Source organism: Nelumbo nucifera, chromosome 3, assembly GCF_055504915.1.
Source record: "Nelumbo nucifera cultivar China Antique chromosome 3, China Antique-T2T, whole genome shotgun sequence".
In the NCBI taxonomy this organism is placed as follows: Eukaryota; Viridiplantae; Streptophyta; class Magnoliopsida; order Proteales; family Nelumbonaceae; genus Nelumbo; species Nelumbo nucifera.
The window spans coordinates 75,965,186-76,037,274 of record NC_142651.1 but is presented as its reverse complement, the minus strand read 5'-3'; the positions used below and the strand labels follow the sequence as shown (position 1 = coordinate 76,037,274).

The window sequence follows — 72,089 nt, the reverse complement described above, 5'->3', positions numbered from 1 at the left end:
GTGACGAACCCGCAAATGATAGCAGCCCACGACTCCACCACTAAGTAGCCGGCGGTGATGGCCGTGAACCCCTCAAGCAACCCGTTGTAGATGTCGGTAATGTTCCAATTTCCGAGCTAGTCTGTCACTACAAAGCGAGGTCGCAAGAGTCTCACTTCTGTTGTTGTTGCTGCTCCAGTTCCCGAGGCCGTCTATGATTTGATGTTGTTGCGAAGCTGGTCCATCTGTGTTTTTACCCCTTAAACTGGACACTTATGAGACTCGTGTTAGTTTAGAATGTTCTCAGCCATTGGATAGACTTGGGGAGTTTGTCCTACCAAGGCTAACACTAATACGTTGTCAAAGAAGTTGAGACAGCTTGCCTCAGTTGCTAGGGTTAGACCCGAAGCATATGTAGTATGTGTTTGTTTGAAGCATTGAATCCAGACCATTTTCTAGTTATGCCCTGAACCTTGGAGACTGATGGGCAAAACTGAAAATTTACACATAACCCCTAGACTTGATTATGGTACTACAGTGAGTATAGGATCATGCTATCTTTGATATACCAATCAGTAGATCCTTTGGGGATCAAAACCTAGGTATATTGGGGCAGTCTAAGAATTCACTTTAGTGGGTGACCATAGTGATAAGATCAGCCCCTTTGTCGGACAAAGAGAATGATTAGGGAGTGCACTCTCTTTGATGGAAACCAAAACTACTTGTAGTCGATTTCAACCGTGTTTGAGATTTGTTTTGCAATATATATATATATATACATTGACACGATAGTCAATAGATGCAACATAGAGAATTCCAAGAAGGGATTTGTTGTTTTCAGATACGGAGTCACTCTCTCCAAGGGTATGTCTCTTAAGACCCCTGAGGAGATTGAGGGCATGAGAGGGGTTTCCTATGCCTCAGCCGTATGGAGCATCATGTATGTCATGTTGTGCACTCGGTCAGACATTGCTCAGGCCGTGAGTGTGGTAAGTAGATATCAGTCAAACCCAGGATAGGAGCACTAGAGTGCTATGAAAAACATATTTAAATACCTTCGGAAGACTAAAGAATTTTGTCTTGTCTTCGATGGTAGTTTACTACAGATGGTCGGGTATATTGATGCCGACTTCCAATCAGACCCAGATGATAGAAACTCTACATCTGGTTACATCTTCACGATGGTCCACAACAGATTCCATGACCGAGGCCGAGTATATTGCCGCAAGTGAAGCTGCCAATGAAGCAGTTTGGAAGAAGAAGCTCATCTAGCAATTAAGAGTTGTTCCATCCAGCACATCACCCATTCCACTGTTGTGCGACAACACTAGAGCCATTGCTTAGGGTAAAGAGCCAAGAGCCCACTCGATGTCAAAGCACATTGAGAGGAAGTATCATGTACTCCGGGAGATTGTTGGTAGAGGGGACATCTAGATTAAGAATGTAGCATCAACTGAGAATGTGGCAGACCCATTAACCAATCCATTGACACAGAAAGTTCGAGAAACACGTGGATAGTATGGGACTGAGGCTTGTACCAGATTGGACCTAAGTGCAAGTAAGAGCTATTAGATAGTGTATGCCCTTAGCTCCAATCAGATTGATGTACAGATACATTTATTATAAATGAATCAAAGTACATAATTGTTTCATGTTATCATTGGTGTGTTTCTGTGTTTTTACCCCTTAAACTGGACACTTATGAGACTCGTGTTAATTTAAAATGTTCTCACCCATTGGATAAATTTGGGGAGTTTATTCTACCAAGGCTGACACTAATGTGCTGCTAAAGAAATTGGGGCAGCCTATCTCGGCTGCTAGGGTTAGACTCGAAGCATATGTAGTGTGTGTTTGTTTGAAGCATTGTACCATGACCATTTTCCAAATATGCCCTGGACTTTGGAGACTAATGGGCAAAATTGGAAAGTTACACATAACCCCTATACTTGATTATGGTACTACACTGAGTGTTGGATCGAGCTTTCTTTGATATGCCAATCAATGAGATCCTTCGGGGATCAAAACCTGGGTATGTTGGGGCAGTTTGAGAATTCACTTTAGTGGGTGATCATAGTGATAGGCTCAACCCCTTTGCTAGACAAAGTGAATGATCAGGGAATACACTGTCTCTTATGGAAACCAAAACTGTTGGCAGTTGATTTCAATCGTGCTTGAGATTTGTTTTACAAAATATATATAGCATGTTTCAGAAAATTGTTTGCAAAAGGTTTTTAATTCTCGGGACCATTCAATCATTGTGGACTGAGAGGTTGAGTAAAAGAGACCATTAAGGGTTGTTTACCTGATGGGCTATATCTTGCTTAAGTTCATTATCCTTGGGCGTTCAGAGGATAGTTGGACTCAGGGATCCTTTAACTGTAAATGTTGGGCCCATTTTGAGCCCATAGTGATGGACTCAGGGGTTTATTGCATTTACTAGTGAACTTGGCCAGGCCTTTTCACAGAGGTTGGGCCGAACCCATGTGGGCTTATGTAAGGTCATTGTTGGGGTCCCACACCATACAAATTGAACCTAAATGGGCCAGCAACTACCTTGGGACGTGAGCCGCATGCTAAATTGGCCTAAAGCCCATTATTAATAAGATTAATGAATATGTCACATGACAACTTAAGTGGTCATGTGACATGGGCGAATATGGGTTTGGATATGGATTTGGAGCACTCATTCTCATATGTTGATAAGGCCTATCCAACGATAGAGTTTAGATCCAAATAAAGATTTGGATTGCAGACCTCCTAATTCAATTATGAGAGGTGATTCTTAAGGTTCTGTAAAAGGAGAGATCAAACTGCTCCAAAGAACACTCTACTTTCAGTTCTCTCTCTCTGCTCTTGTCGCCTAGAAACCCTAGTTCGATCTCCAATTCTTGGAATTGATCTTGATCAGTTCTATCGCTGAATTTTGCAAGAAAATTGCAGAGAAAAATTGTGCTCACTTACCTTGTTCGATCCATACAGTTGGATTGCAGTTTTGCTGAAAAACTACGTTGCTGAACTAGGTTCATTCCAATCTGCACCATCTTCAGTGGAGGTTGGTTTTGGGATTCAACTTGGGTGTGAACTATCACTTGGGAGCTACATCCGTAGAATCTGTATCAGGTATGCTTCTCCGTCATTTTGGTTTCAAATCTGATCCAGTTTCGATGCAAGAATAATCTTTGAAAAATACAACTTTTTTAAAACTGGGAATACAATTCGTAGAAGGTTGAAAGAAATTTTTTGAAATTTCGCCCAACCATCCAGCATGGTTTGGCCATCCATGTGATAGATTACACCTTCCTTCAGTGGTATGGGATTCAATTGGTTTCAAATCTTGAACCGAAAAGATCAGATCTGAACTAAGATTCAAATCGGTAGAACTAGCTTGGCTGATTTGAGCAGTTTGCAGATTTCTAAGAAATTGGTTCTCAGTTTTTGGGCAAATTGATATGAAACTTTTATGATTACATTCTGATATAATTTAAAATTGTTTTACTGTGATTTCTATGGTTTTTGGGTTGATTACATGATGGAGATCGAATTCTTTAATGACACCAAGATCTATGCACCCGGGAAAATTATTATTTGATTATTGGTCTATACTAATTTTTTTTCTTTTTAGAAAAATTGTATTAGGTTTTTCCTGATGTAAGTAATAGAAAATTAAGGTTTTTTTTCTATTTTTTACATCTGAAGACTTGCTAGAGCATGCGAAGGAGAAGAAAGTTTTTGCAAAAAAATTGCAATCTGCGATTAACAATTTTTTGCAGGTTTGCAGTTCATCCGGATCAGATTTGGACTATCACTCTTTCAGCCTCAGTTTATTATTTGTTTTATCTATAGTTGATTGTGAATCTTGGTTGTTAATTTTCATATCATATTCTTGTGAATTGTTGAATGTTTTAGATACCATACCCTAGGCCGATTTGACCTAGTTTGATCCAAACTAGCTGGACCAAATCAATGGTTCGATGGGGTCTGATTACAGCCCCATGGGTCACGTTTGATGGCTTAGAATTGGATATGGGCCAAGGGTTTGATGGCCCATTACATGGACCAATTTGGACCTCCTTTGAAAACCCTACTTAAGTTAAAGCAAAATCAGTCCATTGCTGCTTGGATTGCTATATGGGTCAACCTGCTTTCTGAAGTTTAGCCCATATACCAAGATGAAATTATTGGATAATTTTGGGCCTTTAATGGACTGATTGTGTGTTAACCTAATTTGACATGGCTTTTACAAGCTTTGTTTGATTTGGATCAATTTACGTGTTTGTGCTTGTGATGTGTTGAATGAATGTAATTCGTTCATGGGCCATAAGTGCTTGGCCCATGTTTAGACTTATGTGTCTCTCTATAAACATTATGGCTGAATGCACATCATTGCCATGATGCCCACAAATCATTGCATGATCTCCCTCTTCGATGGGCCCCTTGATCAGCTTCCTCCCTAAGAGGAACCTCGCAAAACCCTAGCCCATTATGGGCCCATTCGAATATAACTTTATGAAAGTCAGTGGGAGCCACTATTGTATGACCTAAATCAAACCTATGGACTGTTTTTTTCGTTCCCTCTGGTTTAACATAAGTGCTAAGAGATAGGGAATATCATATGATGAAATCTCTAAAGGCCTTCTATCATTAGCATGAAAATGGGTTGAATCGGTGGGTGGTGATGCACCATAAAATTGGACTATCCATTTTGCTTATGCAATTAGTGGGATTGTTTTATGAGATGATAGGGGCATCATAGACCAATGTGGGAGAGGCCTATCATAAAATGGAAGACTCTTCCATGGTACCTTAGGGCCCACGATATGATGGTCAGTACTTACCAGACAGAAAGGTTTAACCTAAAATGGCAATGAACCTTGCATGATGGAGGCCAAAAGGAAAGCTCATTGGATGGGTGGATACTTGATCATTTACAAAAAGTGGTGGGGTTATGCAACTAAAACAGTTGACTCCATGCACCTATGTAATTTCCCACATTTTTAGGGACATGCACTGTGTGCTCATCACTGAGATAGAAGGGAAATATCAGAGATGAACAAATGAAGATGAAACATAGATAAAAAACCGTTCTATGTCAAATAACATGAAACAATTTTAGGTCGTTGACTAATAATTGTTGCCTTTTATAAAAAATGGCACACAGACAATTTGCCAAATTGTTGGACGACAACAAACTAAAATGACCCAATTATGCTGACTGATATTGTAACCTTAATCTGATCCTCACGTCCAAGAAATTAGACATGCTTGCCAAGAACCCAACACCAGAATGTCCCGATGATAGGGCTTCTGAAGCACATAGGAAGCAGTATTAGGAATGGGAGAAGAACTCTCTTGCCTGATATTATGTCATAGCATCTTTAGACAACAACATTCAGAGACAATTCGATAATATCAAAATCTGCAAAGAAATTCTAGACAATCTAAAGACAATGTACGAAGAGCAGAATCGTTCTGTCAGACAGAAGGTCCTCAAGTTGTTGATGATCATGAGGATGACCGAAAGCTAGATGGTTCATGGCCATGTCATGAAGATGATGGGGTATATAAATGAACTAGAGGCTCTTGGATCCCAGCTTGACGATGACACAAAAATTGATGACATCCTAAGCTCTCTTACCCCGTCTTTCAATCAGTTTGTCATGAACTATAGCATGAACAAGCTAAAGATTAGCCTTCAAGAATTCAACAATATATTGCAGAGGGCTGAAGAACTGATAAAGAAGGACAAGCCAGTAGCCATTCTTGTTGAAGGTGGCAAATTTGGCAAGAGAAAGAGCAAAGGTAAGAAGAGGCCTCAGAAGAAAGCAGACAAATCAAAAAACAGAAGAAAGACAAGTTATTGGATGAATGTCACTCCTGCAAACAGACTGGACACTGGAAGAGGAATTGTCCTTAGTATCTGGAATTCTGCAATAACAAAGAAGGTAATTTCAAATCTCTTGTTATAGAAACCAATATGTTGGTCACTTCTGCATCCTGGTGTATTGACTCTAGGGCTTCCACTCATGCATGTAACACATTATAGGGGTTCAAGCAAAGCAGAAGGCTAAATGATGACGAGGTAGTGATCTACTTAGGAACTTCTGCAACTATTGCAATTATTGCTATAGGAAGAGTAGACTTATTTTTCAGAGAAGGAATTGTAACGTTAAAAGACTATCTTTATGTACCGTTACTTAAAAGAAATTTGATTTTAGCTTCTAAGTTGTGTAAGGATGGATATTCTGTTTTATTTAGTGATTACTATTAAAATGAATAACAAGTTCCTTACCTATGGAGAACTTCAGAATGGTCTCTATTTCTTCGTCCTTCTTTGGAAACGGACATAACCAAAACTACGTCAGTACACATCCCCAAGAAAAGATTATGAGATATGGTTAATCTCACATGCCCGTAGCATTACTGACTTGGCCATATTAACATAGAACATATCACAAGATTGGTGAAGGATGGTCTTTTGGATTTTCTAACTGTAGAAGATCTACCAACTTGTGAGCCTTGCCTTTAGGGTAAGATGACAAAATGGCCATTTACAGGTAAGCCTGAAACATTTAGAAGCACACTTGACCTGATACATACTGATGTATGTGGTCCCATGAATGTTAGGACACAAAACCAGCATTGTTATTTCATAACTTTCACTGATTCTTATTCTCGGTATGGTTGTTTACCTAATGAGATATAAGTCTGAATCCTTCAAAAAATTCAAAGAGTTTAGACAAAAATTCGAGAAACAGTTGGGGAGATACGTCAAAGCCCTTCGATCAGAACGATGAGGTGAATATCTATCCGACGAATTTAGGGATTACTTAAAGGACAATGGGATTATATCACAATTGTCTCATCTAGCGACACCACATTTAAACAGTGTATCAGAAAGATGAAACATACTCTATTGGATATGGTCCGATCACTCCTCGTCTATTCAGAACTACTTATATCCTTTTGGGGACACGCATTGGAGACTACAATATATGTGTTGAACCGGGTTCCAACCAAATTAGTTCTTAAGACTCCTTATGAGCTTTGGACTGGCAAGAAACCAAGTGTAAGACACTTGAAGATTTGGGGTTGTCTAACACATGTTAAAAGAATGAGTGTGGACAAATTGGAATCCAAGACCAATCGTTACCTATTCATAGGCTACTCCAAAGGATTGGTATGGTATCTTTTCTACGACCCAAGAAAATGAAAGGTGTTTGTTAGTCGAAATGCCTATTTCTTAGAAGAAGAATACATCTTGAATGATCATCATCAGGAAATTGTTCTTGATGAAGAGAACTCAGGAGTAGTGGGAGATGTCCTATAGATTCTAGATAACACCCAACTTAGAAGATTTATCCGGGTATCTAGGCCTCCAGTTTGTTATGGCTATAATCAAGAAAGTTAGTTAATGAAAGCTACGAAAAGTAAGGAAGAGCCTGTGACTTATACGGAAATTATGTTGGACATAGATTCCTTGAAGTGGGTAGATGCCATGAAAGTCTAGATGGACTTAATGAAGACTAACGAAGTCTAGACTCTCGTAGATCCATCCATCCATTGAGTGAAAGCAATCGGTTGCAAATGGATCTACAAGAGAAAGAAGGGCCCTGATGGAAAAGTTGAAACCTATAAAGCTCGTCTAGTAGCGAAATGGTACACTCAGAAAGGAGTCGATTATGAGGAAACTTTTTCGTCTGTGACCATGCTTAAATCCATTCGGATTCTATTAGCTATAGCACCACACTATGACTATGAGATTTGGCAAATGGATGTCAAAACCACATTCTTGAATGGAGATCTTACTGAAAATATTTATATGCAGCAACCGTAAGGTTTCATTGCATCTGGTCAGGAACATATGGTGTGCAAGTTGAATAGATCCATTTATGGATTGAAGCAAGCTTCTAGAAGTTGGAACATCTGATGTAACTCTATGGTCAAACAATTTGACTTTGAGCACAATCCAGATGAACCATGAGTTTATAAAAAAATAGTGGAAAATAAGGCTACGTTCTTAATTCTGTATGTAGACAACATTCTATTCATTGGAAATGATGTAGGAAAGTTAACTATGGTGAAGGTATGGCTTTCGCAGCAATTCTCCATGAAAGATCTTGGAGAAGCATTCTATATCTTGGGACTTCGACTCTATAGAGATAGATCGAAAAGGATAATAGGATTATCCCAATCTACTTACATTGAAAAGATAGTCAATAGGTACAACATGGAGAACTCCAAGAAGGGATTTATTCCTCTCAGACATGAAGTCACTCTCTCTAAGGGTATGTCTCCCAAGACCCTTGAGCATGAGAGGGGTTCCTTATGCTTCAAGCATTGGGAGCATCATATATGCCATATTGTGCAAGTGGTAGCTATTAGACAGTGTATGCCCATAGCTCCAATCAGATTGATGTACAGATACATTTAATATAAATGAATAAAAGTACATAATTGTTTTATGTTATCATTGGTGTGTTTCTATGTTTTTACCTCTTAAACTGGACACTTATGAGACTCGTGTTAGTTTAAAAAATTCTCAGCTGTTGGATAGACTTGAGGAGTTTATCCTACCAAGGCTGACACTAATGTGCTGCCAAAGAAGTTGGGGTAGCCTATCTCGGCTACTAGGGTTAGACCTGAAGCATATGTAGTGTGTGTTTGTTTAAAGCACTAAACTATGACCATTTTCCGGTTATGCCCTGGACCTTGGAGACTGATGGGCAAAACTGAAAATTTACACATAACCCCTAGACTTGATTACGGTACTACATTGAATGTCGGATTATGCTGTATTTCATATGCCAATCAGTGAGATCCTTTGGGGATCAAAACCTGGGTATGTTGGGGCAGTCTGAGAATTCACATTAGTGGGTGATCATAGTGATAGGATCAGCCATTTTGTTAGACAAAGTGAATGATCAGGGACTGCACTTTCTCTGATGGAAACCAAAATTGTCGATAGTTGATTTCAACCGTGTTTAAGATTTGTTTTGCAAAACATATTTATATGATATATATATATATATATATATATTATATTATGTTTCAAGAAAAATGTTTGCAAAAGGTTTTTAATTCTCGGGACCATCCAAGTAGAGAGTGCAACATTGCACCTTGTAGTTAGGGGAGAGGTCCTTCCCTGTCGGACAGTGTTTGATCATTGTGGGCTAAGAGGTTGAGTGTAAGAAACCATTAAGGGTTGTTTACCTGATGGGTTATATCTTGTTTAAGTCTATTATCCTTGGACCTTCATAGGATGGCTGGACTTAGGGATCATTTAACTGTAAATGTTGGGCCCATTTTGAGCCCATAGTGATGGACTCGGGGGTTCACTGCATTTAGTAGTGAACTTGGGCAGGCCTTTTCACAAATGTTGGGCTGAACCCATGTGGGCTTATGTAAGGTCATTGTTGGGGTCCCACACCATACAAATTGAACCTAAATGGGCCAACGACTACCTTGGGACATGAGTATATATATATGTTTCAAGAAAAATGTTTGCAAAAGGTTTTTAATTCTCTGGACCATCCAAGTAGAGAGTGCAACATTGCACCTTGTAGTTAGGGGAGAGGTCATTCCCTATCAGATAGTGTTTGATCATTGTGGGCTAAGAGGTTGAGTGTAAGAGACCGTTAAGGGTTGTTTACCTGATGGGCTATATCTTGTTTAAGTCTATTATCCTTGGGCCTTCATAGGATGGCTGGACTTAGGGATCATTTAATTGTAAATGTTGGGCCAATTTTGAGCCCATAGTGATGGACTCAGGGGTTCACTGCATTTAGTAGTGAACTTGGCCAGGCCTTTTCACAGAGGCTGGGCTGAACCCATGTGGGCTTATGTAAGGTCATTGTTGGGGTCCCACACCATACAAATTGAACCTAAATGGGCCAGCAACTACCTTGGGACATGAGCCATATGCTTAATTGGCCTAAAGCCCATGATTAATAAGATTAATCAAGATATCACATGACAACTTAAGCAGTCATGTGAAATGGGCGAATATGGGTTTGGAGCACCCATTCTCATAAGAGGATAAGACCTATCCACTAATAGAGTCTAGATACAAATAAAGATTTGGATTATAAACCTCCTAATTCGATTAGGAGTGGTGCTCCTTAAGGTTCTATAAAAAGAGAGATCAAACTGTTTTAGAGAACACTTTGCTTTCAATTCTCTCTCTTTGCTCTTGCCGCCCAGAAACTCTAGTTTGATCTCCAATTCTTGAGACTGATCTCAATCAGTTCTATCTCTGAATTTTGCAAGAAAATTTCAGAGAAAAATTGTGCTCATCTCCCTTGTTTAATCCATACAGTTGGATTGCAGTTTTGCTAAAAAACTATGTTGTTGAACCGACTTCATTCCAAACTGTGTCATCTTCAGTGGAGGTTGGTTTTGGGATTCAATTTGGGCATGAACTACCACTTTTGGAGCTTCATTTGTAGAATCCGTATCAGGTATACTCCCTCTTGGTTTCAAATCTAATTCGGTCTCGATGCAAGAACGATCCTTCAAAAATGTTGTTTTTCTAAAACTGAGAATATGATTCCCAAAAGGTTGAAAGAAATTTTTTGAAAATTCGCCCAACCATCCAGCATGGTTCGACCATCCATGTGATGGATTACACCTTCTTTCACCTATTGCATCCAATCAAGACCCAAGTTGAAACGAACCGCAAATGATAGCATCCCACGACTCCACCACTGAGCAGCTGGCAGTGATGGCCGCGAACCCACCAAGCAACCCGTTGCAAACGTCGGTAGCGTTCTAGTGTTCGAGATGGTCTGTCACTGCAAAGCGAGGTCGCAAGAGTCTCGCTTTTGTTGTTGTTGCTACTCCAGTTCTCGAGGTCGTCTATGATCTACGGTCTCTTTCGAACAAGCAAAACCACAACGAACAAGCTGAGGATGAGGCTACGGGCGCAATAAATTTACCTCCGTTGAAGAAGGGAAAAGCCCAACGCTTTAATGGCAAAGCAGTTGAAGAAGATGAATAGTGTTGATGAACAGTGTTCGAGGATCAGATACACATTAATTCGTAAAAGGGTAAAATAGGTATTTTGAAAAAAAAATCATCTCTTTAACGTTTTTCGTCTTGGTCATTGACAGAAGGGAGGTATTTGTTGAGTTTTTCAAAAATAAAAGGCAAGCTTTTGTTGAAGTGAAACTATAGGAGAGGCTTTTATGATTGTTAGAAACTTCAAGGGAGGTTTTTTGTCTTTTACCCTAATTCAAGGGCCTCATATGCAATAATAATAATTATTAATTATTAATTATAATAATAATAATAATAATAAGAATAAGAATAATAGTAATTCAAAGTTAATTAATAGTTAGTAATTAATTAATACTTTTTGTTATAATAATTAATCATTACTCATTTATTACTACTTTTATTATTACTTATTAAATAATATTAATAATTACTATCTATTATTAATTAATTAATATTAATTATTAATTATTCATTTTTAACTAGTTATTAAAATAATTAGTATTAACAGTAAATTAATTATTAATTAAATATTAAGTATTATTGTTATAATAATAATTATTAGTTATAAATTATATTAAATATTAGTTAATTATTAGTTGAATAATAATTATAATTATTATTATTATTATCATAATTTTAATTAATTTTTAATTAACACAAATTATTTATTAATAACTATTACTTTTTATTAATTAATTATTAATCACTAAAATAATTTTTAATATTATTTTTATTGAATTACATAGGCAAACAAAAAATCTCATATATGGAGTTAAAATGGACATTTGACAATTTTCAGAATTTAGAATTCAGAACAACATTCTTTGTTAGGGGTGTTCACGGGTCAGGTTGGGTCGGTTTGAGTCATTTTTTTCAATCGACCCGACCTATTCGGTTTACTTATTGACTAAATTGAAACCGACCGACCTTGAAGCAAAACCGACCCAAACATGAAGGGTCAGTTTATTCATTTTTATATATATTTTAAATTAAAATATCTATTTCTAGATATCTATTTATATTTAAGTTTATTTCTTTTTATTTTTATGCAAAATCAAAATATATATTTAAATCAATTAGTTTTTATGCAAAACTAATTTTTTTGTCAATATATATTTAAATTTATGCAAAACTGAATTAAATATTGTACCATTGTATTATATTTTTATTGGTTTTACTTTTTAGTTTTTATCATAAATAACCATTTTTTTCAAAGTTCAAACAAAACAAAAATAAAATATATCAAAATTAACATATAGGGTAGAGACTAATTAATAATTACTTAAACATATAGGATCGGTTCGGTTTGGAAGGAGTACAAATACAAATATGTAGAATACAAATAACCAATTCTATCAGCTCAGTGTCGATACTTTGAACATTGGTTTCAGCCCTGATTCTGGTGAACTTCACCGTACACAAACGGCAGCCAGAAAATTTGAGTTCTCTTTCCATTGAAACATTGAAATTTAATAAGGATTCCCGGTTAGAGGTTCCAGATCACACTAAAATAGCCTAGCCCCACAATTTCTCCGTTGCTATGTTAACAATTAAGGCCATTTTAAGCGTACCACAGGATAGTTGAATGGGGTTATTACACAGTCCCTGGTTCTCTCTATAAACTTTTACCATTTCTACTGGCCGACGCTTGGGATTTCATACATTTACAAGCTGAAACTATCATCTCATCCATTGGTTTGGACTTTGGAATCATTTGCCTCCTTTTTGGTGAAAAATATCATCTCATCCATGGGGTTTCAGCTCTTTTTCTCTGCTATTAAGCTATTTCAACAACATGCCCATTTAGGAAGGTTGAAGCGTAGTGGCTTCTGGCTTTCTGAGGTGGGAGCCACACAGACAGACTATAGACCATACTTGGTGAAAATTTTGGAGAACCTAAATCCGTTGTCAATTAGTTATTTGAAGGGTTGTCTACTTCAGCCTCTTTGAATATTTGGAGCACTTTAAAGCAGTTGAACTGGTTTAGCTGAATCTTCATCTCATCTCTCCCAAATGGGCCCAGAAGTAGGGGCACAACTTGGATGGGCTTAGGTTGGGTTTTGTGACTTTTGTCAAAATTCAAATGTGCCCAGCCCAAAAGCCCAAGCCTGATTAGTGTAAAATGATAATTTGGGCCAACCCGAGTTCCACACCTCTACTGAAATTTTAGGGAAAAACAAATTAAGCACGACTTCGTCAGTCATCTGTCATCTCCCTCTCCTTTCCCTACTCATGATTCTGTTGGTTTCATAGTTTCTCTTAGGGTTTTAGAAGAGTTAAATGCAACAAGGGCCAAAAAGAATTTCGATGATTCTCTCTTCATTATCAAATCAAATGGGATTTTTTTCTTGTTATTTTAGGTTTCTAGAAATCTGGCATCTTAGGTTTGTCATTTTTTTCTATTTATTTTCACAAGAAAATGCTATTTACTCAAATTTTGCCTCGCAACTCTTCTTCCCAATGGATTTCTTTGTTTATATATTTTTTTTCTTTTTCCATAAATCAAACCAACTAAATAGTTTACTTTCTTCTAATTTTTTTTTTTGGTGTTCGGTGTTAATAACTTTCCCCTCGACCCTTTTTCTCTAAAGTACTGATTGCGGGATTTGATTCCGCATCAACGCTGGAACAAACCAACTAACACACCAACGAGCTAGGTTGGTCTTTCTTCTAAAATGTTGGGTAACCAGAAATCTAGTATCAATTATATGGATGATCCATTAAACTCATTAGTGATAGAAAACTTTGATAATGGGAATTTTTGATAATCTAAAACATTTGATTGGGCATTTGAACAATTTGAAAATCTTGAATTTTGAAACTTGAAATATAAAATGTTTATGATTGTTAGTTGGTTGGTTATTATTTTGTTGAGTGCTAGAAGCTTAAAAGCTGTAGTTTTCTTTTATGAATACTTGATACAATCAACATGGGTGGAATAAAATAGTATACCTGCCATTCCACCGGTGACACATGCGAACAAGTTCCAAAACCAGTAGATATTTTAAAGCATGGCTATTAAAATGTGTTTTTTATGTTTATATTCCTTATTTACAGTCATTTAAAAACGCAAGATAGATAATTTTTTGTCAAGTTTTCCTAACATATCTATGGATATACCAATTTTTCTACCATATTGACACATCTCTTAATAGGATTCAACTACGGGAAAGGCATGATACTAGGTAAACTTACGGCCAATCAACCAGTATCATAAAAGAGATGACCAATCTGGTGCTATTCGATATGGTGCTTTGCTTGGTCAAAGTTCTTCCAGTGCCATGTTTTTCTGGTATCATGGATTTTCCCCTCTTAAAATTCCCTTTCTAATACTCTATATGTCCGATACTTTGAAGAAAATAAATTTAAATTAATGGCTTAAATGCAAAAGCTAATGAAAGAGAATTGAAGTTAATGAAGGAGAATTGGAGTTAATAAAAAAAAAAAGACAACTTCGAATTCAAATTCATGATAAAAAAAAAAATGTATTACTTCATTACATAGTCATGGCATTAGAAGTTAAGTAGCGGTGACCCGTGCGATGCACGGGATGTTGTTGTAGACATTAAAATTTTTATGGGCTCTACCCCCATAAACTCAAATTTTCTCACGGGCCTTAGTATGGGTCATTCAATTTGGACCATACCCCATGCTCTCAAATACCTATTACAAATCCATTAGCATGGTGGAAGGGTCCATGTGGAACCCACTTTGAAGTCAAACTAAAATTCAAATTCAAATTTAAATTATAAATCTTATTGATTTTTGGAAATAATCCAACTAGAACCCATCTCAAGTCCCAAAGATGGAAATCTAGTCAATAATTAAAGAGAATAATTGATTAAAAATCATCCTCTCCACAAATGGTAAATTGCCCATAGATGGAATTTATCCAATGATTGAAGAGAGAATAATAGATGATAAATTATTCTCTCTAAGAATTGTAGTAATTACAACCTTTCACTTTCTAAAAAGAGTAAGGAGAGCTAATCAAATTTTTAATTAAGGGGATTAAGAGATTAGACTAGGAGATCTATAAATAGGGATTCTCATCAAGAGGGAGGGAACTTTTAGAGAGTCAAGGATAAACTAAGTGAAGTTAGAAATCTCTTGGAGAAGGAGGAAACACATCCACAACTTTTTGAAAAGCATAGATACAACACACTCAGAGTACTTGCAAAATCCTTCTTTTGATCAAACTTTCAAAGCCCAATTGAAGGAAGCAATCTCCATCACTGTCTTAAGTATGGGAGCACATCATCTGATCCTCGGCTTCAACTCAAATCTAAATCTTCAAGTTGCAAGAAGTACATCATCAAGAGAGAATTAGAGGTTCTATCTCTTTTGTAAGAGAATTCAAATCCAAAGAGTTTGTATCCCATTTATTTCAAATATATATAAAAAATGAATTTATTTGAATTTGTCTTCATTTTCTTGTATTTGGATTTATACACAATTTGTGTCAATAATTGTATTTCTACTTTTTTACATGTAGAATAATAGAAAAAAAAATTCTTTTCTTTTTTAGCTATTGAGCTTCAAGCATTAAGCTCTTTCTTATTACATTTTATTATTGAACAAGGACAATTCATTAAACAAATCTACATAAATTAAATTAATATAAACAAAGGGAAAACATAAAGCCATGGAGCAAAAATAAAGGGAAAAACCTAATAACCCGAGGAAAGGAGCAATGATTTGTTTAGATTGATTCACCTAATGTAGTGGTGGGCAAATTTGGGTTTTTAAACATTAATTTGGGTCCAAGATAAGGTTCATATTTAGGTTGACCCTTAACCCAACCCATCTAATTTACACCCTACTTTATTAGAGAGAGCCAAAGGGATTAAGAGATATTTAAGAGGAAAGTAAGGATTTAATGGGGAGAGGAGATATTACAAAAATTGACTATTAAGGTGTGTGTGAGAGAGAGAGAGAGGGGGAGAGAGAGATTTACTAGAGAGTAAAGATGGATTTTATGAGAGACAATAAGGACTTGTGAGGTTTTCAATAATTTAATATAAAAATAAATAAGCACATGTGTGAGAAAAGAGAAGAGGTGCATGTGAGCTTTGTGGTGAGAGGACCCTTACCTCCCTTATTTCCTCTTTCTATTATATACCAAGGATTAAAATATCAACATGATACGCCCGACGATATAAGGCATATCGTATCGGTATCGGCCCTACTTGGCACACGACACACTATGATTGGAGGTGTATCCTGCCAGTCGTGTGTATCGGAGCGTATCGGGTCGATACGGGCATGTATCGCCTTGCATTAGTATGTATTAGTCCGATACCGTGCGATACAAACCGATACACGTGAGCTTGTTTATTAAATATTAAAGACAATCGCATGACTCGAACATGAGTCCCCCTAGATGGTAGGCGTATTGAAGGCAACTCGTAAACCATTTAGGTTTACATATAGCATCTAAATAGTACATGTAGTTCAAATAGATAATATATTTGTGTTCAACAAATTTAACTAAAAATTTTAAAGAAAAATATTCAAATTTGATATTTTATAAACCTATGGAATAAATAATCTATCAAATCTACATTAAAACGAAAAGATGATTTTAATCTCTAGAAATTTATGAAAATAAAATATTAATAATAAAATAATTATTTTAATATATAAAATTAAAATATATATATATATATTAAATTATTAATTAATTAATATTTTAATTTACATTACATTAAATAACAATATATTAAATATTTACAAAAATAAAAAATGTTTAAAAAATATTTGAGAGTATAATATTAAATAGAATCTATCAACATTTATACCAAAAAATGATTTTTAATTTTAGAAAAAACTATAGAAACAAAACTATCAATAATGTAATAATTATATTAGTAATTAAAAATTTGCATGTTATATCTTAGAAATTTGATCAGATTTGATATATTTTAAATTGAAATTATATTTTTTATGAATTATTAATTGACTTTTTGTTGACTTTAGTTGACTTTTTGTTAATTTAAAAAATTAAAAATAGTAAAATAGAAAATAATTTATATAATAATTAAAATATAATATGTGCCTATGTTATGTGTCTTAGACTCTTGATTGATGCATTATCAATAAAATTGTGTATGCATCCTAATATATTAATTGTAATATATTTTATCATATATACCATTAAAATGTACATTTCCTTTGTATTTATACATTATTTGTGACTATTTGATTTTAAATTTAGTGTTATTAATATATTTATGAAATTTATATGTGTTTCTCCAACATATCTAAGTGTTTCCATTTTTTTTTCATCTGTATCCATGCGTTTCCATAACGTATCTGTATCCGTATTCGTATCTAAGTTATCTGATACGATACTCGATACCGATACTTTGATCCTTGTTATATACTAGCAGTAAACCCATGCGATGCATAGGAAATGACATAAAAAAGGCTTTGAGGTAAAAATTTGAGACTTCACTTACATTAATTATATAATGCAATCCTAGAAATGAAATTCTTGCATCCCTCATTGCTTTAAGCAATTGACTTTTATCCTAGCAATTACACCTTGTGATACACAATGCAAGCAAACTATCAATCTCTTTCATGAAGAACTAATACATACAAAATGCAGGTTATACTTGGAAAAAGAATTAGGGATCCCATTTACTTATAGACATAAATATAAGGTGTTTTGTTGATGAAATTTTCTTCCTTGCCATTACTGTCATATGATTCAATTGCTTGCATTTCAGTGTATCATTGAAGTAATAAAGACCCAACAAAAAGCAAGAATAGATAAATAGAAGTGTTCAATGAAACTATGATCGACTTATCTCTATCCTTCAAATTGTTATATTTAGGTCTCTCATACTCAACATGAACTGCATATAGATTTCCAATTAATATGCAAATCGTTTTTGCTATTTGGGTTTGGGATGTCAAACAAATGGAGAACCCACTTTGATTGCGAAAGAATGAAATTACAAGAAAGTGAATCAAAAGCTTTCCTTTTATTTGAACAAAGTTGTCCTAGCAATGCTAAAAAATCCATAGTGAAGTACCTCCCATATCATGTTGCTTCCTCCACATGTGTCCCATGGCTCTTTGTTGCCGCTCTTTCCATGTGTGTACTCATTGGAGGCACTGTGTTGCTCTTTCCAATACACATGCCAAATCAGAGATTGTGAAAGTTATCCCTCTCCAACACCCTACATGTCTTTTTTTCATGACAAATCTTGGATGAATGACCTACTCTTTCAAACATTCTAGAATGACAAACATTTTGGAAGAATACCTCTGCTGAAAGTGGTGAATGCCTTCTCCATATAATGTAACCATAAAAGAAGCATTGAGCATTTTGGTTTTGCAAAGGAGAGAGATGAATACAAGACCAAAGGTGTCGCTTCTAAGGAGAGAATTTTGTGCATAAACGTTAGAAAGAGAGGAGCAAGGAAATTAAAGAATTTGTTAATAAGGTTAACTCTAATTTATAATTGAGAAAACGTTAGAAAGAAGGGATCAAGAAAATAAAGGAATATGCTAATAAGGGTAACTCTATACCAAAAACAAATAGAAAGTAACATATATAAAGGGACAGTTTCGATGATTAATAAGGTGGAATTAGTTTATCAAAAGAAGAAAAAAAGAATGGAATTAAAGTAAATGTAATGGATAAGGTGTAAAGGTGGTGGAATTGGGTGCAAGTTGTAATAGAAACACATGGGAAATTATTGTTTTTAATATTTTTAAGCCCTGTGGTGAGAGGACCCTTGGCCTCCACACATTCATCTTTATATTATAATTATATAGATATAGATATACGGTCAACAATGGGTGAAATAAAAAATAAAGTATCGGTCTCCTTCCATCCTTGCCGTGTGCGGTGTGCCAGTAAATTTCAAAACCAACAACCATCACCATGCTTGTACATGGCCATGGCCTGTTCTGATCACACAGAAGACCACCACCCATTTAAGGAACAGGTGGTGTATCCATGTGAAAGTTGAAACCAAATGCCAACCCTCAAGACAAGACCCAAGGTTGCTAGCGCCCAACCAGAAAACGACTTTAGCTGGGTGTCAAGACAAGGACGAATCGCCTTATCCTCTTTGAAGTTGAAGCGTGTTTTGACTAGAAATATACAACAGAGGATGTACAAAGTATGAGACAGATGGAATTTTTACTATGTAATACCGATCCCTGTGCCTTGGCTTCACGTCTAGACGTTCATGCAAAAAATTTAGTACATTCATTTTCCTTTCTCATCGCTCTCTCCTGTTCCAACTCTACTCATCTCTCTCTAACAGGCCTTGTTACATTAATTCAAATTCAACTGGACTGTATTCTGTAGTTCAGTATACCTCAGCTACAACTATGTTAGTGGACGTTAGACCTAGAGAATTTTCATTTGAAAATGTTGGTTGTTAATCCATCTAATAACCCCACTCTTCCTACAATTGAAAGCTGCAAAACCAGAAATCAGATGAAAGTTGTCCATAAATGGGAAAAGAAAAGACAACAACGATAATGTACAAAAATGTTGAGAAAATTGAAGAAAGAAGAAAAAAGCTTGAACAGTACTGACAGTTAAATTAAGCTCCAGTTATGATACAGACATACTTTCATCGATTGTTAGCTTCAGTGGTTATATGCTTCAACCGGTGATTGCAAACCTCTTTTATAGTTCCTCAGTCTGTTAAAGAATTGTATCTGCAGGGGTGAAAAAAAATATATACGTCTTTATGAAATACATGCAGGGAAGCAACAATAAGAAATAGAATGAAGATTAGCGAAGATAGCCATCCAAGTTACATACCTCACAAGATTTGGAAGCATAATGATGAAAAAAATATCCTCCTTGGCACCAAATATGAAGATAAAAATAGACAAGACCAATTGCCAACTAATCAGCTCGCTACCTTTATTGCACTTATCTCATCGATCTTCGAGCTCTTATGCTGAAACAATTCCAGGCAGAGATCAGGATTTTTATTCAAGCAAAGAAGCTACAGAGAAGGAATAGCCTCCTTAAGGAAAATAAAGACCATTGAGTAACAGTAACTGAGAATACCCCACAAGAATCCTGTCTCAATTACCTTACTTTTCTTATGCTTGTGAACATCACTGATATCCTCACTCCCATCATGCTTCCTCTTCTGAAATGGAAAAAAGGCAATAAAATGAATTCATACAAGACTCCTTGGAGACGCTTTAAGTAATTTAAGAGAAACCAAGAATTAAACAATATCCTATTATTCCTATTCTATGAATTTCTGACAATAAATAGAGTGGCAATGGCATATGCTAATATGAGCTTGCAGTTGGAGTGGATGTAATATGAGAGAGAGAGAGAGAGAGAGAGAGAGAGAGAGAGAGAGCCTTCACAAGTGATCACCCATACTTGAAGAGACCAAACTGACATGAGTTCAAGGTCATTTCTTTAGGGCAAAAATTAGCACAAAATTTAATTTGATTTCCCTTCTAGATAAAGCTAACATAACTAATGATTTTCTATATAAACTGAGGATCATTAGAAGTTTAGAATCATGTTTAAAAAGTAGGGGAAGTTTGTCTTAAACAATAATATTTTTAGTTATGTCTTTTTGACAGATAATAATATTTTTAGTTATGTTCTAGTAAACCTGTGATTACCAAAAGGCAAAAAGAAGTCAATAGGAAAGCACACAAGGATTGCACAAATTGAGCATTGTCCTAACCTTTTCATGGTGTTTCTTTGAGTGTTCAGCACCAGAATCATGATGTCCACTTTTATCTTTCTTTTTCTCCTTCTCTTTGTCTTTACTTTTGTCCTTGTGGCGGTGTTTGTGCTTCTTGTGTTCCTTGTCTTTCTCTTTATCCTTGTCCTTGTGTTTTTTATGCTTCTTCTCCTTGTCCTTCGATTCACTTTTTGATTTTCCAGCAATGGTGGGGATCCCCTTTTCAGACTAGCAACCAACAAAACAAACAAATCAGAATATATGAACACACTTATGGAACCATCAACATAAAGTTGAACCATTTCAACTCTGAAGCATCTGCAGATCACAAACTGACAAAGTGAAGCTGGTATTCCAACTAAGAGACTTATCCAATTACACCAAAAACAACAGATCTAAAGTAGCATATTGCAAGGTAATAGATTAGGATTTAGTAAAGTTCTTACAGAAGGAAGATCGATTGGGGCTGTTTCTCTCAGCAGGAATGCTTCTCTCAGGGTATCCAAGTCAAAAGGCTGAATTTGTGCATTTGTATCTCTTACGTATGGGGTGTTCTGGAGAAGCTGCCCCAATTCCATCCCTTCTCCTTTTCTAATCTCTGTGTCTCCTACAACATTGTGGAGATAGTGTGTATCCGAGATTGACAAAGGAAGCGATCTCTTGCAAAAAAACTCATGGTGTACCCCCAATTTATAGTGATATATAAGATCCACAGCACCGGTGAGTTCCCTGGGCCCTGAAGATTAAGAAAAGGGCTTAAATTAAAACTTACAAAACTGAAGGGAAATGGAATACCAAAAAAAGCAGCTGGACCAAAACTCCACTTACAGCCAAAAATTACCTCTTCCGAACTTCTTGCCTTCAGGATCCATCAAAGACACAGAAAAGGCAATCCCATTCCTTAACTGAAATATATAAAAAAAGAACAATTTAATACCTGTTGTCAAGATTTAAATATGCTAATGAAAACTACCAAGATCATGCAGTTGTGGATCATCTACCAAAGTTCATAAGAAAATGAGCTGACAAACAGATGCAAAAGGTTATGAAGCATCAAGAGAGGAATTTATATAATCTAATCTGATTTCTGAAGTTCAGACATAATCCTACTCTTTTTTCTTCACATTGAAAATGGAAACAGTCACTTCTATAGAGCTTTGGTATAGAAGCAGAAGAGATACAATTAAGTGACAAAATGAGAGAAAGTAAAGATGGTTTTGTCATGTGCATAGGAACCAACAGCCCCAGTTAGAAGAAGTGATTTGTTACAAATGTAAGGGGCTAGAAGAGCTAGGGGTAGACCAAAACGGACATGGTAGAAGTAGAAAGAAATGATTTAAACACTAATAATTTTACAGTGGATATGGCTTTAAATAGAACAGATTGGAGAAATAGGATTCATGTAGCCGAAGACAGATCTAATCCAAGTACCCAATCCTCCACCTAATAAAGTTGTCTAAAAGGACTATTCTATCCTTAGAACAAAAAATACATAAAAAAATAAATGGCATTCAACCAAAAAAGACTGCCATACTCCTGCTAATCTTTTAAACATGCAGCCACTAAAAAAGGTCATTTACCTTGTGATTTTCACTTCTCAGGCCTCAACTTTTGGACACATTCCTTTCCACAGGTAATTATGGGATGTTCATTTACCAACTGTTGCAACTCACTATACTACCTAAGCACTCAAAAGACCAGTAAATAATATTTTGTACCCCAATTCTTTATTTATCCATTGGCTCAGTTTGGGAAGAGTACAAATACAAGGTTTTGCACTGTACATAATTGTTTTTGCACCCTTCCCAAATTGAGCCTTTCTAACAACAAATGGATCAAATAATTAATATGAATAAGCATTCCTCATTATAAAATTGGTAGATACATGAGACAAGATACATAAAAAACCTCGGCCTTTATGCTCCTTTGGGACTAAATAATCTCCATACATAAAAAAGAAGGCCAAGGTCTGATCACCTTAGCCTTCTTTTTTGGATAAAAGTTTGATCACCTTAGTTTGGTGTTCCTTTTTTTGATAAATGGAAGTTACATGAGGCAAGATATATATAACACCTTGACCTTGGCCTTAATTCTCCTATGGGACTAAATAATCTCCATACCACTAGTCTGATCACCTTATCTTTTTATTTAGTTTGTTTATTTATTTATTTATTCATTTATTCATTTATTTATCTATCTATTTATTTATTGGTAAATGGTAATGAAAAACGTTATTAAAACGGAGGAAAAACTTCCCTCAAAAGGTAGCAAAAACAAAGATAATTACAGTATGGAGATGATCCCTCAACTCATCAGCTTTTAGTCCTCCTCTTGCACAACAAAAGATGAATAAAAAATGATGCTATTCAATATGCTTTCAAAGAGCTCCTATCTGGATGTTGAAAATTGCTTAAGAATCAAGGTCAATGAACCAAAGATCTCATCTCTCTAATTCCCAATGACAGTTCCCATGGTAAGATGCTTAGATTTGAAAATCCTACTATTCCTTTTTTTACCATATAGACCAGTAAAGTGCAAGAGAAAGAAGGTTCCATAGAATTGCCCCTCTTACACTTAAACTATTCACCTTATATTGATGCCCCATCATCAATATCAGCCAATATTTCAAGGACCAAACCTTCACCCAAGAATTAATCCTCTACAAATGACTAGTCCCAGCCCTACTTCCATAGGGATTGGCCCTAGGTGGAAGAAAGAGTCCTATCTCTCTACCCCGTTTCATTTTAAGGGCTTGTTCATGGCCACATATCACATGGAAATAGTCCACCTACACAGTATCATACATGAGATGCTTAAACAGAGGCCAAGGGGGCTAAAGGGGACCATGATTGGTCCACCGTCCAATGTTTATGTACACTCCCCTCCCCCAACTCATGGGGAATTCCCCGGGCCCACCTTTGTACATCAGTCCATCACAAATATGAAGTGATTATGGATGGAACCTTGTTGTATATTCAGAAATGTAAATGATTGGGAAAATAGTACCTCCACCCATCCACCCATTATTTTGTGGAATATTCAGATAAGGCACAAAGAAATGGATATCCAACAGTCTTGTATATCCATTTCAGTTTCAAGATACAGAGAAAGCTGGAGATATTAAAATTTCCCAACACTTGATAATTAATATTATCTTTGCAACATCTCAATCCCTATTCAATCCTTCTTTTAAGGTTAGAGCACAATTATTTCCTAGTCCTATAAACCTTTCAATAAAACCACATTTGGACCAAATATCAATCAAGTGTACAAGGTTTGTGGGAACAACTTAACTTACCCCAGAGCTCTTTGTTAAAGTCTTTTTATTAAGTCAAACAGAAAGACAAACTCAATATGAAAAACTTGAATATTTATTTAGGATTCTATTTTTGTTTAAATGCTTATTTCCATGTGCTCTGACTTGTAAGTAATATTTTGAAAAAGGAAACCAGTCACTGTAATAAAGAAAAGTTTCTTCCCAGCTTTGTGCACTACTACTCACATGCCTAAGATTTGCATGTCTCCCTTCTTTTGTACACTTTGGACAATAGAACTTAGATGCCTTGTTATCATGGTATGAGTCAAACAATGACTATGAACCATAGTTGTCAAGGCAACGCCTAGGCTACAAGGCGCCCTTGGAGGCTCGCCTTGCCTAATCGCCAAGTAGTTTTCTATAGCGTGTTATAAAAAAAAAACTTTTATATTCGTAATTTTTTTTGAGGTTATAATTATAAAATAGACATTTTTAAACTAAAATATTCATTTTGTGTGGCTTATATACTAATTTCTTTTTATTATTTTCTTATTTGTTAGGGTTTAATCAACACAAACATTGCTAAATGCTGTATTGAACCCTCAAAGACTTCAAAACCTGAACCAATAAGTAAGGAAGACCATAAAATGTTGTCCAATCAACACATTTTCTTCTTTTTCTTCTTCTTTTTCTTTACTAATTTTGTGTGTTCATATACTAATTTCTTTTCCTATAACAGAAATAGGGGTTCAGCCCCTATATTTTTTGAATTTTCTTTTCTTTCTTCTTTTTCTTCTCATGAATATGTTGGAATATGTTGATTTTCTACACTTTAACATGAAGTTTATACTTTTCTTATGAAAATTATGGATATTTATTAAGGAAATGAGTATGGATCCTAGGGAACTACCCTAGGATACATATTTTTTACTTGAAAAAATCCATCGCCTAGGCGACAATGCGCCCCCCTGTCACCTAGCCTCGCCTTGGCACCTTGAAAACTATGTTATGAACATAGGAGAGAAGGGTCCAGCAGAAGGAATGACATGTCATTCAACTCTGTGATTATCTATTACAATTTAATATTAATTGGCCACTCAAAACCTGTTGCTTTTCTTTTGTTTCTAATCTTCTTTTTGAAGGTGAATAGTTTATCTGTTGTATATAAAAATATAATTCATTTTATTTTTTTCCAACTTTTCTGTACCTTTTCTCACTTTAATTCACTGCTGTTTATTTATCAGAATCTGTCTTTGTGTATAAGAAAGTTCATGAGGCTTAAGAATGAACCCTTTAGGCTCAGCACTCAGACATCACAATTCACACATCAGGAAGCCTTGGAACATTACCTCCACTTCCACCTTTAAAACACTAACTGGATCTCTAAAAGTCAGGGTCCAAAAGTTATATTAATTGAATCTGTATTTTCTTCATAGGGATTGTAGATGGATTAAGGAAAGATCAAGGCTATTCATGGCTTGTTTACAATAGAGATTATACAACAAAGGTCTAAACCTATTCATCAAAAAAAAAAAAAAAACAAAGGTCTAAACCTACCATAAACTTATGCTTGCCACTTGGCATTTAATATAACAATTGAACACCATAATTGCACCATTACTACATAGCCTAAATAGAAAAGTTCAAATGAACTAAGATTGCTGGCACGTGCACAAAGTAAAATGGCATACAGAATAGCCTTTGAAGAGAAATAGAAGCTAGCCCTTTGAGGTAATGATGAAAAAGTTTTTTTTTCTTTTTTGGAAAAGGAAAGGTAATTTTATTCAAAAAAAAAGAGAACATACAAACAGAGTTCAGGCCAAGGAAAGCAGCCTGAGAACAACACAAGTTACAAGCTCCAACAGGACTGAGACCAAAATAAAAGAGGCAAATTCAGGTGTCTGAACTCCTCAGTAGCAGACACCCAAGAGATCAGCTTGCCCACTGCTCTCTGCACTAGATCTTCAGGACTTTTAACTCTATTACAGAAAATTCTGTTGTTCCTTTCAGTCCAAATGGACCATGAGATATTCTAAAGTTCATATTACAAGACTCCGAGATATTCAATGTGAAAGATCAAAATGCTTTTGAGAAGAGGTTCTCCAATTTACTTCAGCAAGAAACCAAATAGCACAATACTCTACATACAACTTATGATGTCTATACTGTCATAATATCAGTTAAGTCATTAGAGATATTGCAAAAGTTTATTGATATATTAATTATCAAAAAAAGCTTATTGATGTATTGGAGCATAAGCCATAAAGCAAGTGAAGAATACTTGATGGATGATGTAACAAGCAAAACTCAGTTTACACCACAGTGAGCACCACATAAGCATTAGATTTGGTGACCATTAAAGATAAGTTAATGCTTTCTGAATTCTCTTTTTTGAAAAGAAATGCTTTCTGAATTCTAACTATGACAAGGATGTTTCTATTAGTATAGTGGTCCATCCATCTACTACTAGATGCAAATACAAAATGCTATGATTATCAAACTAAGACAGATATACAGGGAATGAGGTAACATATCATTTATTGGAGGTTCAACATGGATATTTAGCATAGTTGATGGCAGCAAGGCAAGGCAAGGCAAAGCATCAGCATAGCACTTTATCAGTAGGCACCTGGCCCAGTGTTTATCCATTGTTTAGGCAATAAACCTAAAGAAAATATGAGTTGTACACTGAAACAAGTTGTCAAGGTGATGCCAAAGTGACAAGGCATTTTGGGGATCACCTTGTGCTTCACTTGGTTTTTCCAAACATAAGGTCTATAGATTTAGACATTTAGTGCTGCTAAACAAACATTATCGTATAAATAAGGTAAAAGGGTGTAAGAGGGCATCATAAAAGACTAAACCTCTACTTATCAAAAAAAAAAAAAAAAGACTAAACCTCCCTTTCCCAGGAAAAAAAAACAAAACAAAGCAAAAAGAACCAAACTTCAATGAACAATTTAGTCTAATAATACCTATTGTACTACCTTTTTTATATCAGTAACTCAGAAGGAAATTCATTAAAATTATGAGAAACAGAACAACAAGAAGTTGTGGAAAAAACAAATAGACTCGACAAAGCCTAAACCCCACAGAATTACAAATGAGCCCAAAACATAGATTGTCTCTGAACCCCTTGCTCAGCTAGACCATCCGCCAAGCTGTTTCCAAACCTTCTAACCCAATATCTATTTTACTACTATTAATAACATAAAATAAAAATATAAGAGCATTATGTGGTGACATTCATATAAATATTTAGGGATTTGTGAGAGGCAACCCTCCAAGAGCACCTTGTTGCCTAGGCATTGCCCAGGTGCCCACCTAGGCATCCACTTGACAACTATGCCCACTGCTTTCTTTTACACAAACCAAACAAATTCCCACTATATATCCAACCTGCATTAATATAATTGATATTCATTCCATGGTTTTCATAAGCTATATAGGGTTGCCTTGATTCTACTTTTAATATTTTGATTCTTTTATGGTAGATTACTTTTAATGTTTTCTATTTACTACACCAACCAAGGAAAAAACTAAAGTCACCTAAATTTTTTTATGTGAGAATCATTAACTAGGTGACAAGGTACAGCAACAACTGTTGCACAACCTCAGCTTGGCACCTTGACAACTATGAGCTGAAATTAAATACCTTTTTAAGTTTCCTAATATGAATTGAAAAATGAATTTTAGCAAGGGAACCAGCGAGAAAGAAAATGAAATAGCAACTTAGGAATGTTAGCAAATCACAGTTATAATAGCCTTTGGTAGCTTAAGTTATTAGACATACACAAGAATTAAAAAAAAAAAAAAAAAACATATTTAGCAATGCCAAGTCATCAATGTACAAACTTATGATCAAAAACCAAATACACTGTTAAACTTACATGCTAAAAGAACAACCAACAACTGGAAGGGGAAAAACATATATATTCAGTTTTCTTTTATTGGTAACTGTTGATATTTATTGATATGTAGAAAATAATATATACAGCTGTAGTTACATCCTCAAAAGTGTTGGGCTACCCAACCCCATGTGTTTCTTTAGTAATACTAAAATTTTATTAACAGAAAATAAGGCGGCATGAGAAAGGACTTTGCAGGAAGAATAAAAACAGAGGGTCATACCAAGATGTCCAATACACATCCCACAACAAAAACAAAAGAGCCTCTATAACCACCTATCTACAATTGCCACAAACCATCTTCTTCCACAGTGGGTCATACCAAGATTTACAATATACATCCCTCAACAAAAACAAAACAGCCTCTAGGGCCACCCATCTACAATTACCGCAAACCATCTCCTTCTACAGAGCCTTAAACCAGCATCCTCACTGAGCAGGCTTGTTAATGACCCCACCCAACCAACAAGCTGAAATACACAGACTGCATTACAGTGCTTGCTTTTTTCCCCTACCACCTCTACCTTTTCCTCTCAATCTACTCATCCACCTCTACCTCCGGTCACAGCTGGTACCTCCTCACCACCACTCTCTCCTTCACTCTCAACACTAGGCACCTCCACCTCCAACCGAATTTGTATCATCATGCTTACACCATTACAAAATAACCCCCCATGATAGCTTTCAGTTCAACCCTTCAAAATTTGGACTTTATTATGAGAAAAATAAATGGGGAAAAAGCTCTTGTGATGTGCAGAGAGACCCAAAACACACAAATACTTGGGAGGGAAAGAGAGGAAGAGAAAGAAAAACAAGGGAATAAAACATAACGGAGAAAGTGAAGGATGAAGAGAAAAAAGCCCCTTGTTTTCTTTCCATTTGTTTTGTAATCAAATAGTTGCTAATGCTTCTTCTGTAATCAATTGGTTTTCACTGCTTGGTGCAACAGTAAAATCTTGGCATGACATGCATGAGAAAACGGGTTTAAGTCAGAGTCTGATAGTGCTCACTTCATGCAAAAAAGAAATGCTAAAAGTTATTACTTTTCCTGTCTACCCCTCGCAAGACCACAGATAGCAGGGACCAACATTGAGTTATGACCCTTTGGCAGTTTGTCAGCTTTTAAGTCCTAATCCTCAAATTAGGCTGTTAAAAGAATAAAAGTATTCTATTATTCTATTATTTATATGATGATATATGTACTGCATAGACAAGAACAAGATATACTCTATATACCTACTTCACATATTCATAATTTATAGCAAGGCAAGGTAGGATACTGAGCACCCTCATAACACTTTCTTGCCTAGGCAGCTGCCCTGATAACTATGATATCTAGACTTCTTTAATTCTCGTATTTGTCCACTGAGTGAACTTCTAAAGCAACAAAAAGTGTTTAAGAGCTGTTGGGTTTTATTTCTATTAATATATAGTTTTATTTAGAAATCAAGTGCACTAATAGTTAATAACTGCTAGCCGGCTATGACTAGCACTTTGTCACCAATATAACCTTCTATGTTCAAACACTTCCACCAAGAAGCTAAAGAGAGGACTGGAGGCAACCTTGCAACCATGAAGGCCCTAAGTTGACTGAGCCCACATTACCGAACACTGTTTCCCCCTTTTCTTTCGCTCCTTTTCCTATTAACTTCAAATTCCTAACCTAGTCTTTGAATCCAAGCATTTCATAATAAAACAAACAAGAAAATGGAACCGGTTATTTTTTAAAATCAGCAGAAAATGAAACAATTATCTATTAAAATCTGAACGAAATTTAACTAAAAGGCCTCCAACTAGAAATATACCAAAAGACCCACGGTTTCTTACTAAAGAGGAAAATAAGGCAGAAAGATTCTTCCATGATTTCACTTTTCCTTCAATACCCAAAAACCAGTTCAAGTAATTCCGCTGAAAACCTAAAACCCATTTACTTTCCCATATCAGATAATTAATACAGTTCCTTTGTTACCACCAACCAGATTAACAAAACGGAGAACATAAAAAACAAGTTAGCCAAGATTATTCAAGGAGAGAAAAGGCACAAACATCAATAAAAAACACAAAAAAAAATACCTTGACGTAATGAAGCAGTAATCAACCAGGAAGGAAAGAAACCTTAAAGTCAGATAAAGATGGAATCTTTCACGACACAAACTTCAATTCTTCTTCTTCGTAGCAACGAAATCCCAATTCGATGAACCTATACAGAAAGGATCACGCAATCGAGGGTTCCAATCAGCGCAACTCAATGGACACTTGACCGAATCAAATAACAAAATTGAGAAGGAAACTCAGCGTTTCAAAGAAGAATGAAGGACTAAATCTATGAGTTTACAACAAGTTGAATCCACGGAAAGCGAAATTTGAAGTTTGGGAAGATGAGAGGATTGGCGGAGAGAGAGGAAGAGCCGACCTCGTATACTGAAAAGCAAAGCGAGCAGCTTTGGCGGCAGAGGGTAGCGGGATCTGAAAGTGGGAACGAGCCCTAAATAGCTGGATGCCTGGAAGAGAGGGGAAACAGAAACTGGAAAGGGAAAGAAAGAGGAGAAACGCAGACACCGCGCACACATCTAGGAAAATAGTAATATACTACAAAGTAACGAGGTTAGTTTTGGTAATAAAATATTGTGGCTCGTAAACTCCGTTAGTCATTGCATGGTTGACCAAGAACTGTCAACTCCCTCCACTATGCTGACACCTGGCAAATCTGATTTAACGGGAGAAGATGATGTGGCAAAATCTCGAAAAGCTTTTTGGACCCACCTAAATTGCCACATGTAAAGTTTCTTTATTTTATTCACCTGGTTGATACAACTCCAGCATGGGAAAAGAGAGGGGAGTTCATCCGATGATTTTATGGGCTAATTCAAACCCTCACAGGTATCTTGTACCCGTAAATAGCATGTGCACGTGGAAATTTTAAATTAAAATAATAATAATAATTATTATTATTATTAAAGTTTGTATTTCATTTTCATTATTGTTAAAAATATTTATTTTAATAATTATTTTTATTTAATATGATAAATATATAAAATTATAAATATTGTAATGTTTTCAACAAAATTTTATACGTTTTCATTTTTTGTGTTATATCTTTATTAAATATTTATTATTTAAATATGACATCATGAGTTGATTCAATAAGTTAAATCATTCAACAAAATAGTTTTGCTTTCATATCAGCTTTAAATTATATATTTAATCTATATTATTTAAATAAATTTTTGCTTATTGCACTTATTTTATTTCATATAATTAATAATATATAATGTTAGAGATGTGTCAAAATTTTTTATAATATTTTATGTTTTTTTTTTATTTTTTATACTTTTTTTATTTTAAAAAAATTATTAATTAATCATCACATCATCAATTAATCCATTTGACCTAAATCACTAACTAAACACCAAAAAAGGAAAATGGTTTGATTTATAGGTTGACTTTAAATTTTGTATTAATTTCCATCATTGTTAAAATTAGTTATTATGTATAATGTACCCAATATTTTATTTTTTTATAAATATATAACATCAAGAAAGTGACCATTTTTTCTAATTTTTTCTTTATTTATGTGATTCTTTGTATTTTATTTTTAAAAAAATTATTATTTGACTATGACATCATTTCATTTCTAGATTGATTTTGGATTTGGTATTCCATTTCCATCATTAATAAAATTACTTCTTACATATAATACTTATTTTTGTTCAGTATAATGAAATATAATATTAGAGATATGCCCAATTCTTTTTATTTTTTGTATTTTTGTATTTTTTATTATTTAATTATAGAATTATTGGTTAACCCATTTGACCCAAATGGTTGAATTGATTATCCACCACTAGGAGGGAAGAAAATGTTTTTGTTTTCAAAATATTTATTTTTTTGAGAAAATTTAACCAAAACTATTTATTTTTATGCTCTTAAAATTGATGTGTATGTAAGTAGTAGAATTTATTGATGAGAAAATATATCTTAAATATAGGATTTAATGAGAGAATATACCTTAGATATGAGACTTAATGAGAGAGAATAAGAAAATAGTTTTATTTTCAATTGGTTTTAAATTTTATATTCCATTTTCATCATTAATAAAAATATTTCTTATTTGTCATACTCATTCTTGTTTAATATGACAAATATATGATGTTTAAAATGTTCCCAATTTTTTCTTTAATTTTTAATACTTTTTACATTTTATCTATTTTATATTTTTTTATTATCTATTTGTGGCAACACTAGTTGAATTGATTTAATTTCTTACCACCACCTAGATGAAAATATTGTTTTTCCCAAGTTGGTTAATTTTAAAAGTATTAGTTTTTATGCTTTTGGAATTAATATGTATGAATTTAATTAATGGAATTAAGTGATAAGAAGAAACAAAAATCCCTTAAATATATGATTCAATGAGGGTGAATAGGAGTTAATACTTTAAACATGGGGTTTAATGAGAGAGAATTGAATATACTCAATAATAGTATTCAAATTACATTTTATGCCTCATAATAAAGAGGGACCATATCTCAAAAGAGGGTGTTTTAGTCAAGAAAATTTCCAAAAATCTTAGACCCCATTTGTACTTTTTATAGTAGTATAGATATGGATATAGATATAAATATGTGAAATATTATGACATTTCAAGTGGGACCATAGAATATTCTAGATGTATGATATAAGATAGATGTACAATGGAAGAAAAAAATCCCAAAAATTAGTCATTTTCACCTAGGTTTATGTGGCTAAATTCGTGATCACCTGGATAATCAACACCAACCGCCATAGTGGTGTCGACGGGTCGAGTTCTACTTAATAGAATTGAATCAATTGGCTGATTATGTTGGTTTTGGTGTTGTAATTTTGTTATTAGGTCAAGACTTTTTTTTGTTATGAATGATTGATTATATAGTTATATAATAATATATAAAATAATATCCTGATTTTTTATAAATTTTGTTATATTTTTATGTCTACATCTATTTATAAAATAACTATGGTTAAAAACACTTTTTTTTTATGATTTTATCAACATATAAATAGTTTAATATTTTACTCTCACTTTTTACTACTATGTTTAAAAAATGAAGTTCTAAGCATAGTTCAAAATATCAATACACTTGTGTATATTAGCAAAGGTGTATCGGTGCTTTAAGTCATGTGCTTTTTAATTTTTAGTTTTTTAATTTCATTGTTATAAGTATTTTTATATTATTTAATAAACAAAATAAATGGATTCTTGAAAACACCTTTAAATATGTGTATCGAAACTTTATCTATATGATACCATACACCTCGTACAGCGTGTATTGCATCGATACTTTGAACCTTGGTTCTAAATTATTATTATTCTTGGTAATTGTAGATGCCAAGTATTACTGAGTCTAATCGAAAATTGGATTTGATCTTCATAAGATCGTGCTCACACTGTTCACACAATCCCGTACAGCCTTACATTGGATATGTCTCCCCATAAAAAAAAGAAAACAAGTATATAGATACTCAAGGATTAAAGTATCGGTTTCGGGTATTATATCAGAGAATTTAGATACAGATATAGATACGCTTTGGAAACGCATGGATACGGATGAAAAATATAAAAACAGATAGATATGTTAGGGAAATACATACATTTTCCACGAATACATTAATAACAATAAATTTAAGACCAAAATAGTCACAAATAGTATTTAAATACATAAAAAAATGTATATTTTAATGGTGTATATGAAAAGAAATATTACAATTAATATATCATGATGCTTAGATATCATATAATTTTATGGGGTTTTTATTGTTCAGTCCACCCATACAAATCTTAGCCCCATTGTACAAGTGAGATAAATCCTGATCGTGGATCAATGCCAAATCCACAAGCAATATGCGGTTTATAGGGGGCTACTAGTAGACTAGGAGGGGGTTGTAATTTCAGATTTTTGAGGTGGATTACAGTCTAGTTATCCCTAATTTTATTTATAATGCATCAATCAAGAGTCCAAGACACTAAACACATGTGCATATTATATTTTAATTATTATATCACTTATTTTTTATTTTACTATTTTAATTTTTTAACATTAACAAAAAATAAATTAAATATTAAATTCTCAAATGCAAATTAAAATACCAATTAATAATTCACAAAGATATAATATTAACTTAAAGTATATCGAATCTGTTAAAATTTCTAAGATACATATCCTATACAAATTCATATTTTTTAATTAATAAAGTAATTATTCCATTGTTAATATTTTTATTTCTATAAATAATTCAAAATAAAAAATCATTTTTTGAAATAAACATAGATTAGTGAATTTGATAAATTCAATTTAATATTATATTCTTCAGTATTTTGTAAATAATATTTTTATTTTTTATAAATAATAAATATGTTGTTATTACTTATTAATATTAATTAATAATTTTTAAAAATATATAAACATTTAAAATGCATATCATATGCAATTTAAATATTAAAATAATTATTTTATTTGTATAATTTTATTGATATTAAAAATCATCTTCTTATATAAATATGGACTTGATAGATTATTTGTTCTATTAATTTATAAAATACAATTTTTGAATATTATTGCTTGGAATAGTTAGAACTGTTAAATATAAACACATGTTTTTTGTTTAAATTGTATGTTGACACAAAAGCATAATAAAATTTATTTTATTATGTTTAATAACATAAGATAAAGCCTAGCTTGATGGTTTAGAGTGTGGAGAAAAATAGTGCGTTCGAATGACTTGGGTTCAAATTGGCATAGTTGCATTTTTTATGAAGTATAAAGAGACGCGGCGTTTTGGGCGTATCGTCCCGTATCAATGCCCATTGGTCAATACAATATGAAACATGCCAATACGGATTTGTATATGAACGACTTATGGGATACGTTTCTATTCGTTACTTATCCCGTATACGATATTTAAATATGTCGATATTTAAGTCCTTGGTTCCTATTAATAATTGATTTGGTTCTAGTTATGATTGTCCCAATTAATAATTGATTCGATTATAGGTGTTTCTTACACTTTAATTTAATTAGAATGGAATTCACACACTTGTTCCTAGGGGTGCAAATAGACCGAATCATGATCCAATTCAAATTAAAATCCAGTCCTATTCCAAAATTGGATGCCCCTGGTTAAATTTTCGAATTAGATTTAATCGAAAAATAGGTTTGTTAAAAAATTGAATCACCCCTATCCGATCTGATTTTTTTTTATATATAAATAAACAAGTTTTACTTGAGTTTTGGTTGACAAACCCTAATTTCTTCTTTCCAATTCTACTCCTTTTAATGATTGTTACTTTGAAGCTTTTAATGTTCTTTGAGTTTGGTCGATAGAAAATGGCATGTCTCCCTTTTCAAATTGGAGAACAATTGTCTATTTACCTCTGTTTTATAAAGGTGTTCCAAAATACAAAGACTCTCATGGATTAAAAAAAAATGGTAGACTAGTGTTTCTATTAGCATCATGTGTAAAACCTCTAATTCTAAGTATGGTAAACCAAAATTAGAAGATTCATGCACATGATTTAATTATACACAAATGGTCCATTTTTTAGGTAAGTCAGTCTTTTGTTTCTCATCCAATTTGAATTCCAAAACCCTAAAAGGTTCATATCAAAATTTTGTAATCTTATTTTTTTGGTGATTTCATTTACATTTTTTTATTTGAAATCACATATTGAGTTTGTAGAACTAAAAAAAGAGGATGACACTACTCTTATTTATGGAGATGAGTTTCTCCTTTGAGTTTGGAGTCTCAAGAAATCTATATGTCGCATTAGATCTTCCAAAGACATGATTGTTAGACCATGCTAAGAAGCACCTTAAGGTATGATAATTCTCCTTTACATGAAAGAAGATAAAAGGCAAGGAATTGGGGTTTTTGTTTTTATTTTATTTATTTAATTTTAAGTATATATTATCTTCTTCTGTGCATTATCTTGTGGGTTTACATGTATTTGAAGTAGGTTTTGGTTATTTAATTGTCTTTGAATTTTTATTTTCGGAGTGGATTAATGGTGTTCGGGTGGTATACTAATTGGCTAAAGCTGCCATGTGGTCGCTTGCGTAGCCAACATCTTCGAGCCACGCCAGCCCTCATCCAAGCATTTGTTTCACCAAAGACTCTATGAGGAAGTGAAGTTCTACACTGATAAGGAGACATGCCCCGCCGGGGAAGGCGGATCCTCCTGATAACCTCGGTGGACGACCTCATCTTGATAACCTCGCGAAGAACATGTCCGACTACAACACAGACACTTGCCTATTTAAAGGCATCACTCCCTCAAAGTAAAGGATTTTTGACTTAGTAACACATGTTCCAACTAAGGGTGCTTACGGTTCGGTTAATTGGTTGACATTTTATATATTATATAAATATATAATAAAACACTAAATATATATATATATAATATTATATTATATATTATAAATATATATACATATATATATTTATATATAATGCATATTTATTAATTTATAATATATAAAAAATATATAATATATAATATACATAAATATAAATAATATATATAAATATATGTATATCGATTGGTTTGGTTAACCATCGGTTTTCTATTTTGGTTAATTGAAACCGAACTAATACCTTTGGATTTTTATAATACCGAACTGACCGGTTCGGTAGTCTTTTAACAAAACCCCTACATTAAAATGGGTCCAAGTAGTCTTTTATAAAACTAGGTCTTTTTTTTCTAAACTTTAGTTTGATTAGTTCTTAGACACAAGTAACACTAGATTTTATGATTTAAACATTAAGTAGTCATGGGCTTTATACTTTAGCAGAGGTTCTCCACTGTATATTCATTATTGATGTTGGGAAAGCATGACTTGTATGTATTACAAGTTTTTATCTACTACAATTGTAGTCACTATGTATGCAATTTTTCTATTGTCTTTGTTATGTTGTATTATTTACTTTTACTTAGTCTTACTTATCCTGCTTATATTTTTTATCAATTTATTATGTGGAGTTAAGTGTAAGTTTTATATATTTTGAATTGGATAATTGTTGGATTGTAAATCATTTGAACTAAACCATTAGGATACTATATGTTATTAGATTGTATTCAAAATCAGATAATTGATTAATTGTAGATCATTAAGTTACAACTGATCAAATATATCTCATTAATAGATCTTTTAATCTTGGATGAAAAATTATATTCTCTTCAAGGACAATTGAAAAGATAACTTTTTTGTCTCTGATTATATTTTTTATTTGTATTTATTAGTCCAATTTTTACTTAAAATCATTTTATATAAAGAATATGCATGCTATTTATTCTTTTTCTTTTATTAATGAAACGATTACCTTCAAAGTAGAGGAAAAAGTTAACCCAAGGAAATTTTTTTGAGAGTTATTACCATTCTTATGGTGGTTGGCTATAGTGTTTTTTCACACTTTATAAAATCATGGAGTTATTTTTTTTGATATCTTGGTTTGTGTGAAATGTCTTAGTAAAACTTCGAAAGATCGCACTGTTTAACTAATGATGTTATATTGAACAATTCAATTTGAACAAATAATTAACATACTTCAAAATATCACACACACACACACTTGTAATGATTTTTTATATTCTTTATGTTTTTTTATAAAATTACATGTATACCCTCATTTTGTTAAAAATGTATATGATAAAAATGGTTAAAAAGATGCTTGCTTTTTTTTTTTTGTTTTTCTTTGTGTTAGCAAATGTGCACATGGTAATTTTAGATGATGATGATTATCATAGTAATAATATGTGTCCAAATTTTTATATTTCTATGTGTATAAGAATAATTCTTATTTATCACATTTATTTTCATTTAATATGAAGAAAATATAATATTAGAGATGTACCTAAATGTTTTCAACAAAAATTCTATATTTTTTAGTGTTTTAATATTTTAATATATATTTTAATTTTATTATGCACTTATGACACCAAGGTTTAATACGCTTGGCCCAAAAGGTTGAATTGTTGGCTTGCCACCAAACAGTAAAACAATTCCATTTTTGGGTCGCTTTTAAATTTTGTATTTTAATTCAGTCATCAATAAAAAACACTTCTTATTTATTACACTTATTTTTCTTTGGTATGATTAATATAAATTATTACATATGTTCCTAAATGTTTTCTATAAAATTTATTTATTTTTTTGTATATTTATCTTTTTTAAATTATTATTATTATTTAATCATGACATCAATTGTTAACACATTTGACCCAAAAGGTTGAATTGTTGACTCGCTACCAAACAATAAAAAAATTTCATTGTTGGATTGATTCTAAATTTGTATTTTATTTTCATTGTCAATAAAAACAATTCTTATTCATCACAACTATTTTTCTTTAATATGATTAATACAAAATATTAGGGATGTACCCAAAATTTTTTATAGATTTTTTTTTGTTTTCATAATGTTTGTATTGTTTAACTAAGGTATAATGGGTTCATCCATTTGACCTAGATGTTTGAATTTCTTGTGGACCACCTAGATGGAAGAATAGCTGTATTCCTATGTCATATATAAATATATATATATAAATAAACATGGATGTTGTTAAAAATATTGAATTTAGATCTAATTAGTAAAATTTATTGGTAAGAAAAATACCTTAAATATATAATTTAATGGGAGAGAATGGGAGTTAACACCTTAAACATAAGATTTAATGAGCAAGAATTCAATGAAGTGAAAAGTAGTAGTTTAAATCAATGTTCAAAGTATTGATACGTATCGGCTCGTATCGGCCGATATGTATCGTTCCGGAACCCCTCCGATACACCCTTACAGTGGGTGTATTGGAGGTCTAACTGGTTCAGGGGGTAGAGGAGACCTAAATCGCCCCCCTTGAACTGGTTGCGAAAAAAATAAAAAAAGGCCTGAAACACTATATCAATTCGCCCGATATGCCCATACCGGCGTATCGGGCGTATTGATATTTTGAACCTTGGTTTAAATGTCATTAGAATTAGAGAGAGGCTAAATTTAAAAATAGGGGTATTTTAGTTAAGAAGAAAATTTTAATAAAAGAGAACCCTTAAACATAAGATTTAATGAGAGGAAATTCAATGAGGTGAAAAGTAGTAGTTCAAATGTCCTTAGAACTATAGAGGGACCAAATTTAAATATAGGGGAATTTTAGTCAAGAAGAAATTCTTCACATCATTCGTACTTTTAATACTAGTATAGATATAGATGGACTGTTTTGTTTTGTTTTCTGTTAATAGTTTGTTTAATTTTATTAACCTATTGGTAATTAAATCAAATTGAATTAGACTCAGATGTCTGGCATACTTAGCAAATTCAAATTTGAGTTAGTCTTTGTGAAATCCATTGAATCATCAGATCGGATCAAATATAGGATTTACATTACTAAATTAAATTTGAATATGCCCTTATTCAAATTGAATTCATTTTGTTTGCATCCCTACCTATTCCAATTCAAACTGAGCCATTAACAGCTTTAAGCATCACCTATATTCAAGCTATAAATCACCTTTGAAATTTGGGCCCAAATGGAAGGTAAATTTGAGAGTTGTAATATTTGACACCATCTTTTGAATCAACAGCCCTAATTATTACAACCTTTAGCCCACGTTGGACCTTGGGTGGCAAACCCACTAGGAAGTAGGGATGCTCTCATTACACATAGATTAATACCCATTCACATTGGATTGATGGTCCTAATTAGCACAACCTTTAGCCCACATTGGACCATGGGTGGCAAACCCACTAGGAAGTGGGGATGCTCTTATTACACATGGATTAATACCCATTCGCATCATCAAGTGGTTGATTGTAATTTGTAAACTAAAGCTATTGTAGTTGAGAAACCCTAAAGTAGATAGGTGTGGAATAGATGATTTTTTTTTCTTTTTTTTCTTTTAATCAATACCATGAAATTTTACAAACCCATAATTATAGGATGGTATGGATCACCAATCAATTACTTATGCCATTGTTTTAGAGAGTGCTTAGTTGGTGGTTAGCTTCCTATTTAGCTATCCTATCTAGTTTTGGAGCAAAAAAAAAAAAAAAAAAAACCCAACATTCTTTGACATTAGTTTATGGTTATATATGTTTCATAACAATCATAGTTCTTATTAGTGTTTTCAACCCATAGTTTAACCAATTGGTCAGACCAATTTACCGATCACTTGACCAATATTCTAGGTCTGTTTTACTACCATTTTTTTTCCTACAAAAAACCATTGGCTTAGTTAACAACCCGTTGAATTGTTCAACCCAACCAGTAGGTCATGGGTAAAATATTAATTCTCTTATTCCCATTTTTTAATATTTTTGGCCATTTCCATTATTAATAAATAATTATTATCTATCACACATTTTTATTTAACTAGCAAATGTGTACGTGCTTTGCACATGAAAATTTTATAGATGATGAGTAATAATATGAGTCTAAATTATTTTAAAATGTTTTATATATTTCTATGTGTATAAAATAGTTCTTATTTATCACAATTATTTTTGTTTAATGTATTGATCATATAATATTAAAGATGTGCCTAAATGTTTTCTACAAATTGTATGTATTTTTTTTTATAATTTCTGTGTTTTTATCTTTTTTTTTTAATTTTTATTATTTAATTATGACACCATGGTTTTACCCATTTAATTTGTATTGTTGGATTGTTTATCACCACCTAGCAGATAGAAAAAATAATTTCATTTTTGGGTTAGCATTTTTAAACATGGGCTTTATATTGTTAAATTATTGGATAAGGTTTAATAATATAATTTATTGGTGGAAAAAATATCTTAAATATATGATTTAATGAGAGGTATTAGGAGTCCAAACCTTAGATATATGACTTAATGAGATAGATTTGAATGATGTAAAAGGTAATAGTTCAAATTACATTTTCTCTGCCTTCATAGTTAGCAAGGGACTAAAAAAGTTCATTCATATTATAACTAAAAGAAGTTCCGTAAGCTCATCCATAATTTTAATGGTAGTATAGATATAAATGCATTCAATTTTTTCTACATTTTTTTTTATATTTCTATGTGTACAAAAATAATTCTTATTTGTAACATTTTTCTTAATACAACTGATCTTTGTTACAAACAGAAGAAGGGAAAAAATAAATAAAGAAAATAAAAACATGCACACTCATAACATATCTATAATTAGCTAATTAAGTGTAAGAAGTGAAAATCTATATGATATAAAGAATGACACACTTATTGGTGCCAAATATATCTACAATAACACCTAAAGAATTTTGAGATTTCATTTTGGTTTTCAAGAAACTTGAAAATTTTGATGTGTCTATCGATTTCGACCAAGGTCTATTTTCATCATTTCTAATATGTCTGAAAAAAAAGGAATTCTGTAATTTTGTTTTGATCTCAAATGAGATCTAAATGGTGTCACATGATTAAAATGTTGGCTGATTTTAGAAATAAATTAAAAGCATCGAGCACACTAGCAAGAGGCCTCAAATGCTGAGACATTCAAACAATTTATTTTAGTATTATACTTAAAATAACTGAGTCATATAGAGCATGCAACATAGAAAAAAAAATATGTTGTTAGAAGTTAATTAGACATGTAAAATTATATGAGCTATACACAAAAAGAAACAGTTGAAAGGGAAAAAAATAGAACAAATATACTTTTCTCAGTTCAAATATCTTGTTCACTAGTTTGGGAATTTCTGCTATGACATGATCATTAACAAGAAGGTTATTCATAAAAAAAAAAAACAAACAACGTATGGCCTACAATAACAGGATACTAGTTTGACAGAAATAGTGATCACTTCTTCTTGGTTTTGTCTCAGAATTATTCATGCATACATGAATATTTTATTTAAAATCAATAATCTCACAATGCTTCTTTCAAGAAAGATAACATGTAGCTTGCATCCAGCATTCTTGTTACTATTAATCCTTGTTTGATGGTAGCATTAATGCCTTCAGAACATTAGACGGATAAAACTTAGGATACTCTATAACAATTCATACAGAACTTCCATAGCAAATGATAACTTTTTTGCCCTGACACCAATTTGGCCAATGTCCTAGTTTTCATTAATACCTTGTTACTATTAACCCTTGCAACACAGTTATTTTTCAAGCCACAGGCTAGCCTTTTGTTTTGGCCAATGTCTTACTTTTCATTCTTAAAAAAGGCCCACAGTAAGAATTTTGTAACCAAATACTTGGGTAGCAAGAATTGAAAACATGAGGCCAACAGTAGTGAACTAAACGTGGCCAAATTTGTTGCAAGGTAGATTTGCAATATTGTAACCAAAGTACTAAACTAAATTATGCTGATAACTGCCACCAAGGATGGTTATTGTTTTGTGATTTTTTTTTTTTCCTTTTGGTGATAAGTAACTGTATTGGCTTCATTAAGAAACACCTTGCTACCCAAGAAAAAAGTGGATAGAAGGCCAAATAGATACAAAGCCAACTTTTGCTTAAAAAGCTGTTATTTTGCTATGATCATTAAATAGTTAATTGAACTTACAAATGGATCACAAATAAAAGTATTTATCAGAATTTAGAAGGATGAAAAACCTGCTATATATTGGAATTTCTCATATGAACCCCAAAATACAAACTACCAAGGACCAAGCCTTGCCCATGTAGGAAAGACCCCCTTCAACAGTGCACTTAACCCTTCTATTCTCATAGTGTTCATTAAACAATCATAAGAATTCTTATAGATGACTTTAGCCTCCTTGCTTGCAGCTTGGTTCATCATTCTTGTTTTAACTATATCTGCTAGACAACTCAAAGCATTTGCTGAAAGATCTGACATAACAGATGCCAAGGTGTGAGCATATATATTGTCATCACAAACCTCACTCTGGGTAATAAAATGTTTTGCATGATCGTATCAGGCTAACTCTCCCATGTTCACTAAAAATGCCCTTTGAACATTAGGAACAACCCCTCTCCAAAGTCCCCCGAGACCTTCTGTGCCTATTATCTTCTTTAAAGCATCAAATGACCCTGTGTACCTCGGCTCACTTGGAGACCATTTGCTTGCATTCTCACCTTAACAAGATCAGCTGGGCTTGCCACAACCTGTAGTTTACAGGGTAATCTAAAAACATTAAAACAAGGTACAATGTCATATTCCTTTGAAAGATCCACACAATCATGCATTAAGTAGTCACTACCACCAAACCTTAGGAAGTCTGTCCAAATTGATATCCACTCTACTATAAATCAGTATGATCAAATATTTTAATTGCCTAGAAATGTCAAGCTAATTAGCCTTTAATCAAGATGGTTACTGTTGTTAAATTTGGGTGAATAACACAATTAATCAAAGTCAAGGTCAAACATTTGACTAATGGCCTCACATCTAGGGTTTCCCTGAAATTGAGTATTTGTAGCTTAAGTTTCACGGGCAAGGTTCACATAGCTGACCCCATATAGTCAAGATAAGGCTTCAATGATGATGACCTAGAAAAGTAAAAAAAAAAACATAGTGTGGATGCTAAATCAAGTGCTGGAACATAATATCAAGCTATGAATCATACAACATTGGAGCTAATATGTTTGAAGAATCTTTTCCATGAAAAGAAAGGTTTTCTTTTTCACTTCCATTCGTTGTGATAATCAAGCTACCAGACACATATAAATCCTATGTTTCATGAAAGAGGAAAAACATCAAGGTTTTTTGTTTGTAGGGTCGATATCAATGATGTCGACACTCACACCAAATCAGAAAATCAACTTGCAGATCTGTTTACTAAAGCTTTCAATTAACTTAGAGTAGATTTTATCATAACCAAATTATTAAGGCAAAGGCAACCTTGTTATTGCAGTGGAGTACATCAAATAGCTAGGGTGGTGAGAATTTTTTTTTAATAATTATTTTCCTGTTTGGATTTTATAATAACTATTATCGATTAAATTAGGAACTTTTCATTGTACTAGTCGTCTTTGGAGCAATCAATCATATAAAATGGATAGGAGCTGGATTAATCTTCCAAGGTACCCTTCGTAGTACATAGCTTCTTTTCTAGGAATAGATTTCATTATATAGTATTTGGTTTGGTAATATGTTGTTTGGGGTTTAATGCATTCTGTAGGGATGGTCCAACATATTTTGAGAGAGTGCAAAAATTTATTGAATTTGCTGTTGTTAATGGATCTCGTGGTAGTAGGATATTGTGTCCATGTCAAAAATGTGTCAACTCTACATTAGAAGATAAAGAGGAAGTCTTGGGCGATTTATTGTGGAATGGGATGATGCCAAGTTATGCTAGTTGGACTAAACATGGGGAGAAGAAGAATCCTAATGGAAATAATGTACCAAATGTGAATGTTAATATGCATGAAATGTTACGGGATGCTTTTGGAATATCAAACCAAGTGTATGAACAAGTGAATGAAGAAACTGAGAGACCAGATGCATATGCAGGGGTGGGGTCTAATACAGTAGCTAAAGAATATTACAGTTTGTTAATTGATGTTGAGCAAGATTTGTACCCGGGCTGTAAAAAATTCACAAAATTATTATTTATAGTGAGGCTATTTTAGATTAAGTGCCTTTGTGGGTGGTTTGAAAAATCGTTTACCATGTTACTTGAGCTATTGAAAGAGGTTCTACTAGAAGGTGAGGTGTTGCCGAGTTCGTACTACGAAACAAGGAAGATCATAAGGCAACTGGGTTTTGACTATACTAAAATTCATGCATGCCCTAATAATTGCATGTTATATTGGAAGGAAGATGAGCATAGAGACACTTGTAAGGTTTGTGGTACTTCTCGATGGGATCCTTCTTACAACACAAATAATGGCAATGAGGAATCTTCATCTAAATGTAAGGGAAAAATTCTAGCCAAGGTTTTACATTATTTTCCTTTGCGACCAAGGCTATAGAGGTTATTTATGTCATCCAAAACTGCTTCATCCATGAGATGGCATGAAGAAGGATGTACGAAAGATGGGGTATTAAGGCATCCTGCTAATTCTCCAGCTTAGAAAACTTTTGATAGAAAGCACCCATCATTTGCATAAGATTCACATAATGTAAGACTCGGGTTGGCAAGTGATGGTTTTTGTCCATTTGGAATAATGTCTAGTTCTTATAGCATTTGGCCTGTTATGCTTGTCATTTATAATCTACCCCCTTGAATCTGTATGGAGTAGCCATATATGATGTTGTTTTTATTGATTCTTGGACTGTGTGCACTAGGTAATGATATTGATATATACTTACAGCCATTGGTGGAAGATCTCATTGATTTATGGGAAAATGGTGTACTGACATATGATGCATCAAAGAAAGAGTTATTTCCATTACGTGCAATTGTCATTTGAACAATCAACGACTTCCCTGTTTATGCTAGTTTGTCAAGGTGGTCTGCCAACGGTAAACTGGCATGCCTTATGTGTTAGAGGGATACTTGTTCACTAAAGTTGAAGAATTGGCACAAGTTTTGTTATATGGGTCATTATAGATTCTTAGATGGAAATCATAGGTTTTGACATGATAAATTATCATTTGATGATAATGAGGAATGGAGATTAGCACCTATAAGATTATTAGGGAAGCAAGTGATAGATGATGTGCAAGGATTAGAGTACACACTTGGGAAGGGAAATAAATCCAATGGTGGAAAAAGAGAAAATGTGGGGACAACTCTAATAATGATAATCATAATGGTGATTAGCACAATTGAAAGAACATAAGCATATTTTTTAATATGCCTTATTGGGAAAATCTCCTGTTGTGACACAGTTTGGATGTGATGCACGTAGAGAAGAATATATGTGATAGTTTATTGGGGACACTATTGAACATTGAAGGGAAGACAAGAAACAACTTAAAGACTTGTAAAAAATTACAACATATGGTCATAAGAGAAGAACTTCACCCTAAGCTTGGTTCTCGGCTTGATAGAACCTATTTACCTACAGCATGTTACACAATGAATAAGAAAGAGAAGACTATTTTTTGTCAAGTGCTTGGTAATGTGAAGATTCCAGATGGGCATGCATACAACATTTCACGCTTAGTGCAAGTGAATAATAATTACAAGCTTAAGGGGTTGAAGAGTCATGATTGCCATAAACTGATGCAACAATTGTTTCCCATAGCCATACGAAGGGTGTTACTGAAGAATGTGAGTTTTGTTTTGGTTGAACTATGCAAGTTCTTTAGGGACTTATGTTCAACGGTTACGAAGGGTTATGACTTTGCTAGTATAGAATCCAATATTGCAATAGTACTTTGTCAGTTACAGATAATTTCCCACCTTCATTTTTTGACATTATGGTACATTTGCCTATCCACCTAGTAGAAGAGGCTAGGCTAGCTAGACTAGTTCGGTATCGTTGGATGTACCCAATAGAGAGGTATGCCAATTATATTCAATTTGAACATTTTCTATTTTATTGATCTATTGATTAAAATATTTTTGCTCATTCTTTATTCATGGATAGGTATCTTCGTATGCTGAAGTCATATGTACGAAATAAAAGTAGGCCAGAAGGATGTATAGCTGAGGGATACAAAGTGGATGAGTGCATGACCTTTTGTTCTAGATACCTCCAAGGTGTTGAAACTAGGATAAATAGGCCAATAAGAAATAAAGAGGATGGGCTTCGTGAGCTTGACAAAGGATTTGAAATCTTCTCACGCATATGCCATGGCATTGGAAGTCCCTCTAATGTTCAACTGGACAAGGAAAACACTGAAGAAAGCACACCTATATGTGTTAGGCAATTGTGATGTTGTTGGCCCATATATTGAGTAAGTTGACTTGGTTGTTGTATGTTTGAGGTTTTTGATGAATAATTCTCTATTATAACCATGACTCATGTTTACAATTATATGATTGTAGAGAACACCTTGAAAAGATTTGTAGAAAAAACCCTAGATCATGGCCACATGTTGTGCAGAGAATACACAATAAGAAATTTCCTAATTGGTTTATGACCAATTAGGAAATATTTGATGTTAATCAACTAACATGTTTCTGATAAGATATTTGATGTTAATCAACTAACATGTTCCTGATAAGATATCCTTTAAATTTTATACAAATAATGACATTGCGTATTGAGGGAAATGAACAAATTTTGAACAGTTTGAAATGGTTGGCCAGTGGCCCATGCATAGATGCAAAGAGATATAAAGGAGTTAACATAAATGGGTTCAGGTTTCATACAAAGGAACCTGAAGCAAATAGAAAAACCCAAAATAATGGCGTTGTTGTGACTGCAAAAACATATAGTTTTTTCCAATATGCGAGATATAAACCCAGTTTTAGGTGAAATTGCATATTATGGTGTTCTCTCCGATATCATAGAATTGAATTATTATGAGCATTTGAAAGTAATGCTATTCAAGTGTGATTGGGTTGATGTTGCTCAAGGTAAGGGGATGAAGGTTGACGAATTTGGATTTACTCTTGTTAACTTCAATCACTTGTTGCGTACAAATAAACCATTTGTTTTAGCCTCTCAAGCGGAACAGGTATTCTATGTCCAAGATCCCATTAACTCAAATTGGCATGTTGTTGTCAAGACAAAGCCTAGAGACTTACATGATATGCGTGGGGATGTTGATGCGAATGAAGATGATGGTGAAATTCCAAATGAGGCTCACAGTGTACAAAACTTGGCAGACAATATCTCATTAAGTGGTGATAATGTCAGTTAGGATAGAACAGATGCACCCGGTATAGAGCTTGAGCAAGCTTATGATTCCATACAATCAATTGGAGTGGGTGAAGAAGATGGCAATTATATTGAATCTGATGATGCTAACAATAATGATGGGGACATTGACAATGATGCCATTAATTTTGAAGATGATTTTGACTAAAGTTAGAGTCAATGTAAATTTTATTGTATCATTAGAAAACAATTAAATATTATTTTAGGTTGTATAATGCCTTACAAATTCCACGTATACCGATTTTTTATCTTTATGCATGGTTGGTTAATGGTTTTTTTTGATCTTTGTGCATATTTTTATTTCTTTTTCTCTTGAGTGACTGGTGGTCAACTTCCTTTATATTTCTTTCTTTTTCAATTTTAATAAATTAAAATAAGTATAAACTAACCATTTTGAAAATGTGAGACGAACCCACTAGAGGGGATAGAGTGAAGGATTTCCTCTATCTGAGCTGAAGCTGCATAGCTAGGCAACTTGCAATCGATTAAAAGGCTTGCTTGTGCCCCATATATAACAACCTTACAGAGAGATTTCCAAATGTTACAAAGAATAATGGACCCTTGGACAAAGATGGAGAAAATACCTCAGCATATATCCAATGGGTCTTCCTTAGTAAACCAACTTTCTAGCCAATCATGAAAAGACCATGAAGGATCATCAGCCGATAACAAATGATAGGCACAGGCTGTAGTGAGTGAGGCATGAGAGGGATGTATACCCAAACTAGAGAGTCATCCAGTACAAACTGATCAAATTCAGTGTTTAGAGGCAATTAATGGAATAGCAGTGATAACCGGTATTAACAACTCATCACTAATTACATAGTAGTCGTGATATGTTCTATGAGTGGCTGTTTGATGAATTCAGCCACCTTTATGGTGGGAGAAAGCACTGTGTTTGGACACATGCACTTTCCTTTGAAGTCTAAACCAATAGAAAATGGGAGCCACGGGTCAGATTTGAAATTAATAGATCATCCATTTCCTATAAATGAGGGCGACATTTTAGCATGCTGGGCCACACTTATTGTGAAATTACAACCCAGATATCTCTCATTCCCTTTCATCATCATCATAGATTTCCTGACCTGACCAACCGCAAAATAATTGAAGAATATTTTTAATATGAGACATATCTCTCATGGTACTTCTACCAAAAATAATTATATCATCCACCGCATAGATTATATGGTTGAGAGTGATACCATTTAATCTAAAATGAAGCCCATGTAGAGTTTTGTTGTCAAGATGAGGGACTCGAGAGAGCACATCACATATAGGGGTGTCAATTGAACTGGACTTCCAATCCGGTCTAGTCTAATGTGAGTCCATTACAAATGGACCTGATCCAATCCATTTCAATGAATATTTTGGACTATTTTGGACTGGTTCAGGGACTGTTCAAATTCCTGTTAATTTAGATTGGTCTCAACTCAAACCTAGTCCATTGACACCTATGTTCTTTTCTTCTATCAATGGACCAGAAATTGGCTCAATACAATATAAATTCATTATGAACGGACCAGGTCCAATCCAATATGTCATATTGGTCCGTCCAAATTCAATGTCTTATTGGTTCGTCCAATCCGTCTAAATAGATTTTGATTTAGACGGTGTCCAACCCAAAACCGGTCTATTGACACCCCTAATCACATATCAATTCTCACTTATCAGAATAAATATATACAATTTGGAGAGAGTGGACAGCCTTAGATTGCCTTAAAGCTCGATTTAGTTTAAATCCTTGAGTTGGCGCACCGCACCATTCAGCAATCAGCACTATTGAGCATCCTCCGTAGAGATACAACTTAGAACAAGTCTACTTAGAACAAGTCTGCAAAATGGCTCTGAAAAACCACGTAACTGTAAAACATGTAACAAAAAATTCCACAACAAATGTTCAATGAGAGCTGCATCAGAGCTCCACTGTCCATTTACATCCTTTAACCAAGTGATGCTATTTTTTCAGCGATGATGAGATGCAAAGGAATGAAAGAACTTAGGCCCCGTTTGGTTTGTGGGAATAGGGGTCAGCTCGAATCGGAATCGGAATCGGAATGGGTTATTCTGATTCTAACTATTTGGTTGAGTGGGATCAGAACCCATTTCCATTCCTGCTGGAATGATATTCTCCTATTTGAGGGATTGGCCATTCCCTGTCCCTCTCTTGAGAATAAAATCCCATTCCTATTTATTTCAATTCTCATTCCCATTTCTGTCTAAACCAAACAGACTATGGAAATGGACGATTCCGATTCTGATTTTAGAGGATTTTGATTCCAACTTCAATTCCAATTTTGTGAACCAAATGTTGCATTGGGAACATTGGTGCCAAACGTTGCACTGATTCCAACTCCATAATTAAAATTCTGATTCCGTTAAGTGGCATTTGAAAAGACATAAGTGCCCTTCGAATGTCATCTAATTCTCCTTATCAAACCATCCAAATGTTGTCAAAAAATGAACAGTCCCAAATCCTTGCCTCTTCTATTCAAGAAAGCTGAGGCCACCTCTCAGTGGCCATTCTAGTGATCCTAACTTTAATTCTTGAATAAAAGAAGTAAAGATTTGAGACTGTTAATTTTTGAATGGTCTATAAAAAATAGATAATATTAGAAAAACATTTGTATCTTTTTACACACCATTTAATACGGCCAGTTAAAGAGCAGATACTGAATTGACACGCTTTGAAAGTTTGGAGAACAAAATGGTACTGAATGATGGCACCACATGATTAGAATAAAAGAATGAAATCGCTGAAGTAAACGATTGGATCTAGGGATACCACACCGAGTCTCCATCAGAAATCCAATGTGCGGTTTCTCTGTAAACAGGAGTCTTCTGAGTTGCTGAATTGTCAGGGGACCCCTCTCCACCCTGACAATTCCATGACAGGGGCTTCATTGCAAGGGTGGTGGCAGTTTCGGACCTGCCACGTCAGTCCTTGCGTGAACATCAGCTTCTGGAGGGGAGTTTCGTCGAGCTATATATATCTTCTTGAGATTGGGTTCTACTGATAGAGAGTTGATTATATTCGAGAGGTTCCGGCAACAATTATCCGCTTTCGGCTAACATTGAGGCATAGAAGCTTGACCACAAACCCTCACGAACAAGATCATCATCAGCAGAATTATTGGTAGAGTCCAGAACACAAGCAAGCCGGAGAGTGTAATACACCGGTCGAGACAGTGACATTCAATGGAAAAATGTGAGTAGATCGATAACAGATCTAGTATTAGCAGGTGAAACAACTACACCGTTCAACAATTTGTAAGGAACAGATTGTTGAAGGGGACTAGATATTAATATCCATATGAATCTTCAAGCGAATAAATTTGCTCCACTTCGAGGATTCCTGTAATGAAGGACGATAAGGTTTACCCATCTTGGAACCAATATTCATGGCTGCCGACGGTGTCAAATATCCAACTGGAAGACCCATTAAGGATACCCAAAGATCCACAGAAGATAAAGAATAGCTCTCTCAGGCGTCTTTTCTGGCACCACCTTCTCAATTACAATAATATCGTCATTGTCAAACAACCATGCATGCATGGCCCCTTTTGCATAAGTTGATCTCTATCTGGGATCGATACATGTATTTTCCATGATTTGCGTACCATTTCCTTCAAACCTGTAACTGTAATAGATTTGTCTTATAAACTCGACAAACTAGACTCCGTTGCCAATCATCAAAAGGTACAGCATCGTCCACATCCGCTTCAACTGGGTCTTGAAGAGAGGGAGAGTAAGTAACCTAGATAGTTCGTGTAAAGTTTCGTCTTCCTACATTCAGAGAACTAGAAACATACACCGGTTTTTTATATTAACGGGGAAGAGGAGGAGGAAGAGCAAATAGTAGTAAGGAAACAACCAAGAAATCTATATAAACATTTTGACAAATAAACCCAAAAATAACTAATAAGGGGTGAGCAAAAAAACCGAAAAACCGAACCGATCAAAACCAAACCGAAAAATTGGTTAACTGAACCAGTCAGTTCGGTTTTGGTTCAGTGTTTTGAAAAAATCGAAGGTACCGGTTCAGTTTCAGTTAACCAATATAGAAAATCGATGGTTAACCGAACTGACCAATATATATATATATATTTCAATATATTTTGTATATATTTATGTATATATATTATAAATTAATAAATATGCATTATATATAATTAAATATATTTATAATATATGATATATTATTTATTATTTAAAATATAATATTTTATATATATTTATAATATATTTATATATATATATTTTAATATATATTGTAAAAACTAAAAACTGACAAACTGAACCGATAGTTAATTGAACTGGTCAACTAGTTAACCAATTAGCTTTGGTTCAGTTTTGGTTACCGGTTTTCCAAAAACCGGTAGTACCGATTCAGTTACAAAAAAAGGCCACATAGGGTTGGGTTTGGATGGACCCGAGCTTATACTAAACCTGATCGATCCAAGCTTGTACTAAACCTGACCTGAAGGTCCTGAAATGCAAAACTTGATTTAGGTATTACTTTGAATTAACCCGGTCCATTGGGGTGAATCAGTGCAAGTTTGACACTTAACCCAACCCATGACAATTTTATATAGGGGGAATTTGACAATATTGTAGGTGTTTGGCATCGATGTCATTGCTTCAGAGATATTTTCTAAGAAAATGGTGTTGTATGCATAAGGATCTGTTGCGCCATTTTCTTAGAAAACAACTCCTTTTTTTTTTTTTGTTTGGCATCAATGCTATTTATTACATAGGCTGTTTTTTGGGAAAACAACACCGGTTTTGTTTGGCACCAGTGCTATATAACCAACCATTTTCAGCATTGGTCTATATTATCCAATGCCCATTGATGTCACGTCATTGTACTACTGGCAGCAATAGGCTGTTTTCTGAGAAAACATTGTATTTGGCGTTTCTTTAAACCACACTTTCCCGATTTCTAAGACATGGTCTAAAGCACTGTTTTTTGTTTTTGGAAAAATGATATCAAATAAGAAGCCATTTTCTGAAACACCACTTTTTCTGACATGGCACCGATGTGGCACCGTTTTCGCAGAAAACAGCATCCATGCCAAACACCACCAATGTGAATAGTTTTATTTTCTAAAACATAAACAGCTGTCATGTCAACAAACTATACTGCCCCAACAACGTTTTTGTTTTGGAAATCAATACCATTTGTATCATGGAACACCTTGTGTAAAATAGGAGTTCAAATCAGCCCCCCACAAGACTGCCCCAACAACGTCCCATATCACATCCCGGTGTGTATTGGAAACATCTTCCGATAATAATATTAAGAATGATGATGTCATCATTGGAAGATGATCCCAATACATGATAGAGATGTGCTGTGGGACGTTGTAGGGGTTGATTCGATGTAGTAAAACAGCCCATATTATCCTAGCAAGGTAGAAATAGGAAATAAATATCATATTATTTTATTAATAAATATCGATCCATTAGGGTATATAGGGTAGGGAGAACTATTTATTAATCATAAGCTATGGCTGGGGTTTAATTAGGTTGGGCGGAGCAAGGTTTAAAACAGTAGCAGCGCCGGATGATGAATCCTTTACAGCGGCCATCACGGAAATGCTCTTTTTGGCACACAGTTGCGCAGTTTTTGCTGTATAAACATATGCCCTTGAATAGTTTACTCTTGGACCAGCATATTCTGGCATCCGCAGCCGCATTTATCACCATCATTTCTGTAAAGGAAAGCATAGAACGTTAAACATAGTTAAGTTAGTCCATAAATCAGATTTCAAAGAAAATGAACTGAGAACCAAGGAGACAGAGACATACGATTGATGAGGAGCAAGAGGAGAAGCAGGGAGAATAACAATTTACTAATAAGAGGCTTTTTTTCCATGACTCTTTATTTTGCCTAACTTTTCAGCTATCAATGAAGACCTTCTCCCCCCCACCATCTATATATTGAGATTGCATTGATTAATGTAACGTAATCAATGGAAAGAGAGCAAGAAATTAAAGGTTATTACAAGTGGCTATCTAATTAACACTTGCTTGACAAGTGTGAACCATTATTAATTTCTAGGGCTTTAATTTAATCTCCTCTTTGTTATATATTGCTTTATCTTTTGTGCTTTTATTTGTTATTATTTTGGTTCTTTATGGAGGCTTTAGTTTTAACTGTAGGTTTGTTAGGTTTTAATGAATCTATCAAACTAAAGAAAGAAAAAAAAAAAAAGAAGTTGGTAGCTTTTCAAAGATACAATTTCTTTCTCTCTCTAACTAACTGAAATATTTTTGTGGGCCTCCCCTTTGAAGTTTGTTGAGCAAGGTTATATATATATATATACAAACACGCATGAGTTCTGCATAGGGCAATTAGTAAATTTGTATGTGATAATTTCAGATAACAATAATAATTTCAATATCCTTATTAGAATCCAATAAAAAAGATAAATAATTTGTTATCAATATTGACCTTATGTGTTTTGATGATAATAAATTCATCGACAGTACTAATGTGTTTAAAACACAAGTGTTTAAATGGACTGAGTATTGATTAAGAAGAAGAAAGGATTCTTTCATAAAGAAGATGCAGAAAATCAAGTTCAAAGGATCCTCTCTTGAAGAATTTGATAACATCAAACTCAAAAGCTTAATTATTTCCTTATCTTTTATATGACTTGATGTAATCAGTTGCAATGTGCATTATAAGGATTTATCTCAGGCCTACCTTGTTATCACACAACTTTAGAGACCAATGGTTAACTTAGTAAGGGCTTCGTGTGTTTTAGAGTTTACTTAACTGAAAAAGCCAAAAATCAAGTTTGGAATCTTAAAGAGTTAACTACTTGAGTCCTCTAGAGAGTACTACTGTGAATAGTTGACTACTTTAAGATAGATAGTCAACTGGTTGTGATAGTTGAGAATGGAAGGCCCAAGCTATTGACTACTTGGATTTTGATAGTTGTTTGGTTGTGATAGCTTACACTAGGGTATACTAAATAGTTGATTACCTAAGTTTGATAGTTGACTATTAGAAAGCAAAGATCTAGATCGTGTGCGAGAGTCGACTATTTGGCCTTGGTAGTCGACTCTCAGAAGATCCTATCAGAGCTAAACTTTGGCAGCTGAAGCAGTCAACTACTAAGGATTGATTGTTGACTACTTTGCACAAGTCTTATTTGACACCTCTCTATTTTAGAATGTTTGACGTCTTTAATGACTCTTTCCTCTTCGGTAAGCCATGGAACTTGCTAAAAATCATCCCTAAACATCTCCAATAGAAGGACAAATTGTTTGCAACAGCTCCATAATGACCATATGAATTCTTCCATTGATTGAGTATAAATAAGCAAGTTTTCTGGTGAAGAAGATTAAGAAACCAAGTGAGGAAAAAGTTTCAAGAAAAAATAAGAGCAAAAAGCAAGAGAAAAAGTTTAAAAATAGATTTTGAGCTTAAAGAGTGTTATCTTTGTGAAAAAAAGAGAAGGGTAATTTGTGCTTGATTATTTCTCGTTGAGAAACTTAAAATCTATTCAAGTGTTAAAGCTCTAGCTTTACTTGTACAAACTTTGCATCTAAATAGTTTAGTTGTATTTGTATATTTGAGACTTTGTGTTGATTGAAGCTTATACTCATATTATTATTTTTGTCGTGTTTGTACAGTTAGTGAGTTTCTAGTTGGAGTTGTTGCATATTCTAGGATAGAACACGGAAAGGTTCAACATCACCCACAAACCTATCTTCTGATTGTATGAGGTTTTGTTGATACTTGTGAAGTCCAACTGAATAGTGGAGTTAAAACTCTTAGGTGGTGTTCCCAAGGAGAGGGCTTAGGTCGTAAATAGCCAAACCTTTATAAATCTTGTGTGCTTTTGTAGATACTATTCTTGCACTTACTTGTTCTTGCTATTTATATTTGTTTTTGCAATCACTACATAACTTGTATATTATTCTATTGCTCTTAACCTTTCTATTATTCTCTACCAAAAAAAACCTTTCTATTATTCTCTACCAAAAAAATTTAACTAGTGGCAAGGAAGAACAAAATGGTGACTATAATGGTGAAGATGAAGAAATGACTTTCTTATGAAGAAGATTTTTAAAGTTCTTAAAAAACAAGAGAGAAACAACTAAGAAGCCACAAAGGAAGGAGCAATTACTTTGCTATGAGTGTAGAAATTCTAAACATCTCAGATTTGAGTGCCCAAGCCTTATGAGAAACTTCAAAGAAAAAGAGGTAGGTATTGAAAGCAACATGGGATAATTCAAACTCGAGTGGAGAAGAAACATGATAATTGATTTAAAAGCAAATTTTTCTTGATGACAAAAGAATATGAGGTAAATTCTAACTCAGCTCCTTTGAATGACGATTTCTTTAAAGAGGAACTCCAATAAGCCTTAGAGGAGTTGTTGAAGAAAGTAAGATCTTAACCATGAAAAATAAAGAACTTAGGAGTATTACAATGCAAGCTAGGAGTTCGAAGCAACAAAATATAGGTTTTGCTACTTCAAACCTTAACCTAAAGTCTAAAGTTCAAGAACTAAGAAAGGAAAGTACTAAGCTCAAAAGTGAGAAAGAAGACTTGTAAAAGGTTATAGAAAGGTTCACTAGTGGGACCAATGGTTTTAACAAGATGCTTGGTAAATAAAATTTGACTAGTGATAAAAGTAGTTTGGGTTACACTTATTCCCTTAGACATCCCAAGCTTAGGACCAGTTTCATAAGTGGTTAAGCTCAGAACAAGCAATTTTTGCACCTATTGATCTAAAAGAGGCATGTTTCCCATTACATCCAAGGACTCATGAAGAATATAGGAACAAGATTATATATTTGATTGATTGTTGCAATAAACATGAATCTCAAGAATGAGGAAATGATTCTTGGATAGCAGGTGCTCATGGCATATGATTGGGAATCCATCCATTTTCAACTTGTTAGAGCCCAAGAATGAAGTACATGCCACCTTTTATGACAATAGAAAAGGGAAGATAGTTGGAGTTGGCTTAATTAGTAACTCCTTTACCTCTATTTTAGATAATTTTCTACTTGTACATGGGCTTAAACATTATTTGTTAAGTCTTAGTCAGCTCTATGATAATAACTACAAAATTTGATTTGAATCAAATCATTGCTTTGTTAAGGATAATAAATCAAATGAATTGTCTAGTAGGCTCTAGAGTAAACAATGTTTATCTTGTTCATTTTGTTGGATTAGAAAATGATAATGTAAGATGCCAAATTGCGTTGGAAGAAAATTCTTGGTTGTTATGGCATAGAAGAATCTAGTGGAAGGTCTCTCCAATCTAAAATTTTCTGAAGATAAAATTTGTGAAGCATTTCAACTTAGGAAACAAATAAAGGCATTAGTCATACATAAAAAGCATTTGTCTACATCTAGACCCCTTCAACTACTTCATCTAAATCTCTTTGGATCCATGAAGACTATTAGTCTAGGAGGAAAGTCATATGTAGTAGTGATGGCTGGTATTTTTTCAAGTACACATGGAAATTACTTCTAACCCATAAAAGTGATGTAATAAAACACTTTAAATCTTTTATCAAAAGAGTTCAAAATAACAAGGAAAGTAAAATATGCAAAGCTAGAACCATAGAAGTGAGTTTCAAAACTTGGATTTTTATAAGTGTTGTGATGAGTTAGGAATCGCTCACAACATTTCAGCACCTAGGATTCCTCAACAAAATGGAGTAATATAAAGGAAAAATAGAACACTCCAGAAAATGGATAAAACTATGCTAAATGAACATAATCTACCTAAATATTTTTGGGCTGAAGTAGTGAACACTTCTTACTATAACAGAGATATTTAAACCATTTCTTGGAAAAACTCCTTATGAGTTTTATAATGGAAAGAACCCCATATAGGATGTTTCAGTCTTTAGGTGTAAATGTTTTATTTTGAATACAGACATAGGTAGGTTTGATGCAAAATCAAATTTAGGCATGTTTCTAGGTTACTCCTTGACTAGTAGAGCTTACCTAGTCTCTAACAAAAGAATTATTGTAGTGGAAGAATTAATATAACACTTGATGAAATTAAACAAGTAATCCCTAGCAGGAGTCAAGATGAAGAAAAAGATTTAAGAATGGAACTTCAAAAACTTGAGATAAAGGAAAAGGAACTCAAGTGATGATGAATAAAGAAGTAGCATATCAACTTTCAAATGAAAATGATTGGAAATATAACAAGGATCACCCTAAATCTCAAATAATTGGAGATCCAGCAATAGGTGTGAGAACTAGAATTGGTGCTAGAAAAAAAAAGAAGTCAATATGTCTATTCTATCTCAAGTTGAACCAAAGTCAATAGAAGAAGCCTTAAAAGAATAATTTTGGGTAGAAACCTTGAATGAAGAACTTGGACAATTTAAAAAGAATAAGGTATGGAAATTAGTTGAGAGACCTACACACCAACAAGTGATAGGAATAAAGTGGGCTCATAGGAACAAATTAATTAAATGATACTAGAACAACAATTACTAAGAAAAAAGCAAGATTAGTTTTTAAAAAGATAAAACAAAGATGAAGGAATTGATTATGATAAAACATATGATCTTATAGCTAGATTAGAGTCCATTAAGATGTTATTAGCTTTTGCAAATTAAAAAAGAAAATTAAACTATATCATATGGATGCCAAAAATGCTTTTCTGAATGGATTCATTAATGAGGAAGTATATGTGGAACAGCTCCTTGGCTTTGAAAATAAAGACTTTTTAAGTCATGTGTTTAGACCATGCATTGATGGATTGAAGCAAGCCCCTAGGGTTTGGAATGAAATGTTGAGTAGATTCTTGATTAAGAGAGAATTTATATAACGAAAAGATTAATCTCACTTTATTCCTAAAACATGATTGTAGTGATATGATTCTTATGTAAATTTATATTGATATTATTTTTGGAGCAACAAATGATAAGCTATGCAAATAATTGTCTAGATTAATGAAAGTTGAATTTGAAATGAGCATTCAAGTAGAATCGAGTTCTTTTCTTTATTGGATTGCAAATAAAATAATTGGAGGAAACCTTTGTGTGCCAATCTAAATATACAAAGGAAATCCTAAAGAAATTTGGTATGAACCAAGCTAAACAAGCCAATAGCTCCATGAGTGCCTCAACACAACTAGATGAAGATCCTAAAGGCAATCTAGTAAGTGAAAAGACCTATAGTGGAATGATAGGTAACCTGTTATATCTAACAACTAGTAGATTGAACATTATGTTCTCAATTTGCCCATGTAGTAGGTTTTATAATAACCTACAAGAGAGTCACCTAGAAGCAATTATAAGGATGCCCATATATTTCAAGAGGATTTCAAACATAGGACTATGGTATGGCAAGGATGAAGATTTTAGTCTAATAGGCTACTTGGATGCATATTATCTAGGACGTAGAAATAATAGAAAAAGCACTAGTGGTGCTTGTTAATTTCTAAGCTCATCTTTAATCTTTTGGAAGTGTAAGAAACAAATATCAGTGGCCTTATCCATAACTAAGGCTGAATACATAGGAAGTTTTGCTACTCAAATTCTTTGGACGAAGCAAACACTTGAAGATTATGGGTTAAAATTCACTAATATTCCAATCAATTATGATAATACGTACAAGTGTAATAAATCTTTCCAAAAATTCAATTCAACACTCAAGAACAAAATACAATGAAATAAAATGTTACTTTATAAGGGATCACATTCAAAAGGGTGATATTAAATATTGATTCAATACACTAACTAGCAGATATCTTCCACTAAACCTTTGGGTGTTTAGTAGTTTAGTTGTATAAGAAGGGAATTGGGCATGATTGAGACATGAAAAAAAGCATTTTTTGTATGTTTAATTTCCAAAAAAATATAGTTGTTTCACTCTTGAAATGGTTTAGAGTCGATTGGTTAACTACTTGGAAGTTTGATACTTAAGCAGTCGACTACTTGAAACAAGTAGTTGGATATTAGAAGCTAATTGTTTCAAGTAGTCAACTACTTCACTAGGGATAGATTGTTGTCAGCAAGCAGCCAACTAGTTCGCGCAACTATCTATTTTAATCTGAAATATCTCTTTTAGTTTTAAAACATCTTGTACTCGAAACTCAAAAAGAGAGACTTGCCTCATCTTCTACCTCCATCCAACCTTGCTCAAACAAATCAACTTTAATGGTTCGGGTAGTGGAAGAAGAAAGAGAAATTCCCCTTTAGAGGCTTGATTCAATCATGCTAAAGGTCCTAAAGGAACTTTGTTCTTAACTAAAGAGGTCTAAATTAGGTATTTACAACATTTCTCTAGAACAAAAATTCATGAAGGTTATATGGCTGATTTTAATATTCTTGGGATAGAGGGTTTTGATGTAGAAACCCCACTACACAATCTTAGGTGGGGTGACTTAGATTTCATGAATCAATCTATCCAACTCTAGTATGCCAGTTTTATGCAAGCTTTACCTTGAACCATACTGGGAATCAACTTGGTGCTTTTGTCAAGGGGTGATAATAAATCTCACCATTTAAGGGAAAGATTCTTGGAGTAGAAGGTGAAGGCCGCATAGTGTATGAAAAGCAAACATGGCCTAACTTTGAAAATGTAGTCTATGTTAAAGCACTTCAAACCATCTTTGACAACCCAATTTTAGATCATACCTACAAACCCAAGTCAAAGGAACTGTGAGTTCCCATGAGATTGATGCACATGAATATTTCTAATGGAATTATCCCCAAGAAGGGCTCTTTTTCTATTATATTCTTGATGGAATTTTTGCTAATGGAATTATAAAGGTTTTCTTACCTTTCCCTTCCTTTCCCTACTTTTTCCTTCAAACCAAACATAACCTTATTGTATCAAGATTGGAAGACAAGTTGTCATATATTCATATATTATTGTGAGGCATATGTCAAAGAGGTTCTTGAGCAACATGAGTCCCTTTCCATATGGAATGACATTCATAGAAAATTTTCATAAATTTGAGGTCAGTCTAAGTAGAGAACTGAAGATTTTTACAAAAGAAAAGTTCATAAATATTCACACCCTAGAAAAATGAATATCACTAAGAATGCTTTAGTAGTTTGGGTTGACATAGATGGTAGGGATAATTAGCTAGAGGTGGAAGAAGAGTAGTAGGGTGACTAGGATGATTTGGATGAATAGGATCCTCATTTTGATGACAATATTTAGTATAGTGGGGACCATATGCTAGATAATGATCCTCGAGTTGATGTGCATCTTCCTCTTATGGCCTAACAATTTCCTTCAATATGAGTAAGTTTACCCATTATTTTGATACGATCACTAGACCTATTGTGCATATATATGGAATACTTTGGACCTACTGAAATCCCATCTTCCTCTTATGGACTAACAGTTAATTTCCTTCAATATGAGTATGTTTACCCAATATTTTGATACCATCACTAGAGGCATCAATAATGTCAGCGATAAAGTCATAGGGTTGGATGCTAGGTTTATAGATCATGAGGCAAATGTGAACACTAGGCTTAGAGCACTAGAAGCTTGCATGAATGCCATTTATGATAGAGAATTGTAGACTATACTCTATTGGAATGATTCATACTGGAGTTTTTGAATTACATTCTCTTCAAGAGAGTATGGTTCTTTTCTTAGCTACCTTTATTGATCAAGTTATTGAAAGTGCTAACCGGGCCAGCTAGGAGCTTGAAAGGGAGAGATAGGAAAGTCATGCCTTTAAAGCTAGGATGTAAAGACTTCATTGGGATATTCTCTAACATTAGGGGATCTTTTATTAGTTATTGACATCGTTAATAGTTGCACTAATTTTCTCTATGCATTATGATCATGTTGACCTTCTTTACACTTGTTCTTTGTAGTTCTCTTTTCAATTAGCATTGTAACTCTTATGCATATTGATTCAAACTCATCTTTATATATGCTTTGATGTTTGTGCTTCAATTGATTGTCGTGTCTATCCTTTATCTCTTATGTGTTTTGATGATTTTTTCTCCCTCCCACTCCTTGTTGACGTCAAATATGAAGAGAAGTATTGTACTAAAAAAGAAGTTTGCATACTTATCTCAGACTTACCTTGGTTAGCACACAACTTTAGAGACCAAAGATTAACCTAGGAAGGGCCTTAGGTTTTCCCAAGAGCTTAAGTGAAAAAGTCAAAAATCAAGTTTGGGAACCTAAAGAGTCGACTATTTGAGTCCACTAAAGAGGATTGTTTCCGGAGGATCCAGCTACAGGAGAACCAGGAACGGAGAGCTTCCCCCCCTTTCCGCCCGACTCTTTGGTCTTAAGAATGCTGGTTTTAAGAATGAGTGATTGTCCTTCTCCGACCCTTACTGCCCAACCTGAGAGCGGACCCCATTGTCTCTACCCCGTAGGAACTACGAGATCACCCCAAGGATGCCTTCGGCATCCAGGGGTTACGGACCAACCATAGAACCCTGTTCAATAAGTGGAACGCATTAGCTGTCCACTCTCAGGTTGGGTAGTAAGGGTCGGAGAAGGGCAATCACTCATTCTTAAAACCAGCATTCTTAAGACCAAAGAGTCGGGCGGAAAGGGGGGGACTCCTCTTTTGATGAATAAATGGAAATATCACCTTGTAAATTTCTGGCAATGTCATTTTTACTTGTGGTCTCAACCCGGTAGGATCCATATAAACCAATTATCCAATCATTCCCTCGATTTTCTGGGTTATCTTTCAAGTGTACGACTAAATCCTTCACTGGTAAAGAGTCAAATGCTAGAAAATTCATTCCTACGGGGTGGAGACGATGGGGTCGGTCCATGGATTTTTCTTCCTTTTGCCGCATTTCGCTCAAAGGGTTGAAGGGAGATAGTGCATCAAGCTATTCGCAAGAGCCAACTTGATCCTCTTCCCCAGGGATCCCAAATGAGGGAACCCTAGGAGAGCCGTCGACTCCAACTATTGTCCATGTACGATCCATACTAGATCTGACCAACTGCCCACCTAGAGTTTGAAAGTCAACTCAATAACATAAAATGAGAAGCTTGCCATGTAGTCGACCACCTAGGGTTTGAAAATCAACTAGCTATGATAACCGAGACTAGGGTACACCATGTAGTTGACTATCTAATTTTGTTAGCCGATTATTAGAGAGAAAAGATTTTAGATCATATATGAGAGTTGACTATTAGAGTTCCTAAACTTTGATAGTTGAAGTAGTCAACTACTATGGCTTGATAGTCAATTACTTCGCGTAGATTTCACCTAACACCTCTTTGGTTTTGAATGTTGAAGTTTCTAATGATTCTTTCCTCTTTTGATAAGACATAAAATTTGTTGGAATCATCTTTGAACATTTCCAATAGAAGAATATTTACTTGTGTACACTTTGTATCTAAATAGTTTGATTGTATTTGCATATTTGAGGCTTTGTGTTGATTTAAGCTTACACTCATATTATTATTCTTGTTATACTTGAACAACTAGTGAGTTTCTAGTTGGAGTTGTTGTGTATTGTGGGATAGAACATGGAAAGGTTTGGATGGATTGACCCATTTTAACCAAATGATATTAGGGTGCAAGTTGTGCATGCTGGGCTGAGTTTGCGCTCAACTAAAGCCTAACCCTAGCATTGGGCCTATGGTTTGAATCCAAGGTCAAGCTTAATATGTCCAACCTCAGCTTAGCCCTACATTGAAATTTGATGCACTCAGGTTGGGCTTGAATTTGGATTGATTAATCATCCCCATGCTAAAATTTGACATAAAGTTATGTATATATGAATAATGCATGTAAATATGTATCTATATATGTATGCATGTATGTATGCATGTATGTATGTAATCAGGTTAGAATCAAACTACCTTAGGCTAGGCTTAGGCGTAGCTCAAAAAATAGAAGAACTCAAACCTTTGGACCTAAGCCTATGCCTAACTTGGGGACCAAAAATCCAAGCCAGTTAGTCTAAAATTGCAACTTGGGTTGCTCCAATCTCAATTTGAGCTTGCCCAATTTGAATCATTAATATTAGATGGAATAATAATTTTCTTTTTGACTTGGTTTGTTTTATTTCAATCATTAATATAAATAATTCTTATTTACCACACTTTTTTTTTGTTTATTATAATGAAATGCATAATATTTGAGATGTACCATTGGTTGACAAATTTGACCCAGATACTTGAAATATGTACCCACCACATGGACAAAAGAATAGTAAGTTTTCATGTTGGGTTTGAACATAAAGGTTTTGCATTGTTAAAATGATTGTGTAAACATTTAATTAGTAGAATTTATTGGTCAGAAACAAAAATACTTCAAATAAAGGACTAAGTTGGGAGAATGGGAATTAATACCTTAATGAAGGGAATTGAATGAACTAAAAATTAGTAGTTTAAATTACATTATCTGCCCTTACAGTTAGAGAATGACCAAATTAAAAAGTTTTAGTCAAGAAAAATTTCACCAAATTCATTTAATTAATATACAATAAATATAGGATTTAATGAGAGGAGATGAAAGTTAATACCTTAAATATAGGACTTAATAAGATAGAATAAAATAAATTTAATACAGGTAATAATTCAAATTATGTTTTTGCCCTTATTATAGAAAGAACAAATTTAGTGACACATTAATTGATTATTATCATTTTTATATATCATTCAATGCCCTTATAATCAGTTTTTTCAGGTAATTTATACGAATAATTTGGCCACAAAAAACCGGTCATGTAAGTAGTCAAGATGCAAAGCAAATCCATGTTCATTGTAATATAAAAACCATTATCTGAGGGTGTTTATGTCTTTGAAACATGTAGGCCGTTTGGTAATAGCTGAACTCGCTTAACTGAAAGACTTATTGCTTTGCCTTTAAGTTGTTAAAATAATTAGATAATAAACTTTAAAGGACAAGTTATCCAATTAACTTCAGTTTCAGCCATTAAGAGATGCACAACTTCGTTAGAAACATAATCACTAAAAGACAAATCAATAAACTTTTCAATTTATCATGGTCCCTAATGCTTTAGGGGTGTACTGCTTTATGAGTCAAGTTTGACGAGTTTGGAATTAATTAGGATTGGGTTTGGATGAATCCAAGCTTGTACTAAACCTGATCGGGACATCCATTTGAAAACAACCTAAATCCAACTCAAACCATCAAGCCAACCTATATAAACAAATATTTTGATGTTGCGCTTGTAATGGATCCAATTTAGTACAGATTCACCTCAACCCAAACCCAACTCGAACATAACTGATCCATATATATATACTCATTACTCAAATAAGCCTATATACAAATATTTGAATGCTTCAATAGCAACGGGTTGTGTTATGGATTAACCACACCTGAAACTCGTAACTTGGTTGAGGTATGGCATGGATCTAGCCTGTCCGATTAAGGCGGATCAGTTCAATTTTACAAACATAACCCAACCTGCAACCTCACAGACAAAATCAAACTGTATTATTTTATTTGACAATGTGAATGGTTTTATTTTTTAAAACAAAAACACCTGCCAGGAGGTCACAAAAACAAATTTGAGCAGATGTTTTATTTTTGGAAAACAAAATCATTCACGTTTTAAAAAACAAGTCAAACCGAGCTAAACTTTTCATAAACCGAACTCGAATAACTCGTAAAAAGCTTGGTTCATGACCATCCCTAAGTCGTTCTATATACCTTGGCAAGACACAAACCGTAATAAATAAATTTATCCCTCCATTATGGTAGGAAAACAATTACTTATTCGTTGATCATAAGATATGGCTGAGGTATAATTAGGTTGGGCCAAGCGATATGTCATATAGTAACCTTTGAAAGTGTCCATCACGAAAATGTTCTTTCTGGCCCGACAAACTGACCTGCAGTTTTTGTCAATGTTTTTAAAAATGGATTGGACCGGATGGTCGGACCATAAAAACCAGGAACTGGTCATCTAGTTGATTATGTTTTATTAAAAAATCGTTGATTTGGTCAACGAACTGTTAACTCGGGTGGTCGAATAATCAATCCGGACAATGGTTTTTGGTCATTTTTTGTATTTTTTTAATTTTTTAATATCTTTTTATCAAAACGGACCGTCCATTCAGACCAGATGGTCAGACCGTTCGACCTAGAAACTGAACCCCATAACGATTCCCTATCTGGTGCGGTTTTAAAAACCTTGGTTTTTGCCATATAATATACCCTTGAATAGGTTGCTCTTCGACTAACATACTCTTGCGTCCACATCCACATGCACCACCATCACTTCTTGAAAGAAAGCTAGAACGGTAATATAAATCATCTAGTTATCATTCCGAAAACAGTGAATGGAGAACCAAAAAGAGAGAGGCGTACGAGTGAGAGAAGCAGGAAGAAGAACAATTTACTAAAGAGCAGCTTTTTCTCCATGATTCTTTCATTTGCCTTAGCTTTCCTTCTTAATCTTAGCCAATTCTATCGACCAAGACCCCCTACAATATATTATTATATAATGAGATTGTATTTATATCTAAGAAGAATGTACGAGTTTAAGTGTCTCTCACCACAAACTTTACATGCTGTTCTTTGGCCTCTCACTTTTCACATATGTGAGCCATTTTAGTTAAATGATAAGAGCAATATCTACTTTTTAATATCTGTTAAGGATAGTGACCCTTTTTCATAAATGCATTTTAAATGTAAAAATCATCCTTATTAAATAAGATTAATTAATTTATACAGGCATTATAACTTATATAGATGTTATTTTCATCTTTTACTGTCCTTATTGAGGTGAATGCTCAAAATAGGATTGAGTTCCCCACCAATTCTTCCCTCAGCCAACTAAAAGCCACTTCATCGTTTTCTTCTTCAAATGCTTTTATTATCAAATTGTCTATTGTATTTTTACTTGATAAAACCTGTTAATTGGTCTTCAGGTTATCTCTACTTTGAATCTTCTTCAGAATCATGCTTTTGAGTTGATGAGAAATAAGGCAGGCAAAGAAAGAGATTGGAATCATGTAATTTTCTCTCTTCTTTATATATTTTTCTTCATCTATTTTCTTTCTTTTCAAGCATGTTTTTAGTTGACTTTGGTAGCATTGGTTTTGTTTATGCAGATGTAAACACCTTTTGCAGCTGCATCACCTTTGATCACCATGCATGGTCTCTCTCTCTCTCTTTCTCTCTCTCTCTCTCTCTCTCAATTCCATTATCTAAACATGATCCCCCTCTATTCTTATTTAATTTGCAGGATAAATGGATGTAATTGTTTCCCTCTGCTATGTAAAAAGTAAGAACTATTCAGATTATGATTTTTGGTGTTTTGCTGGTCACGCAAACACTTTAATTTGGTAAGGACCCCATGTTTATTCTTTTGCAAATTTTTTTCTTCTATTTAAATAATGATCTCAATCTTTTCTCTGATTTCTTCTTTTTTGTACATAGATGTACGTTGAGTTGCAATTTCAATCTCAATTAGTGCAAATGTGTAGGTTCTTCACTAATACCAACAAAATATGGACGAGGGGCCTTGGGCAATCGTTGATTTTCTAATGGATAATTTCCATGACAATATTCAGCCCCATTTTCCTAGACACAAAGACGACCCTTTGGTTGCATTACCCAAGATATACCTAAAGGATATAGTCCAAGGTGAGACCTAATATTCCACTTCTACGTTGTTCTCATCTTTGTAATTATATATATTGTTTTTATCATCCATAAATTATATATTTTATTTTTTGGAATCCTAATTTACTCTTAAAAAAGGGTTGTTTAATATTCATTTTTCCCCTTGCTATTTTCTACTCTTGCAGTCGCATTTGTTAATTAGTAGATTGAGGTTGTATTAGATATATATTTGTAGGTTTTTATTTACATTTTGTTATGTCATCCTCTTATGTTTGTTTTCTTTATTTTCTTCTTTTTTTGTTTTTATATTTTGTAGATGGAATTGGTTTCAAGTAGAACTTTGCCATCTATATTTGAATCATCTTAAACGAATGGTGCCTTATTGCCTTATTGTGTGAGTTATATGCCCCAGACAATAGCTAGGTTTGATTCCCTTGGGATTTGCAGGAGAATTAAGGTCTTTGAGGTGGCTCATGTCTCCAATTGCAATTATTTATTATGCTTCCAAGTTCTATTAAAAGTATGTATATCTATGTTGGGTTGTGAGGTTTCTTCTTGAAATCGATTATTCCTCTCACATAATTCCATGTTTTTGGACCTAATCTTTAGCGATTGTGAGCATATTGTGATGGAATGAATGCTTTGGGTGGTCGTGTGATCCTAGATGATTTTTAGTGTTGTGGTGGTTCCTGTGATTTGGATATGGAGGCAGGAGAAGATAGTATGTCTTGGGTAAGTCATGTGCCTAAAATATTTTGAAACTATGCAAATAATAGCATGGGCTTTCTAGAGCATAAATGCATATAATTGCTTTTTTAGGAAACTTAATCATCATTCTATTACATCTTTGGGCAACTTCATAAAGTTTCCTACCAATATAAGTGTAAGGTTATATGACTCAGGGATGTGTCAATTATCTAAAAAATTTGTGTTCATAAAACTTTTTGTTCGACCACAAAATTGGTAATATATTTATTAAAAACTTCAAGAAAATTAAGGTCCTATATACATAGATTGAGAAACTAATCCACTAAAGAGTTTGAGGGAGTTAGGAAATTTAGTAAGTTTCCAGATTAAAGCCTATATCTTAAATTGGACATCATTAAACTTATATCTATAGGTTACTCATAGTAGATGTTCCCTACCCTTTTGATGAACCATGCAGGTAGCAAAGGTGAAAAAAAGTATGACTCATTTGTAAGGAGTTTGGAAACCTTAATTGTATATCCATGATTGCTTCTTATTCATGTGTTTGATCAATGACATGATTTTATTATTTTAATTTTTTAAAAATAAATCGAAATATTTTCTAACCTTAAACAACCAAATAGTCCTTCAATTAATATATAAAAAATTAAGTTTTCAAAAATTACATATTTTTGTAATTATATTATAATTATTTAAACGAACATTTATCATTTGATTTCTTAATATATTTTCATTTGTTTACTTTGTATGTATGTCATGTATAAAAGATATTATTCCATTAAGAAATAATATGATGATATTGAGATGGATCAACATCTTTTTATATTTTTTTGGTATATATGTTCTTGTGCATCGCACATAGGGGTGGATTCGAGTCGAGCCGAGCCGAATAGTACAAGGTTCGAGCTTGGCTCGCCAATGTTGTACAAGGCTCGAGCTCGAGCTCAAACTCGGTTCGAGCTAGAACATTGAGCTTAAGCTCGGCTCGAGTCAAAAACTCATAAGCTCAAGCTTGGCTCAGCTCAAGCTCGATTTCAGAAAAATGTTTTATAAAAATAAAAAATTATATATAAAAAGTATTTTTATTTGATATTTAAAAAGTTAAGAATTATAATATTTTTATTATATATTATTTTCTATATATATTATATATATATTTGAGCTCGGCTTGTGAGTCTCACGAGCCAAGCTCTATTAGGCTCGAGCTCAGCTCATGGCCACCCCTAATTGCACAGGTGTTTTGCTAGTTAATTGTAACATAGGCTGGGTTTGGTTGCAGTGCAATTTTATTTGCACTAGTACAGATGTATAGGACTGCAAATGAAAAAAAATGCAAATTTTGGTTTAATTTTGTTTTGTATTTTACTTTATTTTACTTTGTGTCTTATTTTAGTTCATTTTTATTGCAACCAAACAAAATAAGGTAAATTTTGAAATAAAAATAAATCATGTACTCAAATAATTTGCACAATTTCACTTTCATAATTTTGCATAAGTTCAAATGAATTTTGCACTACAATCAAACACAGCCGTAGGAGAGATAGAGAGAGCAAAAGATTATTACAAGTGACCATCTGTTTCACATGTAGCTGCACATGATTTATACTTGCTTAACAAATGTGAACCATTTGTAGGGTTATATCTCCACTTTGTTATCTCTTATATCTTAGTTATCTTTATTTTGGTTGTAATTTTTTGCGGCTTTAGTTGTATTGTAGGCCGGTTTGTTTAGTCTTAATAAATTCACCCAACCGAAAGAAAAGTTGGTAATTTTTCAAGTTCCAGTTCTGTAGGTATAGATGTGGGAACATTTTGTGGCCCTGAGTGATATAAAACCACCACCCTTGAGTTTTGCTTTTAGAGCAATTTCAATAATGCCCGAAAGTTATGACACTAGAAGATATAAATGCCACATGATTGCTTTCCATATGGGCCCATTGATGATTATCAGTTAAGGTATTAACTTACAAGACTAATTTGGGCACACCATATTTCTAAGAAACTCATTAGTGAAGAAGCAAAGCAAATACATCTTCTTAGTGATACAATAACCATTGTTTGAGGGTGCTTCTGTCTTTAAAACATGTAGGGTGTTTGATGAGGCTGATTTTGCTGAATTGAAACACTGTCATCATTAAGCATAAACAAAATCAATCAGTTTTAGGTTCACGATGTGAATTGTTTGTTCTTTTAAACCAAAAACACCTGCCATGTATTCAGCAAAAAACAAAACCATTTATATTGTGGTTGTGAAACACCCCCTTTGAATAAATAATGTATATGTTTGGCATCGATGTACCGCTGATGTGTGGTTTGGAAGTACCGTTTTCTGAGAAAATGGTGTCTTTGTTTTATTTGGAATGGTTACTGTAAATTAGGACGCTTCCTGGAGCAACAACAACTTTTTCTGTTTGATACTAATGCTCTAGGAAACGTTTTCAACACCGGTACCCATTATCCAGTACCACATCACTGCTACCTCACATTTCCTATTGGTAGCAATGAGTTGCAGCTCCAGGAAAGGCCAAATTCGATATTGCTCTAAGCCATGCCTTCCTGATTTCTAAAACGTGGCTTGAAACACCGTTTTTTTATGAAAAAATGATTCCAAACAAATACCCGTTTTCTGGAGCACCGTTTTTCTGGAATAATGGCAACGATGCCAAACAGACTCAATATGATATGAATTATTCTCTCTCTCTATATATATGTTGACAATGTGCAATCAGTAAAATAAATTCTATAATATTATTTTATTAATGAATATCCATCCATTAGGAGAAAGGAGACAAGTATTTATTGATCATTGTTAATTAAGGTGTATGTGGTTGAGGTTTAATGGGCAGGTTGCTGGGCGGGGCAAGGTTTAATACAGTCGCAGTGGCGGATGATGAATCCCTTACAGCGGCCATCAGGAAAATGTTCTCTCCGGCACACTGTTGCGCAATTTTTGCTGTATAAGCATACACCCTTGAATAGACTGCTCTTCGACCAGCATATTCTTGCATCCACATGCGTCACCATCGCCATTTCTGTCAAAGAAAGCATAGAACGTTAATTATTAACATAGTATTATTGTAAGTCCATAAATCAGCTTCGTATTCTTCTATTTCTTTCTGAAGACAATGAAGAAAAAACCATGCATAAAGAGAGAAACGTACGAATGAGGACGAAGATGAGAAGCAGGAAGAATAAAAATTTACTAATGAGAGGCTTCTTTTCCATGATGACTCTTTCTTTTGTTTTAGCTTTCCTTCTCACCCGAATTCTGTCAATGAAGACCTTCTCCCCCCTACCATTTATATATATATATATTGAGATTGCCTTAGTTGTAATTTAAGAGATACCGAGAGATCTGCAAGAAAGGTTATTACAAGTGGCTATCTGTTTCACATGCATTTGCACATGATTAACACTTGCTTGACAAAGTGTCAACCATTTCTAGAGCTGTAATCTCCTCTTTTGTTATTGTTTCTTTTTTCTACTTGCTATATTTATTTTTGTTGTTTCCAGAGGTTTTACTTGTATTATTGTAGGTTTTTTTCTTTTAATTTTTTCAGTTTTAATGAATTCCTCCTACTAAAGAAAAGTTCGCAGCTTTGGAAGACCCAATCTCTCTCTAACTGAAGTATTAATGTGGGCCTCCACTTTTGGAGTCTACTGAAAAGGGTTGTATATAAATACAACCTTGAGTTCTGATATTAGGGCAATATATGATGCCTGAAAGTATCAATGCAGAATTCTGAGTTACAATCCCCATAGTCTATTAGTACCCCCCTCCCCCCTACAAACTGCATCTTGCCCGTGGATTTGGCATCAATCCACGGTTAGGATTCATCCCCCTTGTATGGTGGGGCTAAAAAGTTTTGACCTTGACTGATCAGTCATTCTTCCAAATTTTTTCAGGTAAATTGTTGAAATCTCTCTAAAGTTTCTAGTTGTTGCCCAAACCTCTCCTGAAGTTTGGTGATTGCAATTACTTCCCTTGAACTTTTTTTCACAATTGCAAATAGACCCCCTATGCTAGAAATCTCTAAAAAAAGGACATGAAAATGTATAAAGTACCCATGCCGTTACTTTGACCAAAATGTTTATTTTCTAAGTTTTCTCTACATATGAATAGTTACCCTAGGCCCTTTCAATCTTTTTTTCTAAAATCGATTTGTTTTTCTAATTTTCCCTTAATATCAATTGCTCAAAGGTAAAGTGCAACTTCAAATTCTCTTTTTTTTTCCATAAAATTTGTATTGTTTTTTTTTTTCTCCGTAAAACTAGCCTAATTAG

The 72,089-nt window shown here is 33.8% G+C and overlaps 1 protein-coding gene and 1 pseudogene across 6 annotated transcripts; both read right to left on the bottom strand.

Moving 5' to 3' along the window:
• Positions 1 to 19,107: 19,107 nt before the first annotated feature.
• MED19A (mediator of RNA polymerase II transcription subunit 19a-like protein) lies at positions 19,108 to 30,408 on the bottom strand. Of its 6 annotated transcripts, none has more exons than XM_019196209.2 (9): positions 30,250 to 30,408; positions 29,910 to 30,036; positions 21,514 to 21,577; positions 21,119 to 21,408; positions 20,673 to 20,900; positions 20,052 to 20,111; positions 19,772 to 19,913; positions 19,541 to 19,665; positions 19,108 to 19,419 (listed from the first exon to the last, which is right to left on the bottom strand). In XM_019196209.2, exons 3-7 carry the CDS (start codon positions 21,542 to 21,544, stop codon positions 19,863 to 19,865), a joined length of 660 nt encoding a protein of 219 aa, XP_019051754.1. In that variant the 5' UTR covers positions 21,545 to 21,577; positions 29,910 to 30,036; positions 30,250 to 30,408; the 3' UTR covers positions 19,108 to 19,419; positions 19,541 to 19,665; positions 19,772 to 19,862. The 6 variants fall into 6 exon arrangements, with proteins under 6 accessions (XP_019051754.1, XP_019051755.1, XP_010245175.1 ...); XM_019196210.2 differs by having other exon boundaries at positions 19,576 to 19,665; XM_010246873.3 differs by having other exon boundaries at positions 19,178 to 19,665.
• An 11,997-nt stretch (positions 30,409 to 42,405) lies between these two features.
• LOC104588798 (mitochondrial uncoupling protein 3 pseudogene) lies at positions 42,406 to 43,016 on the bottom strand (annotated as a pseudogene).
• Between the last annotated feature and the right edge of the window lie 29,073 nt (positions 43,017 to 72,089).

What these genes read in the sequence shown, in the direction of transcription:
- MED19A (XM_019196209.2), bottom strand. Translation starts at nt 21,544, where the DNA reads ATGGATCCTGAAGGCAAGAAGTTCGGAAGAG. An exon ending in AGGCAAGAAGTTCGGAAGAG is followed by an intron (nt 21,409 to 21,513) that starts GTAATTTTTGGC and finishes CTTAATCTTCAG; the next exon opens with GGCCCAGGGAACTCACCGGT. An exon ending in CCCCAATCGATCTTCCTTCT is followed by an intron (nt 20,901 to 21,118) that starts GTAAGAACTTTA and finishes GTTGGTTGCTAG; the next exon opens with TCTGAAAAGGGGATCCCCAC.